The 71,577-nt window shown below is 42.4% G+C and overlaps 2 protein-coding genes across 3 annotated transcripts; one reads left to right on the forward strand and one right to left on the reverse strand.

The window, feature by feature from the left end:
* Positions 1–3,063: 3,063 nt before the first annotated feature.
* Positions 3,064–54,350, forward strand: ADGRF5 (adhesion G protein-coupled receptor F5). Its single transcript, XM_008490718.2, has 22 exons — positions 3,064–3,447; positions 22,712–22,862; positions 24,144–24,274; positions 27,225–27,285; positions 28,324–28,494; positions 29,739–29,903; positions 32,327–32,454; positions 32,920–32,978; positions 33,470–33,612; positions 34,517–34,729; positions 35,842–36,075; positions 37,428–37,592; positions 37,710–37,928; positions 38,282–38,500; positions 39,649–39,801; positions 40,975–41,171; positions 42,119–42,298; positions 43,507–44,874; positions 45,875–45,916; positions 46,016–46,075; positions 52,170–52,254; positions 53,346–54,350. Exons 3-22 carry the CDS (start codon positions 24,170–24,172, stop codon positions 53,423–53,425), a joined length of 4,047 nt encoding a protein of 1,348 aa, XP_008488940.2. The 5' UTR covers positions 3,064–3,447; positions 22,712–22,862; positions 24,144–24,169; the 3' UTR covers positions 53,426–54,350.
* Positions 54,351–56,553: 2,203 nt separating this feature from the next.
* Positions 56,554–71,322, reverse strand: MEP1A (meprin A subunit alpha). 2 transcript variants are annotated; one of them, XM_030447843.1, is made up of 14 exons: positions 71,254–71,322; positions 71,144–71,168; positions 70,998–71,051; positions 70,203–70,243; positions 70,015–70,093; positions 69,626–69,743; positions 68,344–68,519; positions 65,632–65,853; positions 64,287–64,436; positions 61,528–61,743; positions 60,185–60,643; positions 58,079–58,252; positions 57,247–57,454; positions 56,554–56,881 (listed from the first exon to the last, which is right to left on the reverse strand). In XM_030447843.1, exons 1-14 carry the CDS (start codon positions 71,320–71,322, stop codon positions 56,734–56,736), a joined length of 2,139 nt encoding a protein of 712 aa, XP_030303703.1. In that variant the 3' UTR covers positions 56,554–56,733. The 2 variants fall into 2 exon arrangements, with proteins under 2 accessions (XP_030303703.1, XP_008488938.1); XM_008490716.2 differs by lacking the exon at positions 71,144–71,168 and having other exon boundaries at positions 70,015–70,089; positions 70,199–70,243; positions 71,250–71,322.
* Positions 71,323–71,577: the final 255 nt, after the last annotated feature.

A 71,577-nucleotide genomic window follows, 5' to 3' on the forward strand; every position in this document is an offset into this window, starting at 1 on the left:
ATCTAAACCTAATATTGAAGAGAAATGAAGCACCCATTGTAGGAACACAGCCAGCCATGTTTCTGAACCACATGGAAGTCTGCATGTATGGTTGATTGCTGGGATCATTAAAACATGGACCTCCGCTTTTAAATTGCATTTTTTTCCAGTTTCAGTTTCCCACATTTTCTTTTTCTGTGCTTTTGTCTAGCATATTAAATATTTAGCATTTTGTGTCTTCCCAACCTGATGATTGCATTACACATTACTGTAGTCATCATTCTCCTGGGCTGTAATGCATAGAAGGGTGGCAATTAACCTAAAAATCCTCCCCAGGCTCCTAAACCTAAAGGAAACCCATAAATCTGGGTATGACTGAAGTACTCTGAATACCCTAATTAATTGTTCCTATACTGCAATGAATTCCATGCTGTGTCAGGAAAAAAATAATCTTCAAGGACCCTAGTCATGCAGATAAATATTTCACTTGACCACTGGCTGGAGTGACACAGTCCAGAACACTTTGCTGCTTTTGGGATGAAACTGTGCAGTCTTCAGCACGGCTGTCACTTCTAAATATAATACTGAAGCCAGAGGTATAATGAGACATTTCATTACTTCCTTCCTTCTCAGCACATTAGAGCAAAGTGAGTTGGGATGTGCTCTCCCTGCTATGAGTAAAGGTTAATTTTTTGCTCTCTGTCAGGACCACCAGGACAACTGAAACAGCCCTTCCCACTGGAGCATTGGTGGTCTTGACACTCCCTGATGACAGGAGAGGCTTGTGAGATACCTGCTGTGTCATCCTCCTAGGGACTCTTGGCCTTTAATGGTTTATACTTGATACAGTTGTACTGAGATGCTCCAGCTTCAGAGCCCCCCAGTGCTCAGTGCTGCACAAACTGGTTCAGCTTTATAATGCAAAGGGAGAGCACAAAATACAGGGGGAAAAAAAAATGATAGGACTCTCCTGAGATCCTTCAAGGCCACTGGAATCTCTAAACCCCATTAATCCAACCTAGGCATTTATTCACACCCGGTCAAATATCAAGAGTTGGGGCTTTCCTCATTCCCTTCAAAACTCCCTGTCCAGCCTAAGCACCAGACTGCACTTTGGCAAATTGAATTGCTGTGGGATGATGCTGACAACTCTTATCTGGAAGTCCAAAGAGCCATTCCACTTTGCATAATGTTATTAGAGATTGAATCATACAATTATTTGGGTTGGAAGGGATCTTAAAGGTCATCTAGTTTCAACCTCCTTTCCATAGGTCCCACTAGATCAGGATGCTCCAAGCCCCATCAAACCTGACCTTGAAAGAGGGGAATCCACATCTTCTCTGAGCAACCTGTGCCTGTGTCTCACCACTCTGACAGGGAAGAATTTATTACAAATATCTAATCTAAGTCTCCCCTCTTTCAGTTTGAAACCATTTCCCCTCACCCTATCACTTCGTGCCCTTGTAAAAGGTCCCTGCCCAGCTTTCCTGTAGGTGTTATTCAAATAATGACACACTGGTTGCAGCAAGGTCTTTCCACAAAGAGTTGTGTTCATCTCACTTCACTGGAAATGCCAGTAATGTAGATACCTGCTCCTGAGATAATCTTTAAGGCTCCCACTTGCAAATAGAGAGTATAAGCATCTCTATTCTGAGCTCGTTTAGGTACTGCTTTCTGCATAGTTTTAGATATTTATCCAACCATTCTCTAGAGTACCTGTTTCTCTCCAGTTCCCAGATGTGACAGTAAAACATGTCTCAGACTTTCTTGTAGTGGGAAGAGCCTTTCTTGCTCCTGAGGCTCAACAAGCTGCTGGCCTCTCCATTGCTTTGCACAAGAGTGAACTTTTTCTCTGTGGGTGTGTGTCCCACGTTTATTGGTCCCCTGGTAATAGGGGGCCTGTCCTAACCAGGCACAGGTGGACTCACACCCACTCTTTGGCAACTCGAGGCACCTGATTTATCTTGTTTCTCTACACTTTCTTGAAGATTTTGCACTTATCTCAGTGTTGAACAGGAACAGTTCTGAAACCTGGGAAACTACTATGAGGGTGGAAACCATCTTCGACCAACACCAGATCCACCAGCAGACCACAATATGGATGGAAATAAAATTCAGGGAAAAAAAGAGTGAACAATAAACATGCCATTACCACTTTCTATATGCTTAAAAAAATAATCACTCAGGCTTTCTACTTGAAAAAAAAAATAAAATTCTATCACTCTTATCAAAGTATCTCATCAGCATTTTCTTTGCTAGACACCCAACCATCATATTTTACTCATGCCAGCCAGCAGAAAGACATGTATGGGAATAAAACTTCTGGCTCTAGCCAGACTAAAGGAAGTAAAACTGAAAAAAATGTAATAATCAGTGAAATTCCCCTTTTTGCTTTTATAGCATTAGCTGGATCATGATAGAGTAACTAAAAAGTGATCCTAAGAGGAGATATCAAGTCACTAAAATAAATTCCTGTTGTGTCCAGAAAGAAGGATGCTATTAGATGTTGTAGAGTCTGGGGTCCTGTGTACAGTTTCCCATCTGAAGATATCCTCAGAAAGAAGGTCCAGATACACTCCACTCAGACCCTGAAAAGAAGAGGACTGTCCTCAGCTGCTTCTGCAGTCAAGGAGAAGCTCATCACGGATGGGACATGCCCTGTGTCACCTGATGGGCTGATGCTGGGTCACAGCCTGTAGTGTGTGGTCTTGCAGGAACATCAGAGATAGTGCAAAGCCAGGAGAAGCAAAAATAAGGTGGTGATTACAGCATCCTTCATTTTATCAGTGCAACTTAGAATTCTTTGAACAGTTTGCCCTAGGAAAAAAAAAAAAAAGGTAATCTCTTTTACTTTCACACCCCTGATGACCAAAAAAGTGTTTTCCTCATCTGAAAACTGTGCTCTGTGTGCACCCCCACCCAAGTGTCCCTTCCATCTACTTCCCCCCCCCCTGCTGCAGGAAATTGCTTAGAAAATATTTCTCAGGTTCCTTCCTGGCCAGAGGTCATCTCTGTGTTTGGGACCAGCAGGAATCACCATGTTCTCTGCTACAACAAGCGGAGAAGGAAGATCTGCCCTGCCCATCCAGCACGGGCTTTCAGGCTCCTGTTTTTTAGCTGCAACTCCACCCCGGGCTGGTGGAGAAGGGATCTGTTCCCACTGATCTCAGGAAAGGGAGGTCACGGGGTTTGCTTGATTAAATCACCACAAGCCAAAAGGTTTTCTCTCTCACTTCCAGAGAATTGGTGGCAGGCTGTGCAACTTGGTCTAAAAAGAAAAGGAAAACAAGGAGACAAATCCTGGATCCCAACAATCAGCAGACGTGGAGAGGCAGGTGTGTCTGAGCTCCTGGGAAAACAAAGGGCAGAGACTGAGGCAGGAGTTGACACCTGGATGAGAAGTTTCCTTCCCAGGAGAAGAGGACAAATTTGGAAAAGTCTTGGACACGACCAGCACTTGTCCCACAGGTATGGAAGATGTGTGTGAAATGGAGCATCGGTCTCCTCGGGGGGTGTTTGGGTGTTACCTAAGAGGTGAGGATGGCTTGAAGGAATTTTCAGGGCCAGGTTTGGGCATGGGGGTACAGCCTGATGCAGGCTGCTCCTGGGAGAGCTGTGATCAGCACCTGTTGCACCTTGTGGTGATCAGCTGGCAGTTTTCTAGAGGACAGTTTTGGTATTTCGGGGCACGACTTACTCCATTCAAGCTTCTGAGAGAGTGCTATTATCTTGGCTACTGAATTTCAACAGAGGCTATGACTGGTTTAATTTAACCTCAGGGCTGCTGAGGTAAAGATGGATGAGCACTGAAATACTGTGTTAATCTGGACTGCATTTATTACCTCCTAAGGCATGCTATGTAGTTTCAGGAAAAAAAAACCCAAGAGATCACTGTGATAGCATTTGGAATTTTTTCACTTTGTTTTATGCTCATAACATCCAGGATTCCCACTGCGGGTAACAGGCACTGTATTTTTGTCAGCTGTATCAAGTGGTGGGGTTGTTTCTTTTAAGAGCAATCTCTTGCATCCCACCTTCATGAGGTGATGCTTGCTGAGAGTGGAGAGGGACTCGAGTCATCCATGGCCACAGACTGAGACACTGCTGTGTACTGTGATGAATACTGTGTATTTGTCTTGTTTTCATCCTTTTCTACCTGTGTTTTGAGCTGCTTAAATGAAAGCCAGTTTTATGGTGTCATGTTGGAGAGCTGCTGCCACTGCTTGGTGTTGGGCTGGGGGGATGATTTCTGAGGTTTTCATCTCCATTGATGTCTACAACCCCAAGAGTCCTGCTCCATCCAAACATCTCTGGTGCTGCAGTACCCACAGGTTGCTTAAATTATTGGGATTCAGAAAAAAATAGAGCTGTGGTGTGACCTTGCACAACCTTGTTTCTCTGAGTGGAAGAGTGATGCTCACTTACACGAATAAGGAGCTTTTAGATTTGGGGGAGAAAGGTGTAATTTTTTGAATGCTGTAACTTTTGCTTTCAGTGAGCTTTGTGGGAGTCAGTGAGCTTGTGTCAGGCAAGGGAATAGCAAGGGAAAGGTGACTGGGAATTTGGAAGCCTGAAGCTCCATTTCTCCTTGCTCCATCACTGGCTGTCACGTGGTGAAAATGACATTTCTCAGCCCACAGATTTTCCTCTCACCCAGAAAATTCCTCATCTGTTTCTTTCCTTGAATCTGTCTTACCATGTCTGATACATAAGGAAGTTTAGAGGCAAATCTTTAGGATCTGTATAGCAGTGACACTTGACTGAATTCAGTAATGGCTCAGCCAGCTCAGGAGGAACTTGATGAGAGTATTTGGCATTTTGTCATTATTTAGCTTCCCTTGATTCCTCTGAGTTTGCCACCGGTGATCTAGGTTTAAAAAAAACAAACAAACATAACATGCGTAAGCTCTGGGAAGTTATCTTTGTCCTAATCTCCTTGATTATTTTTATTTTTTTAACACCTCTTAGAGAGGCCTTATTAAAGCAGTTTTCCAAAGTCTGAATTGGAGACGTGGGAAATTCCTCAAACTAGGCAGAGCTTCCTCTCATTGTTACAACACAAAAGACCAGTGCAGCCTTTACTAGAATTCCTTTTTTAACCCATTCAACTTGATAAAGAAAGCCACCTTGCTGCTTCATGGTCACAATTCATAGAATCATAGAATTTTTTCAGGGTTGGAAATTACCTTTAAGATCATCCAGTTCCAACCCCCCAGCCATGGGCAGGGACACCTCCCACCAGCTCAGGTTGCTCAGAGCCCTGTCCAGCCTGGCCTTAAAAATTTCCAGGGATGGATGGGGCTTCCACCACCTCTCTGAGCAACCAGTTCCAGTGTCTCACCACCCTCATGGAGAAAAACTTCCTAACTTCCAATCTAAATCTCCCCTCCTCTAGTTTGAATCCATTCCCCCATGTCCTATCACTCCCTGACATCCTAAAAACACCCTGACACCCTGACCCTCCCCAGCTTTCTTGCAGCCCCTTCAGATACTGAAAGGCTACAATAAGGTCTCCTCAGAGCCTTCTCCTCTCCAGACTGAATAACCCCAACTCTCCAGAATGTTCACGTCCTTCTTGAAATTCAGTAGGAAGAAACAAGGGCTTACAGCAGGCCAGGGTGGATGTGAATTGCGTTATTTGTGAGCATGGCATTGGGTTTGGGGATCTGTGTGCACATTTAACTGAAGTGCACTTGCACTTGAAACTGAAGTGGTTTGCTGCTGGAATTATTTTCAGTCTAATGTAAGAATCGTGGCTTTTTAAGACCAAAATGAATGAATATAAAGTAAAAAAAAAAAAACCTCCTTCCAGAAAATTATTTGCAATTTTCCCATGAAACAATTCCTTAGGACTGTTATCTCACTCCTAAGCTAACCCACTATAATTCCATGGGTTATGCAGAGTTTATTCCTCAAAAGACCTTGCATGGTGCTCATGATGCCTCTGGACAGTTGTCACCCATCATCTAACCAGATCCACCACCTAATGTGAATGGTAATGGATCAGGAGCTTGTCCCCTTGTCTGTGCTGCCTCCAAGAGGACTGAGCCAGTGCTGGGGGAGGGCAGAACCTGAGGGGCTGTGATGTGACCCTACAGTGGGCTGGAGGATTTGTAATAGGAAATTGGATGTGATGGAAGGCACGAGGTGGGTGTGCAGGATCAGGGCTTGCACAGGAAAGAGCTTGCAGAAAATCACTTGTTTGTTTCTCCCTGATGGAGGAATGATCCATTTCATATTTGCTGGAAAGATCAGTTCCTGCAGAGCAGCCAGCTCCCTGTGCCAGGCTGTCTAATAATTGCAGTGCTATATTTGCACGTTTTAAAGCTGCACCAGTCAACTTTGTTAAGGAATTTTTTACTATATTTACTATTTTTACTGTATTTGCAACCCACTCTGAGTGCTGCTCTGATTATGGTGGTGGCCTGTAAGAGAGTTTTCACTCCAACAACCATCCTATGACATGGATGTTGTAACCTTCACCCATCATTTCTGCACCCTGCCCATCCATATCTTCTCTCCAAACTTCAGTTATTCCCTGAGGAAGTGTGGAATAAGTTCTGCCCCCAAACCCTCCCCTCTCCAGCATAACCCCCACCAGAGAGTAAGCTGTACAAGATGACAGGACTGGGTCTGTCTGGTAATCAGATACCTCCTTCATAACAGCCCATAAGGTGTTGTGGTTGTGATTTGTGGCTAAAACAACCCTGAGATCATACCATTGCTTTGGATATTGCTGTCAGTGCTTGCACAGTATCAAGGCTTTTCTTTTTTTCTCCACTCTGCCTCTGTAGTGAGCAGGCTGGTAGCTGGAAGGGGACCCAGCTGGAAAAGCTGACCCAAGGTCACAAAAGGGATATTTCAAACCATACAGCATAATTTTCAGCAATAAAAACAGGGGCAGGGATGTTTTCCAAGGTAGCAAGTACCTGGAGACTTGATGGGCACCTGGCTGCTTGTGGGATGTGGTGAGTGATCACCTTCACCTCACTTGTTTTTCCTTTCCTTTTTCCTTCCCTTATTAACTTGTACTTATCTCCCTAGCTTTTCCACTTTTACCTTACTTATTCTCTCTTGAGGTTCCTCTAATGGGTGGGGAATACATGAGCAACTGGGAAGGTGCTTAGCTTCAGCCCAGGGTCAACTCACCACAGAAGCCCAGCTCTTAGGCACCTTCTAATGGACCACTTTTGAGTAATAAGGTTTTTTCCAGTCCAGAATTAAACCAAAAAACCAAAAGCCAACCAAGCAAAAAACCCCAACCCAGTAGCTCCCCTGTGTTACATCAGTCAGCTGATTTACACAAAGTAATATTTGGTTTAGGAAATTCTCAAAGGCCACCTGAAACAGACCTCTCCTATCAGTGAGGTCCTTTCCTCTGGCTGAAAGGGGAGCTGTGGCTCATTTCCCTTCCAGGTATTTCTACATCTCTCACTTTTCCAGGATGTTACCACAAGCACTGATGCTGCCCCAGGTCTTCACTTTTCACAGGGACAGCTGATACCGTCCTTGGCTGGCAGCAGAGAGCTGAAGCACAGAGATAGCAAGGATCTGCTTACATGGTTGGCTGCTGCCAACCCAAACCTGGCTTAAACCTACCTGAGCAGGAGCAAAAATGCTGTGGCAGGCTTGGTTTGAGGATGCCCGTGAGTGGCAGAGCTGTGCGGATTCCCCATTTAAACCTTAATCGAAATATTAATTTCCAAATGCCTTCCCCAAAAACATAATAGAGCTGTGATCTAGTGTGTAATTTACTGTCCTCGGAAATGCCTCCGAATGGCAGAGCTTCCCCCAATTGTTCATGCACAGAGGAAAAGCTCTACTCCAGTTCCTGCTCAGGCTTGCTCCTCTGAGCACAGCTTTGGCCCTTGACAGACATCAGGCTGAGTGTGTGAAAACCATCTTCATTCCTCTGCTGTCCCTACGTGCCTTCTGACAGGCTGCTCACAGCATACCCCTTGCTCTTGAAATTGGTTTAGTTTTCCTTCTCGAGGGAGAAATTATGTAAGTCCTGCATGGGGGACCTAAAATCTGGGTTGGCTGAGATCCTGGATGAGATCCTGTGCATGCCTCAAGGCTCTGGCTGTAAAAACAGAACTGATGTTACTTCCTTCCTTTCTTCCTTCCTTCTTCTCACTATCTGTCTTGTTTCAAGCCTCTGGCTTAAAAAGTCCAATTGCCTTTCATAACCACTGGCCCTTCCCTCAGTAAACACACTCAAGATGTTAGAATCATAGAATCTAAGAAGAGTTTGGGTTGGAAAGGACTTTAGTGACCATCTAGTTCCCACCCCCTTCAATGGTTACTCCAAGACCAGGATGCTCCAAACCCCATCCAACCTGGCCTTTAATACTTCCAGGGAGGGAGCAGCCACAGGTTACCTGGGCAATCTCTGACAGTGTCTCACCAGCTTCACAGTGAAGAATTTCCTCTTAATGTCTGACCTCAATCTCCCATCTTTCAGTTTAAAGCCATAACCCCTCATCCTTTCACCCTATGCCCTTGTAAAAAGTCCTTCCCCAGATTTCCTGTAGCCCCTTCAGGTACTGGAAGGCCACTTTAAGGTATCTATGGAGTCTTCTCCAGCCTAAAGAATCCCAGCCCTCTCTACCTGTACCTCCCTGCAGGGGAGGTATCCAATGCTATCAATACCAACCTGTCTCAGAAGCTGCCTGCTCTTTACTTTAATGCCTTCTTTCTGGGCAGCCTTGCAAAGGTGGCTCCAGCACTGTTTCAGCATCATAGTATCCAAGTAAAAAAATTGTTTAAGACCTAATCCATCTGACAGAAGCCAAGGGAGGCTTCTCTGGTCCCCAATGCAAGTGCAGATGCTTCTGAGGGTGTTGCAGCAGAGGAGATTCTTGATGAACTGAGACTGAAATGGTCCACAGAGAAAAACAGGGTTGTCTCTGAAGGTTTGCCATGGGAGATGCCACTAAAATTAGGAAAGAAGCTCATCCCCTTGAATACAGAGAAACTGAAGAATATTCCTCATCTTGAAATGTGCATTTTACCTTAGGCCATGCTAGGACTGGAGAAATGCAAGCAACAGCAACAGTGCAGCATGAAAGGCTGGAGTTATTCCCTGAGGTGACCTCTCAGGGTACAGCTCACCTCCATGTGCTTGAACTCCCTTTTTTCCCTCTAAAACAAGACAGCCTAGGCTGTGGGGCAGTCTGGTAACAGCCCCTGACCCATGCTGTCCTTTGAATAATTTCTGTGAATCCTGGCACTAACTGAGACCTCAGCAGGGCACCTGCTCCAGCCCTACACCTCATGACAGGTGCTTGTTTAAGCTCTTTGAAGGCATCTCTGGGGCCTGAGGAATGGTACTCATCCACCCAGCTCTGTGCTGGATCATAGCCAAACCTCCTGTCAAGTGCAAGTTGTCAGATTTTACACCTCATGAGCCAAACATGCTCCATAGGGTCTCACAAGGCTGGATCCTCCTTGGCCTCTGTCTGAACTGTGATGCCATTTTCTCCAAGCCAAGCACCTGCCTGGAGTCTAATATCCCCTAAACTGTTCTGAATATTATTTAAAACAAACTAGCTGATGATATCTTGTAGTGATCTCACACCTAATGCCAACAAAGAAGAAAGCTCCATTTATTTTGAAAACATCATAGACAAGTGTAACCTTCAAATAAGTTAATAAATCTAATAAGTTAAATAGTAGCACTATTTATCATTTTTGAGTCATCCTGTGCTCTGAGAGACAGATCAGTACAAAAATTGTAAGGCTGGACATTAGATCAATGGAACAAAACATGAGCCATTATTTTTTCTCTCAGACTTGGTCATTGTAGAAGGGAATTACGAGGTATGGGCACCAGAGCCCTGCCTTCACTCATCCAGGGGATTTCCCTCCATTTATATGATTCTCTGTGCAACAGGTAGATACTGTTTTGTACTTCTACATTTTTGTTGCTGGGTGTGACAGGCCAGACTCTCAGGCAGGAAACTCCTGCTGTCCAGGGCAGGATTATACAGACTCCAAATGGTCGACACCTACACAACTCGCAGTAGCTTCCCATACAGCCAGCTGTGCTCTCAGCAATAACAGGAAAAAAAGTGTGAGGTTAATAAAATGAAATGAGCAGGAAACATGCAGTCATCAGACTTTCTAGTACTCCAGTCTATAGAAGTAACCCGTGGCTGGCCTGACTCAGGGACCTCATCCAAAACTCATTGAAGCCCGTGGAAATTCCACTTGAGCGGATGTTGTTAGACCTTCACTGTATTGATATGGGAGTACCTGGAGAGTTCCACCTTCCCTGCTCTTGCACACTGCTGAGCTCCTTTGTTAATGCTAGCTGCAAGAGAGGCCTTTCCCTAAGAACTGCATCCAAAAAGGATGAGGAGAAGAAGGGAAAGTTCATGGCTACATCCTTTCTCCCACCCCAGCTAGCAGAGCTGAGCAAATGCACACTGACCTGTGCTTTTCCACAGCCTTTCAAAACATGGTGCTCAGCTATGTCCAAACAGATGGAATAGTAGCCTGGAACTCACATTTCCTTTTTTTAATTATTTTTTTTTATTTTATTTTTTTATTTTTTTAATTTATTTTTTCCTTCTGCAAAACTCCAGCACAAAGGTCAACTGGGAGCCCTTAACTGGAGCTGAGAAGAAAGTCCCGAGCAGGGGGGAGGAAGAAATTCCAGGAAGGGGGTGAGAAAGGCTGAGAGAGTTGGGGTCATTCAGCCTGGAGAAGAGAAAGCTCCAGGGAGACTTTTTTGTAGCAGCCTTCCAGTACATGAAGGGGCTGGGAAGGGACTTTTCACCAGAGAGGCTAGAGATAGGACAAGGGGTAGATTTAGGTTAGAGATTAGGAAAAAATTCTTCACCATGAGTGTAGTAAGATACTGGAGTAGGTTTCTTGGAGAGGTTGTTGATGCTCCCTTCATGGGAGGTATTTAAGGCCAGGTTGGATAAAGCCTTGTACAACCTGATCTGCTGGGAGGTGTCCCTGCCCATGCAGGTTGGGTGGATCTTGGTGATTTTTAAGGTCCCTTCCAACCCAAACCATTCTATGATTTTAAGAATTGGGCAGGGCTTTCTTTTTGCCTCAAAGTGCTGATGCAAATGCCTTTTTCAGTTTGATTTCTTCTACTGCTCTTTTCAGTCTGGCGTATTAATGTGGCAGGGAGTGCCACTGCATCCTTTTAGACTCAACTCACAGAAAAAAAAAAAAAATACATGTCCAACATCATCTGGACAGTGCATCAGCCTGGCCCTCCTGGAACAGTTCACAGTTGGGTTTAGCTGCTTATCAGTGGAGAACAGCAATCTGCTGGGGCAGGGAGGGCTTTCTGACATGAATGAGCATAAACTCCAATAGGTATTGGCCAAGCATTAACTCCCTCCAAGGAAGGAGGAAGGTGGGAAACAAGTCTGCCCTGTTTGGCAAGACATGAGCACAGTCCTGTAGCTGGGTAGCTGTAAAGTTCCCTTTTCTGGGAAGATGCCACACTGGACATCTGGGCTGCCTCTCTCCTGGGGCTGAGTACCAAAGTTCACCTGCACTTACAGACATTTCTAAGTGCTGGGAGAGGAAAGGCCTGCTGAGGATTACCTTTTCTTCAGAGTCCATATCTCCATCTTTGGCAGGGAGATGTTCACATAGCTCATGGCTCCTGTGGTCTTGTGGGTGCAGGAAGACCTGGTTGTACCAGTGCCAGAAGTAATATCTTGTTGCTGTGCTGTGTTATCCTCTGCAGCAGGGTTTGATAGCACACATCTGGTGGCCAAACTGCTTCTACAGACACTCTCAGCTCATTACTTGGGTTCTCTAACCCGGGTAACCTCTACTCACTCAACAGGACCTGGCTTATTCCTTATCCTTCTGTCTAACTCCCAGATTTTCACTCTTTTTTTTCTTACAGGCAGGCGCATTCAGTAGCCTACCTTAGCCTGCCCTGCCTTGTCTTGTTTTTAGAGACTTTGGGACAACATTTCTCATTTGATACCAGAGTTAGTGATGGCAACATTTCACAGTTCTGGATGCATTTGAAGCACAGTGTCCAGTTCCCACGCTCCTCAGAATGAGAAAGAAATAAAAAGACTGGAGTCAGTCTAGCAAAGGGCCATGAAGATGATTGAAGGTCTGGAGCATTTGTGATACCAGGAAAGACTGAGAGAGCTGGGACTGTGTAGCTGGAAAAAGAAAACCACAGGGGGATCTTGTCAATGTCTATAAATAACTGATGAGGGAAACTAAAGTCTGCAAGCTACACCAGGGGAGGTTTAGACTGGATATTAGGATATTTTTTCACCAAAAGGGTTGTCAACCATTGGAATAGTCTGCCAACTATTGGCAGATGGAGGTATTTAAATGGAGGTATTTAAATCCCTGGAGGTATTTAAATGGTGTGTAGATCTGGTCCTTAGGGAAATGGCTTAGTGGTGAGCTTACACTACTGGTCAAGGGTTGGACTAGGTGATCTTGAAGGTCTCTTCCAATCAAAGCCATTCAGTGATAAGAACCATCTACCCTGGAGTGGCTTCTTTGATGAAGGACAATGAATTCTGAATTATAAGTTGATACAGGAATCTACCTGTTAGGATACACTGAGTTAACCACCTTCACAAAGCCATTCCAGATAGACACATTTCATTCCTATTGCCTAAAATATCTCTATATTCTGTTTCTGGGAGTTTGGCCCTCTGGTGCAGGAGTAGAGATGAACACACCTGCTCACACAGTGGGAAGAGGATAACAAACAAATCCTGTAGCCACAACAGATCTTCAGCCAGCAGAAGAATTACCTTCTTTCTGAGGTGAATATTAATCCATTGCCCCAGCTCCTGGCCCTCTCTCAGGACTGTAAGACTCATCCTGGGTCACTGACACTGTGACCCCTCTGTGTGCTCAGCCTCCTGTGTTCTGCTTTAGGAAGTTTCTAAAGCCTCACTGTAAAAGCTGCTAAGTCTGTGGTTTTCCACCTTTGTTCACTCTGAGAGACCATTCCCCAACCTTTCTAATGGACAGCAGTGGTTCAATGCCAAGGAAAGTTTTGCACTTCGGTGGATGCAAGCTTCCTCTAGCCCAGTCACTTCTTATCCAACCTGGGCTGTAGCAGAGGCTTTAGGGAAGAACTTTAGAGAAGCAAAGTAAGCTTGTAGCATCACAGCTTCAGAAGGTTCTTTCCATCTCTGGCTGTCAGAGGCACAGGGACTTCTGTAGGCTCAGACAAGATAGTGTTGTTTAACAGCCCTCAACGGCCTGCTGAGCTCACACAAAATGAAGTAAACTATAAGAAAACCCAGGAAAATGTCACACATCCAGCAGCAAGGAGGTCTGTATCTCCTTTGTTTCCTTTGACTCTGCCACTATTTAGGAACAGATTTAGTCTGTAATTAACAGACTGGATGGTGTGTTTTCTCCATGGCCTTGTAGCACCTTGCATCACTTTTACATTCCCCATCAGTTGTCTAAGGCTAAAAGGTTCCCAGGCCCTTCTGGCACATCAGTCACCTCACCTCTTCAGCATTTGTTCTGCTCTGCATTGTCAAGCTGGGCTATATCCTTCTTGAACTAAATTAAGCTCAGTTGTTCCTGTGCCAGCATTTTCCTGTGGCTTAAAATAGCTCTGCCTCCCTTTAGACATTTTGGATCAAAGTTTTATGATGAAGGATGCACGGCGAGAGGAGGGCGTGAAGGCAGTAGGCAGGCGGCTGGCACAAGGCTGTCCAGCAGCTTATAGCAGCTGAGCCCTGATTTACCCTTTCCAAACTGAGCATTTTTTTTCAGAATCTCAATCTCTGGAGCTCAAGTTCTTGTTTTCAGTGACCCTCCAGTTTGTTCTTCCTCAGGCACAACAGAAGAGCTTTCCTTTCTGTGCATAAAACATGACCTTTGGGCAGTGCGTAAGAAGTTGGATGATCAGACAATGTTTGTTTCAGACATAAAACACACAATGACTTTAAGAAACACACACCCAGGCACAACAATATTTCATGGGAGAGTTGGCTGGAAGGGGAAGGGGGGGTAGGGGGAATTTGTGCTGACCTTAGATAACACATCTGACTGAGAACAAAAAGAAAATAAACACAAATTAATCAAGGACTCCAAGTCAAGCTGCTTGGTGATAAGGAATCAAACAGGCAATAAACAAGGCTGAGAGGTACTTTCTCTGTGATGTTTGAGGAACTGTGTTATTCCGGCTTTGTGCCTTGCATGCTGCAAGGGCTGAGCTGGATGCTGTGCCAAGGGATCTGTGGGAGCAGAGGTTTCATTTTCAGGGGGCTATGGGGGCAATTTTTGTTGTTTTTTTCTTTTCTTTTGTGAGTTGAGTTTAGAAGGATGCGATGGCACTCTGTGCCACATTAATGTGCCAGACTGAAAAGAGTAGTAGCAGACATCAAACTGAAAAAGGCACTTTGAGGGAAAAAGAAAGCCCTGCACAATTCTTAAAATCACAGAATGGTTTGGGTTGGGAGGGACCTGAAAAATTCCAGCTCATGGAAAGCTCTGTCAGCTGCTCTCATAGCATTAGAACTGCTCAAAGGATGCAACAATTTGGCCATTGAGCTGGGCAGGAATTTCTCTGCTGTCAGGTATCTGGATGAGTGATTCCTATTCCAGTTTCTGCAAACGTGGGTCTTGCAGAGTTATTTTCTTCTTGCAGGAAGTCCTGCTTGGTCGTGTTTATCATTTGAGCCTGCTCTGCAGGTAGCTGGGATTAAATTATTTTCATTTTCCATGTATTTGAGTATGTAAAACAGTAATTAGCAATTCATGGGAAGGCTTGTAGAGGAATAGATTAATTTAGTCATTAGATCAAGAAGGAAAAGTATATGCTTCCTAAACAAGGATGGAAAATGTGAAGAGATGCAAGGGAGGGTGTGAACCAGAGCCTTTCTCTGCAAATGTAATTTTGGGGAAACTCTTGATAAGGCTGCAGACCTTCTCTGTGCTTAAACAAGTGGGGATGTGCTGGAGTGGTCTGGAAAGGAATTAATGAACGTGCTTAAGAATGGATGAAGCAGAGTCCAAACACAGCTCTCAGTACACAGATCAGTGCTCTTGCACCTCTTCTGAATCTCCTTGGACTTATTAATTGCATAGAAATTAAAGCAGTGTAGAGAAACAGAAAGAGATACTTGGAAGAAGTCAAGAAACAATCTGTCTGGTGTCCCATCATCACAAACTGACACAGAGACAGAAGCTTTTGTAGTAGCAATTTTATTACCTGTTCTTAAAAACCTCCATGGAAGAGTTACTATGGCAGCCTAATTCTATGCTTCTAACCTTCAGTTACACATTTTCCATAATTCACCAAAATGTTTGGGGTTGTGTCATTTCCCAACACCCCTCACCCAGCTCTCTCTGGGAACATTTATGTCTTCCCTTTACCAAGTGACAGACTGTTACTATGTCCCTTCCTGGGTTCTCCCCTACCTAAACCAAATAACCTTCAACCTGTTCACAAGGTCACAGACTGCTCATGTCTTAGCCCTCCCATGGCTCTCCTTTGGATGCTCTCCAAAGCAGCAACATCCGGACACAGCACTCCAGCCAAGGCACCAGCAACACCAAGTAGAGCACTTTTGTTACCTTCCAGGCCTTAAATTAAAAATAATTGCTACTAAGCCTCAGAATGGGATTAGCCTTATTTTCAACAACATCATGCTGAGTGGATTTAGGTAGCAATTAGCTAGGACTCCTTCTGGATTCTTTTCTGCAAGACTGAGGTGGGCAAAACTGCATAAAGTCATGTGAGATAATAAATGAAGTCCCAAGTGCTGCCAGATTCACCCCCAAGCCTTTTTATCTCAGACTAATCTGCCTGTTGATTCTGACAAGCTTGGGGTTTGCTCTGTGCTTCTGTTACTAAAACACAGCTCTCTAATAGGCTGACCATGCAAAATTCAGATTCAATAATAAGGACAATAGTAATTGTTATAAGAACCTGCAGTGTTGCATCCAGCTTAGAGATTTGGTCATCTTTTTCTGAGTTTGGGATATAAGTGGGAATAGAACTTGATGGCACAAAATTATTTGGGTTAAATACTACAGATGAGACCAAAGTGTTAAGAGCCAGGACTGGAATGAAGATGAGCAAGTCAGAAGGACTGGATCTTTTTAATCATAAAATGTCAGGTTGGACGGGACCTTAAGGATCATCTGGTCCAACCCTTCTAATAATATTGTTTATAGAAGATGTCTCAGCACCCCAGCGAGTTGAGACTTAAATCTTTCCAAAGTGGGGGAATCCACCACTTCCCCAGGGAGACCATTCCAATGTCTGCCTGTCCTCAGAGTGAAAAATTTTCCGCTTGTGTTCAATCGGAACCTCCCCAGGAGCAGCTTGTGCCCATTGCCCCTTCATTTCTAAGTGGTTTCCACATTTATTTTTGCTTTGAACAGTACCTCTCATGCTGCACCTATGTGGGAACATTACCCTGGTCCATGAAATGTGAGAGATGTTCACATGCTTTAGGCACAGCACATTCATTTCCAGTGAGTTACCTGATCAGTGCAACTCTGCCTTGTTTTGTGTGATTGTTCCTTGCTCAGAGCAGACATCTTCTAACATATCTGTTGTTTGCTTTCCTGAGCCTGTGATGGCTGTCTGAGTGCAGTCCCAGATGTTTCAACTACAAGTCTTCTTGGGTTAAAACTTTAAAAGTTCAAACTTCAGGAAATGTCAGCGTTTCTGGTGACATGACAGCACATGATGGATGTAGACAGGAAAAAAACAGCAGGATAATCAGAACATCCCCTGTGCTCACAGAGCAAGTTGATTGCATACCTAATGCTCTGCCACTGCCCAATTTTCACATTCTCTTGCAGAGTCAACCAAGATTTCTCATACTTTTTAGCTGCAGTTTGATCATGTAGTGTCTTATATAGAAAGAGCCTTTTGAGGCAACTTTTCACCTTGCTGATATTTGTTCCTGTTCCCATTCAAGATGCTGTTGGTTAAAGCTGTTAGAAAGCTACACACACAAAAAAAACCCCAAAACAAAACAACAAAACCACAAACAAATAAACAAACAAACCCAAAACAAAAAAACAAAAAACCAAACCAACCAACCAAAAAAACCACCATGAAAAAACGCAGCCCCCCCCCCAAAAAAGAACAACCAAATAAACCAAACAAACCAAACCAAACCAAACCAACAAAACCCAACAAGTCACAAGAAAAGCAGGGAGAAGGGTTTAAATCAGAACTGCTTTCCAGTCAAGGGCTGTCAATGTGGAAGGTGTGGATCCACCACAGGTAACTTACCTGAGCCAAGCCAAGCCTGCCCTCCCCTTCATCCCCTCCTCTGTACTGGCACTGCTGCTTGTCTCAGCCTTCAAGGAAACAACCAAAGAAACACCACTGAGTGAAAAGCTGCTTCTGTAGGGACGGACTCATGCTGAACTGCTTGCCAGGGCAGAAAGAAATAGATCCTCCTTCTCTTTACCCTCCTGCCCACCTCCCTTTCTTCCCCCTTCCCTGCTCTTCCCCTCCTTCCTCTGACTTTGTAACTCACTGGGCCCTTCTCTGAGCTCATTAAATTTGCTCAGATGAAAGCAATCCAGGCACTTTGCTACTGGTTTAGTTTTCTGCAGGGGCAGTGAGTTAAACTGGCTCAGAGAGGGGTCTGGAAGGCACCAACACGAGGTCAGCAGCAAAACCTGCTTGTAGAGAGAGAAGTGGTTACATTCAAGGCTGTAGATGTAGGCTCTGTTTTCTGCTTGTTCAGATTCCTGGAAGAGCTTGGGTGGGCTCTAAACCAGACTGATGGCACTACCATGGTGAGGACAAGCTCCAAGGGCAGTGACAGCACCAACCATGCCAATTTAATCACCTAAAAACCCCTGCAGAAGTGGGGGCTGAGGGCTGACTCAACACATTATGGGCAGCAGTAGGTGAGCAGGTTTGTGGAAAGGAGAACAGGGTGAGGCCATGCTGCTGCCAAGAACAATGCATCTTCAAATTTCATTGTTGAAGACCAGTTTACAGTCACGACATCCCTTTAGCATCTGCAGTAAATCACAAAATCATCAAAACATGGTTTGGGTTGGAAGGGACCTTATGATTCATTAATATCCAACCTTCCCACTAGACCAGGCTGCACAGACCCCGTCCAACTTGGCCTTCAGCACTGCCAGGGAAGGGCAATAAACAACCTCCCTGGGCATGCTGGCACCTGCAAAGGCTGCAGGGCAAATATTACTAAAAGTGGATTCAAGCAAGAGTTGAAATGCTGGGACATGCCTTAGGGCTGTTAGAAATGGAGTCACCACCAGCAAACCCATTACAGACAGCTGATAGAGGATTGAAGACCTGATTCAAGCTCAGTGTGACACAAAAGTGACAATTAACACCAAGGCCAACCCAAGCTATGACCAGTTCTGCCATGATATCCATCCCTCCTGAGCTCCTGAGACAGACAATGTCAGCTGTAAACTGTAGTGACCAGCCCTAAAGTCACATATTTGGGAAGTAGTATAGAACAGAAAACCCCATGTCACCTTATCAGGCGCTTTATTGACGTTTTTGCTTCTGTTTCCCTTTTTCACTGTGACAGTCAGTGGCATTTACACCTTGACTCAGTTTTTTACCTTGTAGATATGTGGCCTTTTGGGATGCCCTGGTGTGTCCTACCTGGCCTTCAGCTCCTGCACTGTGGCTTTGGAGGTCCTGGGGCACAATTGCCTATTCCATGAGTATCCCTTCCCCTTGGAATTCTGATGAGAAGTCAAGATCTCCAGAGAGCCCTTCTGGTCTGAGGGGAAACAGGAACTCTTTCCATAGACCTGTGTCCTGAATTAATTAATGAATAATTAATAAAAAAATATATATTAAATATTTAATTATTTAAATTGTTTATTTTATTATATTAAATTAACATTAATTTATAATAATTATAAGAATATATTATAAAATAAAAATTAATATCAAATAAGTTATTTAAATTAAATAGTAAAAAATAAAATAATAAATAGTTAATAAACTGTTAAAAAACTAATTCCCCCCCCCAAAATTAGTTTAATCCCAAACTTTTCCACAGAAAAGGCCTTTGACACCATCTCCCACAACATTCTCCCGGAAAAGCTGTCAGCTCATGGCTCAGACAGGAGCACTCTGTGCTGGGTTAGGAACTGCTGGAGGCCACCAGAGAGTGGTGCTGAACGGTGCTGATCCAATTGGTGTCCTCCAGGGATCAATGCTGGGCCCAGTTCTGTTTAATATCTTCATTGATGATTTAGATGAGGGGATTGAGTCCATCATCAGCAAATTCAAAGACAACAGTAAGCTAGGGGGTAGTGTGGATCAGCTGGAAGGCAGGAGGGCTCTGCAGAGGGACCTGGACAGACTGGAGAGTTGGGCTGATTCCAATGGGATGAGGTTTAACACGGCCAAGTGCCGGGTCCTGCACTTTGGCCACAACAACCCCATGGGGAGCTCCAGGCTGGGCACAGAGTGGCTGAGAGCAGCCAGGCAGAAAGGGACCTGGGAGTTGGGAAGCTGAACATGAGCCAGCAGTGTGCCCAGGTGGCCAAGAAGGCCAATGGCATCCTGGCCTGTATCAGGAACAATGTGGCCAGCAGGTCCAGGGAAGGGATTCTGCCCCTGTGCTCAGCCCTGGTGAGGCCACAGCTTGAGTCCTGTGTCCAGTTCTGGGCCCCTCCGTTCAGGAAGGAGATTGAGGTGCTGGAGCAGGTCCAGAGAAGAGCAAGGAGGCTGTGAAGGGATCCAGCACAAGTCCTGTGAGGAAGGGCTGAGGGAACTGGGGGTGTTCAGGCTGGAGAAGAGGAGGCTCAGGAGAGACCTCATCACTCCCTACAACTCCCTGAAAGGAGGTTGGAGCCAGGGAGGGTTGGTCTCTTTTCCCAGGCAACTCTCAGCAAGACAAGAGGGCATGGTATTAAGCTCTGCCAGGGGAGGTTTAGGTTGGATATTAGGAAGAAATTTTTTCCAGAAAGGGTGATCAGGCATTGGAATGGCTGCCCAGGGAAGTGGTGGATTCTCCATCCCTGGAGGTTTTTAAGAAGAGGCCAATGTGGCACTCAGTGCCATGGTCTGGGAACCAGGGTGGTAGTGGATGAAGGGTTGGATTTGATGATCTCAGAGCTCCTTTCCAAACCAGCTGATTCTGGGTTGACTCACAGCTGATTCTGTGATTCTATGATTCTATGTTCAGTAGATTCCTGGCTCCATGTTTTGTTCAAGGTAGAAACATACATAACACAACAGTTTTCTCTGGATTCTGGGAATTTTCTGCTCTTCTCCACTTTCCCCAGTAACCATCAGAGTTGTTTGTCTGCATCTCCATGCATCTTCTCCAATGGCAACAACACATCCCTAGATACCCCCTGTCTCCAGCCCACAGTGAGCACGCTCCAGCTTGGGTAGGAAAACTTTAGTGTTTCCCTCCCTTATTGTTTAAATCAAAGCCCACAAACATTTTGCCGTAGCCACAACACATGATTTTACTGCTTTCAGTCCTCAACACCCTCTTTTGTTACAAGAAAGCAGGTGAGTAACAGCAGTGGAACAAGTTATTCCACTTGATAATCTCCTGATAAGATGCTGAGGGACTTAGATCAGTGGAAGGGGAACTAATGAGTACTACCTGAAGAATGGTATCAGGAAATATCTCCTCTTAAAATGCCTTCTGGCTTTTTTTCTGCAGTGGCATCTCTGCTAAGCCTCACACTTGAAAGGTGAGTTCAGGCTCCAGAGGACTTGTTTTCTGGGCAGCAACAACATATTCAGCTAATTACACAAGTTCCTGTGTCTTGGTTGCTCTTTGAGAGAGCAGCCTGGGCTGTAGTAGCAAGTAGAGGATACTTGAGATGGATGTAATTAGAAAATCTCTCTGATTCACCTGAGAAGGTAAATTTTATATCTCTAGGTGTCTTCTTTGTTTTATAAAACATATGGGATGGTAACTACTGTGCTGGGTGGATTTGCAAGAGAGGTTGTAAATAGTTTGCAATTTATGAAAAAGAGAAACATACTGAAAAAGTAAAAAGGACACAGATCATCTGTGTCCTGGGTCAAAGTGAGACCTTGCTGTTTGTCTCTAGGAATCTTAACTCTTATCTTTAAAAAACACTTTTTAGCCTGAATGCTCTGGAGAAGAGGTTTTCTATCAAACTTGGGCTTCTTTAGCTCTCTGGTGTTTTAGAAGTCAAATATTTGCCTTCCAGGAGACAGTTTATATGGGAAATGATTAATGCTTCTGTTTTACCCAAAGAAGGTACAAAGATACTTGGGAAATTCCTTACTGAAAAATTTACAATAATTCTTTTTTCAATGAGACATTAAATGAACAGGGGGACAGCCACATTACTGGAGAAGAACATTAATATATTTTCCCCATTTGTCATTTGATATTTGTTTGTTATTTCTCTGGTTTTCTAGATACTGTCTTGGGCTTTTTTAAATTTAACTACCTATCAAAGCCTGAGTAGCAGCAGGGATATAATTTGCATGAGTTGCCCTCTGTATGGCTTATTATGTATAGAATTAATGAGGCATTTGGCCTCAGCTACAAGGTTGCACAAAGGGTGTATTTGAAAGTAGAGGCTGAACCAGAATATTTGAATGTGGATGCATGTTTGTGAACAGTGCAAAAGATACATGCAAAATTGTAGCAGATGTTGCTGACCCTCATCATAAACTTTGTTTAATGACCTGTTTTCCTTTCTATTCTGTTTTATCACTCCTTTATCAATGGAATACAAGTTCTTTGTACAGATTAAGGTATGGCACCATCTGCTTAGAGCATATGCTGCATATACAAAACTACCAGAAATCTAAATTTTGTTAGACTTTCCATTATCTATTTTAATTTCTATTATGTCACTAACTCAAGGACTTGTGGCAAAGCTTATAACTTGGAAATTTTCCCCTCTTGATCCATTTGAATCCATTTTGGTCTTGGAAACAGACAGATCCATGCCAGTGGATGATACCTCCAAAATTGCAAAATAGTCTCTTTTGTAGAATGCTGGATATACTGATGGAAACGCCCAGGAAACTGAAGAAACTTTTTCCTACCCTTTTTTGTTCTTTTTTCAATTTTTCTATCCATTCAGTCACTGAATAAAAGCAAAGAAACAAAAAACCAACTGACTGACCAACCAAAAACATCCTCTTCCCTCCCTGCCCCCCCCAAAAAAATCCAAACCAACAAACTTGAACAGTTTGGGGTTGTTTTAATGGCTTTAAGGTGGGAAAAAATTCTTAATCAGTGAGATGTTTTGCTTTCCAGTTATTCCTGTATAGGAGCATAAGAGCAGATTGTGGGTCAACTCAAATATCTACATTGTAGGTTTCTGGTTGGTATTTTTTTTCCTCTATTGCTAACTCTAGAATATCTTAAAATTATTTTTCCTTTTTTTAACTGCACCCCAGAGTTGACATTCCCCCATACCCCATTTTAGAGTAACATAGTCAGTTCAGAGTCCATCACAGTACACATAATTTCAGGACAGTTTCTTTCTACCTTACACTTGAATATCATGAATTCCACAATCCAGTCACTCAGTACCTTGAGATCTTTGTGCAGATCTTCACAGGCAGACTTTGCTTTTATTAATCTCAACCATTTCAAGCTGTCCACAGAATTCCATCCCTAATCACTGCCTTTTCCACATCACTTGAGAGCAGGGGGGGAGACACAGCCTTACGCACACATTCCTGGGGAGCTCTGGTGATGGCATCTCTCTGTTGGAAAAGCAAACTACTTCTTCCTACATTTCTCTCCTCTCTTTTAACCAGGTCATTACCCAGGTGAAGTCTCACTGCAGGTGAATCTCCCTAAGAACCACCTTGGATGAGAAACCTTGACAAATACCTGCTGGAAATTCACATTGGTGACATCAAGTATATTATTTGGCTCTAGGCTCATCGCTCTCTTTTCATTTACAAGGTGAAGCCACAGACCATGCTCATATTATAAATCTGTGTCATGGGTTCTTTTGAGCAGGAAAGTCACAGTGAAGCCCCCTATCTACTTGGGAGCATCAATAGGCAGCCATTGCCAATGTTCATTACCATCTCAGGAGGTGCTGATTTTTCTGCTTTCACTCAGTGATTCAGAGTCCTTCAAAGCCTGAGTTTTTCTTAACACCTTTTCAATTAAAAAAAAAATTAAAAATTGTAATTTCACAACCAAGTTGATATTATCCATTCAGGTACTGTTTAGTACTACACTTCAGAGTCTTTTTTCAGTGCTTTCTTTTCTTAAAATTATTTCTATGATCTGCTTGAGTTCTGCCTTTCCCTGTATCTCTCTACTGGTTGTTAATTCTGCAGCCAGGGAAGTGCTTTGTTAGGAATAGTCAGAAAGTGCATATTCATAGCAAAATACATGTTTTTATGTTTTCTTCAGCTCCCTTTCTCTATTCCCTCTGACTGCATAAGTGTGTCAGCATGTATTACAAGCATTTCTGCATGTTTTGCCTCTCCCTTTATGTTTTATCATCCAATCAGGTGCATGAGTACATTGGCTTAGGTTTTAAAGAGCTGGGAAAGGGCTTTTTTATCTGTGTTTTGATTTGAGGCACCACATTTAATTCGGGTGTGTCAGTGCTCCTGTGTTCTAGGTTATTTAGTTGATAAGACTTTGTTTGATAAGTGTGATGAATGGAGATGTATACTAAAAGCTCCAAATTACACATCAGAGAGATAGATACTGCTCTTGGTTGGTGCCCTTGTTATCCAAAGTGTAAAAAAAGACAGAAACCTCTGGTTGAGCCCATGAGGTTACCACAAACCCCTCCAGAGTGACACATGGCTGATCGCAGAGCTCTCCCTGCTGCAACAGGACAGGTCCTCACTTAAAGGAAAATTCCTTAACGATTCCTTCATGCCATGGCTCTGCATTTGCCAAGAACCACAATACTGGAAGATGCAAAGTCAGCTTTTCTCATGCAGATAAATTTCCAGCACCTCATTTCTCCCTGTTAGGAACCTGCTGAGGACTCTGACCTCTCCAAGTGATTTCTTTCCCCTTCCCTTTTGAGTAGGTACAGCCAATGGGGAAAAAAAGGAGATACCAGGGAAACAGTCTGGTGACAGTGGTAGAGGAATAAGATGTAGCCAGCAGGCAGAGGGTGCTGAAAAGGTCTGAACATACTCTTTCTGTGGAGCATGCTGGTATTTCCTACTGGGTGAGTCAGCTGATCCCTTTGCTTCATTTTCTTTTCAGTCTGCGCAGCAAAGTCACTGGACAAAATGCCATCCCCAACCACTGCAGGTCTCCACTGCCTGTTTCTCCTGGTCACAGCATGCTGCCAGACATCACAGGACTCAAACTTCAATCCATTCATGCAATATGTAGTGAGTATCCTCTCCCAGCACCACTGGTTTTCATTTGGTCTCTTCTTCTCATGCCCAGCTGCTATAGCTCTTCTTTACATCCACAAAACCTTGGAGGAAGGCAGTATGAGTTCAGGTGGAGAAACTCAACCCAGAGTCTCTCCAGAGTGTCATAAAAGAGATGGAGAAATCCAGGAACTGAATTCTTGCTTCCCAATCTAACTTCTCCAGAATGAACTGAACAAACTTTTGGTTTCTCAGCTGTGTTAATCTGCAATCTGATTTAAACTGCTGTTCCTGAAGCTATGCCTCACTAACAGTTATGTGGGCACTGTTCCTGGATGGGATTCACCCATCCTGGGGAGAAAGAAACCAAAGTCAACAAAACACTGACAAAACATTGTTCCCATTGACACTGGAACAGGCTGCCCAGGGCAGTGGTGGAGTCAGCATCCCTGGAGGCATTTAAGAGTCCTATAGACAGAGTGCTTAGGGGCATGGCTTAGTTAAGGTCTTTTCAGTGTTAGGTTAATGGTTGAATTTGATGATCTTGAAGGTCTTTTCCAGCCTGGGTAATTCTGTGATTCAGTGAAAACTCAGTCACGAGTCTCAGCACTGTCAGTCTCTACCCACAAGTAACATGTGAAAGAAGAAGAGGAAATGGCCTCAAGTTGTGCCAGGGGAGGTGTAGATTGGATATTAGGAAAAAAATTCTTTACTGAAAGGGTTGTCAGGCCCTGGAACAGGTGGGCCTGGGAAGTGGTGGAGTCCCTATCCCTGGAGGGATTTAAAAGCTGTGTAGATGTGGTGCTGACGGCATGGTTCAGAGGTGGCTTTGGCAGTGCTGGGTTAGCAGACTCGATGATCTTAAAGGTATTGACCAACCAAAACAATTCTATGATTCTACAAGAGGAGGACATGAGAGCACATGACCAAAATGCCACTCCTGAATGACTTGGACTCAGGCTTTACCTGTTCCCCACTTTTTAATTAATTCTCACATACCTCTTTTGCTACATCAATAGTGTGAGCTACGGAAGTCTGTTTTGTCCATCATCCTCTATATGGGTTTTGTAACAGGCAATGTCTGCACAAACAGTCCCTAAGTAGAAATAACAACAAAGGAACAGAGAAACAAAAGGACTGACCAAATGGAAGTTAAGATAGTCTGGAAAAGAAAACTAGTCTACAAATCTACAAGCAAAATAGAAAATACTAGAAAAATGCTTCTTTTGTGATTTGTATTAGGAGCCTTATCAAGACAAAACAGATTCTAACATATATCTTCAGCCCCAACCAGCACAGGGACCTTAGCTCTGATGGGCTGACCAGAATTATAGATTCATAAGATGGTTTTGGTTGGGAGAGGCCTTAAAGACCACCTAGTTTCAACCCATCTCCATGGGCAGGGATACCTCCCACTAAACTAGGTTGCTCCAAGCCCCATCCAACCTGATCTTGAACACTTCCAGATATGAGGCATCCACAACCTCCCTGGGCAACCTATGCCAGTGTCTTATCACCCTCACACTAACAAATTTCTTCCTAATGTCTAATCTAAATCTGCCCTCTGCCAGCTTAAAACCATTACCCATTGTCCTATCACTACCATGTGCTTTTTAGTGCAGGCTGAAAAAAGTCTAGGAGAGTGGAAGAGGAACATGGAAATTCCTGTTTCTACCACCACCCTCTGCCTTGACAAAATTAAATGTGGTTCCAGAAGCCCCATCTACCCTTCATCAGGTGTTTACTAGTGATGAATTATTTTGTTTGCTCTGTTTATTTTGAACTGTCCCCAGCTCAGCACTGAGACATTTGCATGAAGAGTAACACTTTGGTTTTTAGCATCACTGATCTGTGGCTCAGCCTGCAAAGGAGTCATCTGTTAATGGTGTGAAATATGTGAAGTATTTGACAACACAGCCAGACCCTGTAGTTGTGTGGGAGGAGAATTTAAAAAGAAAGCCACTGAGGCCAAGCCTGGGGGCAGAAGTGGATTGTAGTGGGTTTTCTATAACTCAGCTAACCTCAGAAATAACAGGTAGCATCCCCAGCAGTGCAAAACTGCCAACACACCTTGGGATCTTCATTGCCAGCACAGCTGTGCCACAGGGCCCAGCTCTAATCATGCACCAGATGGTTCCTTTATGTAAAGAGATGACTTAAGAGCTGCCAAGCTATTCACTTTCTGTAAATAAAGATTTCAGTGGGACTCAAGCAACTGGCAAAGCTGCAAATTTCCTGCCTGTGTCTCTGCTGGTTCTTTATCCTTTCTTGCTAGCTGTGGTGCCAATGTATTTTTAGGGCATGATTTAAAAACAAAAAAAGAAATTATAATCTGCATCTCACTTGGCTTTACCCTGTGTGACCCCAGTCATACTGAAATTGTGCCACAACTGTCCTGGTCAACTGTGTGCTACCAATGGCCAACAAAATATCTGATCTGACCTCTGAGCTGATCCCAAGGCATTTCAATCCCCTTTCTACTCCAGTTCAGGCTGACTTTGCCCCTACAGAGCTGGAAGCTCACAGCAAAGAGGAAAGCAAAGGGTGATGTGAGCCCATTCTCCAGATTCAAAGACTGAGTGGCCAGCTCTCCTCAGCAGTTTGCTGGCCCAGGACAGAACTCTGGATCAACCCCTCAGGCACTTTGCAGCTCAGAAACGATTTCTGCTGAGACAATTGCCTTGCAGAGATATGCAAAGGCACACCTGCAAACTCAGAACATCCCTCAGCTGGTGTTTAGTATTTCCCTGCTTGGAAGATATAAATAACCTGTTTAAAGGGGAAAAAGCATGTTAGGAGGGGCAAAGCCTGGCAGAAAGAAAAAAAAATATCTATGCCAGTGTTTTCTTCACTAATCCTTTCATGCCAACAACAGCAGCTAAAGCTTCACTTTGGTTTTGGTTTGGCTTTGGGTTTTTTTGCTTTTTTTTTTCCACAAAATTTCACTGTCTTTTTTTCCCCACAGATTGAAACTTCACTAGAAGAGGAAAACTTCCAGCCAGAGATCCAAAGGCAAAAGAGAAACAGTACGTACACAACCCTATGGTGACAGAGCAGGGTTCTAGTAAGCCAAGGGTGAAATCACTGTAGGGGAGAGCATCCCTTGAGGTACCAAACTGGGATCATCACAGGGGAGCAAGTGTTGTGGTTTAACTACAGCTGTCATCTAAACACCTCTCCCTCTCCTCTGGTGGGACAGGGGATGGAATCGGAAGCATAAAACCGAGAATAATTGTGAACTGAGATAAAGAGAGATTTTAGTTGGTAAAGCAAAATAATGAGTTAATTCATTATTTCCCATTGGCAGGTGTTCAGCCTTTTCCAGGGAAGCAGGCGGGGTCTCTCAAGAGCTGAGAGGGACAATCATTGACCTGCTGGCTACTCTTCTTTTAATGCAAGCCAGGACCCTCTTGGCTTTCTGATTTGCAAGAGCACATTGCCAGCTCGTGTCCAGCTTTTCATACACCAACACCCCCAAGTCCTTCTCAGCAGGGCTGCACTCCATCCCTTTGTCCCCTAGCCTGGGAGATCCTGGAGATTGCCCTGACTCAGTTGCAGGAGTTTGCCCTTGGCCTTTTGGAACCTCATGAGTTTCATATGGGCCCACTTCTCAAGTTTGTGCAGATGTCTCTGGATGTAATCCATATGGATGACATACATGAGGAAGTTCTATGAAAGTTGACATGTATGGTGTGGAAAAAAAAACCCCAAAAGTCTTAGTAGGACAGGGGTCACAAGGTAGTCAGTCGTGTGGCTTCAGTCTATGGTGGGCAACCCCTTCCACTTGTTGAGTCAAAGGAGAGAAGGAATAAGACAGCTTTTCTCTGTATATAATATGCCATTTTTATCAGCTTGCTATTGCTCTGAGACCAAAGAAATCTGACTTTTTTCAGACAAGCAGCAGATAAAAAATGTGCAAAATATCTGCTGAGTAGGAAGCAAGAAGATTTCCTAAGCATAATATTACACTAAGATACCATTAAAAAGCAACAAAGAGCCCAAACCATCAGTTTGTGATTGACCCTCAGCCACAGCTTTGCAGTCTCATGCTCTTTCTCTTTCAGTGCTTATTTTTGACCTTCCCCCTCTGGAGTACACTATTGACATTGAAATGAGCCTTATGGATTCATCTTTTCTGGAGCTGATCAGAGAGTATTTCAAAAAACTTCATCTTCCAATTTCAAAAAATATTTCAAATGCTGAAATGACAATTTCAAACATCAACATCACAACAGGTGAGTGATTTATTTAATTTTATATCCTGGGTGAAGTGCTTTTTTGCCAGTGTTTGATCTCTCTCAGTTTTACCCTCCATCACTCCTAGAAATCCTCAAAACCTGAACCTTTTCTGCTGCCTACTGAAAGACCCATCAAGGCTGAAGCTCTAGTAAACAACAGCATCTTTTGTTATCTGCATCCCACCACTCCTCTTTACATAATGTTGGCATTAGGAATAGCCCTGGATGCTTTTCTTTTCCTAAGGAAGGGACAAAGCCAGAGGAAGCCTGAGCCAAAGGATTTTGCTCTGGTTTGACTAACAAGCAGTCTGAGTTACTTTCAAGTTTCAGGAAGCTGTGACAGCAGTTATCAGACTGTTTACTTCCCTCCACTTACATTTGGAACATAAATCACCATGAGAGGCTGTACTCTGACCCTGACAGAGACAGCCTGCATGAGATGCAGTATTTTTCCTGCCATTACTTGTTAAACATATCCTTACAGAGCATGGTATCAGGCAGATTTTATTACGTGAGTTGTGGTTGTGTAACGTCCCACCAAGTAGCTAATAGAGAAGAGGATGTACAAACAGCATTTACAACAGCAGAGGAGGATATTTGGTACTTTCTTATCACTGTCTCATAAAGCAGTGAAAGGAAGCCATCACCAGTTCTCAAAGCAACACCCAAACAGATCTTTTAAACGCCTTCAGGGTCACATTCGATGTGTGAAAAACACTTTGTCAGTATCTTACTTTGCCAATGGCACATTAAGAGGAGAAAAAATTACAGTGAAGTGTTTTCTTGGGGTTTATTTTAACAGTTATTAGAAACAATGTATGTCTTAAAGTACTTTGTAATTATATCCCCATCTCTCATGCAGTGTGTCAGAATCACACAGCACGAGCCACCTCACTTTGAGTGACCATTACATGCTCTTACAGCCTTTAAAATCCTGTACACTTGCTTTTGGCCCAGGCAATACAGAAATATCTGACCTGAAAACTCTCAGAGGACCCTGGCCATTGTGCCAGGTGAATTTTTCAGATCAGGCTTCACATCTCCATTCAATTGTCTAACAGAGTAAATGATCACACTTACCCCCTGCCAGTGTGATTCCTGTTTCTGATTAGGCATTTTGATCAGTATGTGATGCTCACAAGATCACCCAGATCACTGGCATAAAGACAGCAGGGTCCATGTTTACCATGCAGCATGTTGTGCTCCTTTCCCATTACATTTCTCTGTCTGTCTGGTTCTAGTTTGTCTGTCCAGCTGCTGTTCCTGTGAGGATGGATATGCCTGGCCAAGTCAGGGCTGTAGTGACTTGAAAGCCTGCCCTTCTGCCAGCCCAGCACCTGCCCTCTCCTGTGGCTACGCGAAGGAAATGCCTTTCTCTGGACCTTACTGTGAGCCTCAGACTGAAGGTAAGGGGAAACAGTGCTGAAATCATCATTGTACCACTCCTTGGCTGGCCGGAGGATGGAATAACTTTAGAGATAAAGCATCACACCAGGACTGAGCTGGTGACTGCATCACCTGTGAATGCTGAAAGTCTAGAGGTCTAGAGGTTTTCTCTTTGTGATGTGGGCCCACCTTGACTCAAGTATTTGGACATACTTATTGCTGTATGGGGATCACCCATATCCCTCTTTGGGTCTTTCAGCCTCTACTAAGCAAAGAAAGTTTCATTTTATCAGATTTTCATCAGAGGAACTTACAAATGGGGCCAAAGTGTGCCATAGTGCTCAAGAGAAGAGTAGGAACAAAACAATGCAGAGTTTACCTTTTGTTTCTTTTTATTTCATGATTTTCATGACAAGGTGCCCTCAGAGCCTGACTGATGAGTAGACACACAGACCTGGCAGCACTGGGTTGGAGCATTCCCTGTTGTGTCTGCAGTCCAAGACAAACCCCCACAAGGCTCTGCCTCTGCTTGGTGATGGGGCAGCATGCAAAGACACCCCAGAGCTGGAAGCAGTCCAGTGTTATTAGCATGCCCATCCTAATCAGTTCTGTTTAGAGGCAATGCTTTTACCACAGGGTAGCAGCACATCAGTACTGCTACACTGCAGAACCTCTTCTACATGAAAATCCCACAGATGTTAGAGCTCTGGGTATCATGTTCCTCTGCTTAACAGTATCAACATGTACTTAAATAGATACAAATTAGAAAGTTCCAGCATCTCTCTAAGCATTTTACATTATTTTGTACCTATTGATCTTCACCCAGAATACTGCCCTCCCAAAGTCAGCTGAGGATTTTCCCATTAATTTCAGTAAAACATAAATAGAGATTCATCCTGTGAAACTTTCACTGTGCAAAAATATCTGATCCAAGTTGTTCACCCAAACTCTCTACAACTGGATCAATGCAGCAATTCAACCATTTTAAGCAAGCTATCACCTTCTGAATGAATCAACTTTGGAAGGTGTCTACAGCTTTGCACCAGCTGGAGATGGAGCCTAAATATCTAGCAGATGCCAGGCATATAAATTGAACATAGAGAATTAGGAGAATCCCAGCTTTCCTATTCTCCAGATAAATATTACCAAACTGTATGATTTTGATTTAGGATTAGGATGGTTTCACCATGGGCAAATTGTGCCTGGCTCATCTAGTGGTCTTATGGGCTGCAATGACTGCATCAGTGCACAAGGGAAGAACTACAGATGTCATCTTTCTGGACTTCTGAAAGGTCTTTGATAGAATCCCCCTCAACATTTTTGCTGCTAAATTGGAGAAATGTGGGTTTGACAGAGGGACTGATAGAAGGGTAAAGAACTGATTGGACAACCACATCCAAGGGGTTATAGTCAGTGGCTCAATATTCAAGTAGAAGCCAGTAACAAGTGATGCCCACAAGGATCTGTGCTGTTTGTTATCTTCATCAGTGACATAGACATTGAGATTGAGTGTACCATCAGCAAGTTTACAGTTGACACCAAGATGAGGGAGGCATTTGATTCACTAGAGGGAAGAGATGCCATCCAGATAGGCCTTGACTATTTGAGGACAGAGTCTGGACAAACCTCAAAAAGCTCAACAAGGCCAAGTGCAAGGTCCTTGCCCTGTGTAAGGGCAACTCCCAGTATCAATGCAAACTGGGGGTGGGGTGAAAGGATTGAGAGCAGTGCTTCCAAGAAGGACTTGGGGCTACTGGTGCATGAAAAACTGGAAATGGGCTGTAATGTATGCTTACAGCCCAGAAAGCCATCCATATCCTGGCTGCATCAAAAGAAACATGGGTAACAGGTCAAGTGAGGTGATTCTCTCCCTCTACTCCACTCTTGTGAGACCCCACTAGCAGTTCTGTGTCTGGTTCTGGAGTCCCCAATGCAAAAAGAACACAGATGAGTTGGAGAGAGTCCAGAGGAGAGCCATGAAGATGATCAGAGAGCTGAAGAACCTCTGCTATGGAGACAGACTGAGCTAGATGGGGTTGTTCATCCTGAAGAAAAGAAAGTTCCAGACAGACCTTATTGTGGCCCTTCAGTAATTAGAGGGTGCTTATAAGAAAGATGGAGGCTCTTTTCCCAGAGCCTGTAGTGACAGAACAAGGGCCAATAGTTTTAAGAGGGTAGATTTAGGTGGGACATGAGAAAGAATTTTTTTATTATAAGGGTGGTGAGACATTTGAACAGGTTGACCTGAGAAGTTGTGGATGCCCCATCATTGCAATGACTCCAGGTCACACTGGGAGTTCCTGCACATGGCAGGGGTATTGGACTGGGTGATATTCAAAGGTCCTTTCCAACCCAAGCCATGATTAAGTTAGAAGAAAACACATCACTTTGTAAACATGGCTTTGGATTATTTTTACATTTATTTTAATGTTTTTCCTTACAGACTCCTGTGGAATGGGAGACCCCGTTGTATTGAATATGTCAGTCAGACTCGACACAGACTTTTCTGATGATCTCAGCAATTCTTCTTCTGAATTACACAGACAATACAAAGCTGACCTTGAAAAAGCGGTAATGACTTCAGTTTTCCACCTTTGAAGGTAGAAAGCCCTTTAAGAAATATGGGATTTACCATTTGAGCATCTCAGAAATAGGGTGCACAGTCCCTGCCTCTGTGGGGACCTGAGAAGTACGTGGCAGTAGTAGCTACAAAGTGGGCCAAAAAGATACCCCTGTGGAAAGTCAATGGCAATATTTGGTCATTGTGATATACATGTTGACAGGAAAGTATTTAGGAGTCTTTTGCATCATTAGCATGAAAAATATCACATTATTGGTGATATTCCACATGAATATGCACAGCCTTAAGCCACCCACACAAATTTATCCCGCTGAGAGTGGGGAGAACACCAGACCTGTTCTATCAGAGATGTGACATGCCCTTACATCCATCTGTGTTGAACAGAGTTTCTAATTTGAAACACACTAGAGTAACATACCGAGGACTTATATCATGTAATATATCTTTATTTACAGTTCAATGATAGCTACAGGTGTTTACCAGGCTTCGTATCAGCAACAGTAACTGGTTTCAGGTAAGTAAACAATTTCCTTTTTTTACTAGAAGACACAACTTTTTCTGTTCCACATTCATCCACACCTAATATGAACACCCTGAACAATAGTGGCTGCAAAGGAGAACCCAGCTATTAGTGTGCAAAGAGGATCTCAGGTAAAATTCACTGCTGTGCAAAAGCCCATGAAACAAAATCATTCTCCATCTGGATCAAAGCCTTTTGTGGGAAAGACTGAATTCCACCCAAAATGGGAAAAGGATGTGAGTAAACATAACATCGCTTCCTAGGTCGTCAGGAAGACAAATTAGTACATTGATTCAGGATGTAACATTGGAGCTGGATAAAAGAGATATTATTTAAGCCCACAGATATTTAAATGAAGCTGTGTTTTAGGTTTTCTAAGGGAATTTTACTAGAAATAGAGAGCAGGCAAAGGAGATACACATAAAGTTGTTCTTATTTTGTGAAGAAATATTTTATTCTGGTACTTCTCTCATTCTTATATCTAGGCCTGGAAGTGTTTTTGTGAACTACCAAGTAAAAGCAGGAGCAGCAAGCTTTGACCAGATAGCAGATTCCAACAAGCTTGTACCACAATTTGTAAATGACTCGTACAGGCTGAACAAATCTACCTTCACAACAGAAATAACTGGTGAGTGTGAAGCTCTCTCAGTATTTTTCCTTCAGTATTTCTACCCTGAACCACGTACCTGCCTTATACTCTTGGTTATTTGGTACTGGATATTCAAACGCCCTTTTTTTTTTCTTTGGCTGCTTCTTTTTGTCCTGCTCCACAAAAGCCTAAGACTTTGATGAGATGGCCACACATGCAACCTGAATATCTCCAGACACCCCACTGCACCCTGGTGCAGCCTCTCCATGGCAGAGACTGAATAACCTTAAGTTCACCCCTAAGACAGATTTTAGTAAACCAGGTGGCCACTGCTTCCCAATTTTTCAAACAAAACAGAAACCTCTTCCAGTTTACATGAGAACAGGTTTCTTCTGGCTTCCTCAGCATGTTTTCTATGCTGCTGCTGGACAGTGTGTTACCATTCAGCTGGCTGACTAAATGCTCCAGACGAGCTGTACTCTCAGTGCACTGGACTTTCTGTCTCAAAGGATGAATCTAACCTGGTTGCCTCTCCTCCCAGTTTATCTACTTCGAAAGTAGTGGTGGTGATAATATTTCTGTCTCTCTCCATGAAACTTTTTGGAGTCTTTGGCTGACAAAGATAGGGGAAGAGTATGTTGTGGGAAAACTGCATCGCTTGTATTAGAGGGGGGAGCCCTGCAGCTGATGCTGAGTGCATATTCTCCTTCTCTGGAGACTTTCAGAACCCTTCTGGATGTACCCCTGTGTGGACTGCCATAGGTGATCATCCTTCTGCAGGGGGGTTGGACTAGATGATCTCTAGAGGTTCCTTCCAACCCTCAACATTCCATGAGTTCTCTGATTAGTTGAGAAGCACCCAGGATTCCCATGAGATGGAAGACACCACCTAGATGTGAGCTGGAATGACAATAATGTAGAATGTTGTTCTTTGTCTTCCCAGATCAGACAAACTTCATTGTGACTCCTGTGGAGATTTTTGAAGGGGATACTGTAATACTCATTTGTGAGATAAATTCAACATCTGAGAATGTTACCTGGTACCACTTTGATCAGATCATCTCAACCAGTTTGCGATATTCAGTGGAGAAAAAAGTTTCAAGGAGAACCTCAAGAGCAATTCTTAAAATCATCAACAGCACAATAGAGGATTCTGGTATGATTTTATATCATTAAAAGAGCAGATGTAAATCTCTGATGTGGCTCGATCTATAAAAAGCAAAGAGGAAATCAGTGATTGCATTTTCTTAGAGTAAATATGAAAAATCACCATTCCTCATTTTTTTTCAGTGGGGTATTTTTTGTATTGTTTTGGTTTGGCTTTTTTTTTCCTAATGAATTACATAGTACTGACTGGCATTGCCAGTAAGGTGTGAACTGACTCAAGTGTCTATGCAGGCCTGGGTGTTTTCAGTAATATGGCTGTGAGGCCTTTCCAACATTTTGGTGTGATAACTTGAGGCTGTGGTTCAACTTGACCTTGGTGGTTCTTGTCCATTTGACAACCAAAACCTAAAAACTAATCAGAGTTCAGAGTTATAGTTTTTAACATGTTCATTTAGGGCTTTTGGAAAATCAGACATAGGTAAATTGGTGGCATTTGGCTGTGAGGATTTATCAGGGGAAGAATTATGTAATATCAAAGCTTTGGCTCAAGTTCCTACTCAGTTCTTCTCTTTGAACCACAAATTTACATTCAGCTTCAAAAAGGGTATCCTGTGAGCAGGTATTTGCTCACACACATGCAAGGCATGAGTTGGAGGTCCAAACTTCTTTGGATTAAGGACACTCTGAACCTTGGTGTCTCCACGCCTATGTCCTACTCACTTGGCTAGTCTGATGGGAAAGAGGAACCCATGTACCTAATGTAGGAAGGAAGTCTGGAACTCTGCCAATTTCAAAATGAATCCTGGCTGCATCCATCAGTCATGTGAACTACGGGCAATATACAGATCCCAAAAACACCATCTCAGAGAGATTTTAAGTTTTTCAGTCCCAGAGCACTGGTGTCCTCTCAAGTACCCATGAGCACTGAAGCTGAGTGATCTGGATACATTTGGCACCAGAAGGCTACAGAAAGCACACTGCAGATGACCTGAGGGTTGATGAACCTGAGGGTTCTGTTTGATCATCAAACAGCAGAGCCACTGCAGAGCAGGGAAGTGTGAAAAGCAGGTGCAGAAATAGCTCCCAGTTCCTAACTCCAAATGCAAAGATAGTAACACCAAAATCTGTTTTCAGTGCTAAGATATTGCCTCTGCTTTACAGGTTCCTACACGTGCACTTTCACAAACAGCAATCAGTTCCACACGTTGCTGTACAAGGCCACAAAAACAATAGCAGTGTCTCTACTCTACATTACTTCGAATTTTAATGACCTTGATGTCACCTGCAACAGTCCTGAAATGCAGACAAACAGTCCTCTCCTGTCCTGTTGCATTGACAAGCAGCTCCCATCACTTACTGGAGACTGGAAAGTAAATGGAGCAATCAATATTGTAGGTAAGATTCACAAAAAAGGATCTTTCCCCTGATGGGTTTGTTCATTCTTCCAAAATCTCCTCCTAATTGGCTGCCCCAAAGGCCAAGGTCTAGGATGGGGACAGGGTATGATCTAAAGGTGGGTGTGTAGGGGAAGGACCATGGATGGACAGCATGGTACAGACTTTGTACATGTTCTGAAGGTGCCAGTGGGATTCTGGGCATCTCCACACACTGTGCAGACACTGATGCTTAAAACTGTGACATCCTGGATGGCAACAGCTCTCTGGACCAGCACTGTACTGACTCTTTCCAAAAAGCTTATTCTGCCATTGTCTGGCTTTGAGAGCAAGAATGAGTGCACCAGTCTCTGCTACTGTCTTTAGAATCACCCCTGGGGGATTAAAAATTTCTCTGTGCTAACATGATGAGGTTTAGCACCCAAGAGAGGCAGGTGCTACACTTTGAAACACCTGCACAGAGCTAAATACTTAGCACAGAATTTCCCTCTCCACACTGTAGCTCTGATACATCACATGGTAACTGAGTCAGTGGCATCCCACAAGGCTTTCCCTATAATAGGAACAGTCAACAAGGTGTCAAGTTAATGTGTTGCAAAATATCATCAATAGAATTTTTCTTAAGTGCCTATAAATCCTGGTCATAAACTGCTTGTTGTCCTCCTATCACTTTATGGGTATGGATTAACTGTTTTTTGTCAACCTTTTGTTATAAATGAAATTGAGCAGAAAGCAGGGCAGCAAAATGAGATAAAAACCTTCACAACTCATGTGCACAGTCACTTCCACAGAGGGGGCACCCTGTCCCAATGAGCTGTTTTGCCCTAGATTCCTTGTGGCCAGGCTTCCCCTGGACCTCTGCCTCATGCCAGACGCACTTCCAGCTGCAGCATGGGACAACTTTAGTGGGGGTTTCCTCATGTAGCTAAGCCAGTACTCTTCAGATTTAAAGCTGAATGACTTTCAAGAACCCCCAAATGTTTATTTCAATATATGATATTAAAATCTGCAGTGTTTACTCCTGCTTTACTTATCGTACTCATGCTAAATATCACAGATAATGAAGTTGGGCTAAATCAGAATGTTCTTCCAGCTTATCCTGAGGTATCCAAGCAGTATTATTGCTCTCAGTTAGAGTAGTTTTGGCAGCAGGTACCCTGTGCTGAGAGCCATCTCCATTGGGAGTGTTGCCAGAGTAAAAGAACTGAATGGCCCATCAATAGTGAGTTAAAGTGCTGTGCTGTCCAAGGTTACACACAAACCCACAAATTTTTCCATAGCTAGAGAGATTTCCCTATTTCGGGTATTTTTTTGACAACCATAGCCCCTCAAGGAATGTTTCTTCCTCCCTAGGAATCCCCAGCTTCACTGAAAACTGCACTGAATACAAGCTCATCATCAAAGAATCACTCTGTCCTCCTGAGAAGGCAGGTACAGTGACAACCTACACATGTGAGCTGCACACTGGACACGGTGCCAAGCGCAGCCAGCACATCAGAGTGAGGTATTTCAGGGCAGGTAAGAGTCAGGTAGCATGGGACAAACCTTAAAACATCTCTGGAACACGTCACTTGCAAGCAAATGATTGTCACATGTGGCTCTCAATAATATGGCATTTATCTTGTGTTTTCTCAGCCCAAGTAACAATTTCTTCAAGCACAAATTCATTCGTTTCTGAGGGATACTCATTCAACCTAACCTGTGTAAGTGATGTGAGCAACTACGACAGCATCAGTTGGAAAATCCAGTCTGGAAATAACATAAAACCAGTAGACTGTGGAACGTGCATCAGAAATAGCAGATTTCCAGACATGTCTGTGCTCACAGTGAAGAGTGCCACAAAGGAATGGAATGGTGAGTGAAGTTGGTTTGTGTTGGCTACAGAGGCAATGAAATCTCTGTACCAGATAATTTACAGCATCCCTAGCCCTACAAAGCTCTGTGAAAAAACACCAAAAAAAACCCCACCCCAAACCAAAACAACAAAACTAAACAAGCCAAGCAAACAAAAAGACCACCAACCCAAACAAAACAAAACAAAACAAAACAAAACAAAACAAAAATATAATAATAATAAAAAAGACATTTTAAGCTGCTGGAGGACAGCAACACATGATGCTGCCAATAACACTTATTCAGTTTTAGGTTTCATAAGCGGAGGAGCACTTCTGTTGACTCAAGCAAGGTTTTTATGTCACTTCTTTCAGGCACCTACATCTGTACATTCTCCCAGCAGCACCTGCAGAGCTCTGCCAATATGACAATTGAGGTTATTTCCTTGCCTCTGAAGCAGAACATCCTGATAGATCCCATTGAAGCATCAATACCATGCACTGAACAGCAAACCCTTGAGTGCTGCGTGAGTGCTGACACCAGGGGGAATTACAGCTTTGAATTTGTGGCTGAAGATATAGATTGTGAAGCTGGTAAGAAACTATAAACTTGCAGAATCACCTGTTGCACTGTGTGTCACAACCTAGATCCTGAGTTTTTTTTTCATTTTCAGTTAAGTCTGGGTAACCAGTTCATAATTGCTGCTATAACAACAACCCATAAGTACTCCTGAGAGTCAAAAGAAAAGGGAAATAAATGTGTTTTAGGATGATTGCCATCCTGGGAAGCATGGCTGAGATCAATAGAAGAGCAACTGAAGTCAGTGCTGTAGTGATAGACACATAATAGGTAAATTCAAAGCTAGGTTTGTCATGCCAGGGAGTGAGGAGTGAGTGTCCACATCGTTGTTCAGATTAGAAGTTGCCAGACTCCATCTATTCACTTTTACCTTCCTCTCTGCCACTTTTTTTGAATTGAATATAGAAATAATGTTCCTTAAGAAGATATGTTGATTAATGAAAAGTTAGAATGACATATTAAGAATGCAATTCAAAGAACTATTCTATTTTCTTCAAGGATACAGGCAACATATCTTTGACAGCGCAAAATCCAAAGCTTCTGTATCTTCAAATTCAGGGCAGTTCTGCAGCTTTCCTGGCATCTTTTTATTTGCTAGGACTTTTCAAGTGGATTACAAAACATTTAATTTGAAAAAAAGCAAAGGTGATCCACCTAAACTATTCCAGAAAACAGGTGGAGATGGAGAGTCCTGTGGTTGCTAAAAAAATGGCAAAATCTTGGAGCTAGGAACTCTCAGGAATACTGAAAAGCAGGAGGGGTATAGTTTGGATCCTGAGCAAAAAAGAACCATGTAAAAACAACAAAAAGGTGCCCTAGCTTAAATGAAACACCTGTGCTAGAAGCAGAAGCAGGAAGAGTGTTCTTCAGAAGCAAATATTGGTTCCTACACACTAAAACAACATGTGGGGAGAATTTGCAGTAATTTACAGAAATAATTAAAGAGGTACTGAACACACAGCAACTACCAGAAAGTTGCTTTTAATTTTTTTTAGTCAGGAATAAGAAACAGAAATCAGCATTCAGAAAGGAAGTTGTCCCACAAAGGAAGATTTTTTTTTCTCTAGGACTCAGAAAAATGAAAGTTTTGCAGAAGCTTTCTGTTGTCTCCTAGTTGATTGACACCAAATTTGTGTTACCATATCCTAATCCCTCCATACAGGGAAAAAGAATAAGGGAAAGATGCTTTGCTACGTGTGCAAGTACAGAGGAAGAGAATGCAGCAAAGAGAAAAACCTCACAGCATATTGCAAGATTATGAACAGCATTGAACAGGAAGTCAGGAGTGAAAATATAACACTGATCCTGAAACCTGGTAAGGAAAATGTTACTGTTTCAATCTGCTAAACAGGAAATCCCAATAATCTTGTTAAATCAGATGTCACAGGTGTATCACTGGTGATACTTGAGCAGTTTTTGCTAGGCAGGAATTTCTGTCTCCTTTTTTTGACAGGAAATTTTGAAACATAGAGCACATTGTCAATTTTGCTGTAATTAAAAAAAAAAATTAATAGACAAGATGCTTTGTCTTCACTGTGTTTGATAGTGGCCCCAGTGTGTTACCAAGAAGTTATATTTCAATCTTCTGTTCCTACCTCCTTCTGGTGCATCCTGCACCATCATGCTTTGTCTCCTGTGCTGAAGTGTGGTCGTGCAGCTCTCAGCTTCCACCAACAATTTAGCAAAAATAAAAGATTGTGGTCTCAGAAAGATGTCACCTAGCTCAGGAGGTCATCCTGTGGGACAGCATATCCACCTGAAGCACAAGAACTGCAACTTCCATGAGGGCAGACCCAGATTCCAGTCAATTTTCCCGGAAATCCTGGGTAGAATGCAAGATTGCTAAGTTCAGTTTTGATGTTTAGTTCTGACCAGATGTTTCAGCTTCTTATTCTAAATTGGAAAGAAAAGTTTGATATCCCCATAATGCAGAAATGCTGTTTTTTTCCACAGTAGTATTGAATCACTGTATCTGGGACACTTTATTTACTTTAGTCAGCAGGTCCTCACTGATATGATTAACCTTATCAAAGGCAATTAGCAAGATTCACTCTTCATCAAAAAGGTGCTGAGGACTCACTATCAAGGTCTTAAAGAATTTCCTATTATTGTTGCAGCAGCACTCAGTCCCTTAGCTGAATAAACTCTGTGGGAATTACTGTTCACTTAGTGGCAAATATAATCCCACTCCACCCCTGTTTAATCCTGTAACCTAACAGACAAATCCTAAAACCTTGGGTATTAATTTGTCATTTGATTCAGTAGTCAAAACCCAGGGACTTTATTAAATTTCTTTTTCAATTTCAAGATCCAAAAAAGTTGGGAGTGCAATATAGATACTATGGAAGCTCATAAACTGATGAAGAAAACAAGCTATAATACTAATTTAAATACCTCTGAACTTCAGGAGGTCACAGGTTTGATGGGGGTAAATTATTTATCTCCCTGTTTCTCATTTTTCTTCATCTATGCCTTTTTCTCAATACAGGTCAGGAAGTTTCATGCTCTGGTAGGCTTGGTACTGGAATAGAAGGGAGCACATTAATAAAGCCATGCTGTCAGCCAAATAACACAGGAGGTTGTACCCGAGGCAAAATGATTTACACCTGCTCCAACAAATCATGGATGGTTAAAAGGAATGACTGTCTGTCTGAACCAATAAACAACCTGCTGACTAGTGCTGAGGTAACGTTTATGAGTTTTCTAGATGTTGGGGATGGGTAGGAGAGAGCAAACAACATTTTTTCTTGGGTGTTTCTTTGTTTCACATATTCTAAAATATGTGAAGCATTAAAAAATCAAATAGATCTTTAAAATTATCTTTTAAAAGATTTAAAGAATGGGACCTACCCTCTTTCACTGAACCTCCTCCCCTGGCTCAGAGGGCCCATGCATAGCTAACATCCATCCACATGGATGCTCCATCTCCCAGGAGAGGGGACCCTATTTGTAGCATCCCATGGGAGCAGTTACTGGCCTGGGATGTTCTCTGAACTGTGCTCAGGAATTGCCTCTATGAATAGCAGTCAGCACAAGCCCAAAGCACTTACAACACTGCAGCAGGGACAGCTCTGGGCCACTGGCCAGCATCAGCCCAAAGCCCTGCTCAGCAGGCTCCCACAGCCACTACACCTTACAGACAGGTTTTGGACCCCAGTTTTCAGCCAGGGTGTCCTATCATGGTGCTTTTCACTTCTACTCACCATCCAGTCACCCTTCCCTCAGTGACGTTAGATGAGAACTATTATTTTTTCTTTTGTCAAATATTTACTATGTTCATTTTCAGTCATCTGGACACAGAAAGGTCCCAGGCTGAGCTACTTCTACTGATTTATGTATTTTCTTAACTTCCTAGATTGCTTCCTCATATGGTTTGGGGCCAGGACAACTGTTTTTCTCCTGAAATTTCCAGGAGCAGTTTGTGAGTCAGCAAAAGCAAGAGATTACACTCAATATCCAGTTAGGAATCTCTCCTCTGGAAGGCCCAAGAGATGAACATGCATGTCTAGAATGATCCTGGCTCTATTTATTTTGGGGTAGCCATTGTGTAGCCATTTTGGTAGCCATTGTCAGGGAGGATCAAACTCCAGACAAAGTGCACACATGTGACAAAGTCTTATCTTCTGTTCCAGTCCTTGGTCTACAGTCCTGAGTCAAGAGCAAAGCTACCCAGCTACCTTGCAGAGCTTAAGGAACAGACACAAAGAGCCTTAAGCTCAGGAGAGAATTCTTCTGCAAACATAGGTGCAATTGTTAGCATCCTGGATATGATCTCCTCCATCCCAGCAGATGCAGAGCCAGTCATAATTACAGTAAGTTTTTGTTTTGTCATACTTATAGTTATCAAGCCCTTTGGCCCCTTTTGTCACAGAGGATGACATTCTCCCTGAAGAAATTTCACAGTATTAAGGGGTGGAGATGAAATGACAGCAAAGATGAAGAGTTTACAAAAAGTTAAAATGACAAAGACAAGGAATCCATGCATGAAAGAGGTACTGCTATATGCTTAGCAGCTAGAAGTCTTCTAGGAACACATAAATATCTCTAGCATTCTAAATTAGAGGAAAGGACAAGGAATGGTGGATGCAAAATTGCACATGAGGCAGCAATGCGCATTTTCATCTCAGAAAGACAACTGTAGAGATGGCTGGAACAACTCTCCTGTGAGGAAAGGCTGTGAGAGATGGGGTTGTTCATCCTGGAGAAGGCTCCAGTGAGACCTTATAGCAGCCTTTCAATACTTAAAGGGTTTATAGGATTGTGAGAAAGACTTTCTTACCAGGACCTGTAGTGACAAGACAAGGGACAATGGTTTTAAAGTGCAAGAGGGTGGACTTAGATTGCATGTAAGGAAGAAATTTTCCTATAATGAGAGTGGTAAAATGCTAGAACAAGTTGCCCAGAGAATTTGTGGATTCCCCATCACTGGAAGTGTTCAAGTCCAGGCTGGATATCCCTGCCCATGGCAGGGACTTGGGCTAGATGATCTTTAAGGATCAAATCCATTCTGTGGTTCTATGAATAGGAGCAGAAATAGCAAAAAGGTTTATATAAGAATAAGGAGCAAGTAAGAAAATTCAATTAAATGTTACAACAAATGAATAGCAAAACATATCTCAGAAATACTTGGAAACTTTGTGAAGTACAGAGGAAAGAAATTGCTCTTCTGATCAGAAAAACTGCAAAGAGATTTGGTATTTTGTAGCTGGAGAACCCCACATCAGAGAGAGCAAGAGATTATAGGTAGCATCCAGGCTGACAAAGAAGGGAAAGAAAGCTGGAGAAGAAAGAATACTAAGAAATAAATTTAAAAAAAAAAGCCACACAGCTCCACTTTTGGAAACCTTACCTTGCAAACAGCAGACAGAGGGTTAACAATTGAAAGTTTCACATGGATTGAGCAAATAAAGGAACTGCTGGGGTTTTTCAAAAGGCAGGTCTGGGCCTACGCAGAAATTACCATCAGAAACCAGAATTATTTGTATGGGATTTCAGTAACAGTGTTATTCTGTTGTTCCAGGATTTCCTCTCCACAGTGGACTCTATTGTGTCTAAGTCTACAACTAAAGCTTGGGAAGACCTGGAAAAGCAGACAGTCAATAGTTCCTCATTACTGAATTCAGTAGAAAAATTTTCCCTGCTCCTCCAACCAGTTAATAATGCCATTCCTCCTGTCTCTGTAAAAACCCTTCAGCTACAAGGTATAGTTGTCACAGGAAAGAACACCAGAAATTACAATAAGAACTTCCGCAGTACAGAAAACCTCACAGTTGATGTGTCCATTGACAAAACTGAAATTGAGACTCTAACCCAAAATTCAACCATCATCAGTGTGATGTACTCAAACCTTGGACATCTTTTGCCTCGGAATGAGCCCGAGTATGTGAACGGCTTGTTGATATCAACAACTGTGAGCAGTAACAGAAGCCAGAAGTTTTATATTAATATGACCTTTGCAAAGAAAGATTTATTTCTAAAGACACCCCAGTGTGTCTTTTGGAACTTCACACTCAGAAAAACTGAAGGGGGCTGGGACACTCGTGGCTGCACACCCACAGAGGTGGATGATTATGTCATCTGCTCCTGCAATCACTTGACAGCATTCTCCATTCTGATGTCACCTGACAAATCCTCCCAGCTGATCTTTGAAGATTTTATTACCTACGTTGGCCTGGGCATTTCAATCGTGAGTTTGGTGGCCTGCATTATAATTGAATCCTTAGTCTGGAAATATGTGACAAACAACACGACCTCCTACATGCGCCATGTCTGTATACTCAACATAGCGACATCACTCCTGATTGCTGACACCTGGTTCATTGTCACTGCCTCCATCAGTGACCAAAACCAACAGATAAGCAGAGATATCTGCCTTGTGGCCACCTTCTTCATCCATTTATTTTACCTGTGTGTCTTTTTCTGGATGCTCAGCCTGGGCCTCATTCTTTTCTACAGACTGGTCTTCATCTTGCACGACACAAGCAAGACTGCTCAGAAAGCAGTGGCATTCTTCCTGGGATATGGCTGCCCCTTTGTCATTGCAGTCATCACCATCGCTGTCACACTGCCAAAGAACAGTTACACCAGAAAGGATGTCTGCTGGCTCAACTGGAAGGACAGCAAAGCTCTCTTGGCCTTCGTCCTACCTGCCCTGATCATTGTCGCCTTGAATTTGTTCATCACCGCGGTTGTTATCATAAAAATATTGAGGCCAACCATTGGGGACAGGGCAAACAGGCAGGAGAAGAATTCTTTGTTTCAAATTGGCAAAAGTGTGGCCATCTTGACACCACTGTTAGGCCTCACCTGGGGAATTGGCCTTGCCACCATTATCAAAAACAGCCATCGAGCCTTCCACATCCTCTTTGCACTGCTCAATGTTTTGCAGGTGAGTTAAACATTTGTGTGGTTTCGTTTCCTCTCTGACTGTGGAACATGTCATGGTGTTCTTGTAGTGCTGAGCCTGAAGGAGCAATAAAAACAGCTTGGGAAAGCTCAGGGTCACATCTTATTCTCAAAGGAGTTTTCAGGAAACCCATTCCAGGAATTCAGATGCATTTTGCATTCTCAGTTGCCTCCGGAGCTGTGCCTTGAGGATAAAGCTGACATAAAGATAACTTCCAACATTGCCAGTAATTTTGGGATCGACTTCTTTCTTGGAGATCAGGAAAATAGGCCTATTATGTTAAGGTGGGCAAGTTTCACCATGGCTGGTCACATTCTGTCTGATTAATAGGGACCATCTGTCATTTGGTTAATTGCCTGCCCCGTATTAAACACATTCACAGTGCATCTTCAGGAATCATATTTTTCTCCTGTAGGTTTAAGATATATTTAAGATATTTAAGATAAAGTCACAGCTGAGTAGTACCAGTAACAAGGAGAGCTGACCAAAATGAACATGATTGGGAGTTTTCAGTAAGTATGATTTTTGCAACAACATACTGAGGTAGGATCTCAATACAACAAGATTTCTTAAGGACACAGTAGTTACATATAATCTGTCTCTTAGAAATGGCTTCGAAATGGTATCCTTCAGCCCAAACTCCCTTACCTTCAATACTGTGAGCCTGCTTGCTCTCTGGGGAGCATAAGCAGGGCATGTCTTCTATACACAAAGCTCACTGCTTCCAAATATGTTTTGTGATAGCAAACCATCTGTGTCACTTCTGTACACCAGATATACACAGAGTTTAAGTAGGCCAGGGCTGGAGAACTCTGACCACATCAGCAGTCCATTATGAGAGGTGCAGTTAGAAAAAATGCTTTCCATCACAGAGAACAAAATTTAAATAGTCAACATGAACAACATTTGAGATAACTCTGAGGCACTGCCATTAAAACATTTGTGTTATCAAACTGTATTTTTTTTATTATCTGACTCCTAGGGCTTATTCATTTTGGTGTTTGGGACTCTCTGGGATAAGAAGGTAAGAGTTCAAACTATTTCTTATACTACATGAAAATACTTTTGTAATTTGAACATAATTGCTGTATTTACCAATTGATTATTTTTTTTTAACAAATAGATCCTAGAAGCCTTGCTGAAGAGGAATTCAGTGTCCAAATGGAGTTCACAGCAAACAAAGGTTAGAGCCTTCACCAAGAATGTATTTCAGAGTCACTGATGCAGCTGTTACTTGTGCAACATTCTCCAAGTGTCTTTTGAGTCAAATGCACTTTATATTCTGAATTATTTATTAAAACTAGTCAGAGAAAGAGAAAACACATAAATATTAATATCTCCTCTTTTTTAAAGTTCATTCACCTGTAACTGGTAGAAAGTGAAAAGAAGGTTGGTGGTTATTTGCTATAATTCCACAAGAAGTAAACAACAAAATGTAACTGAAACTTTAAATTAGAAAAGATAAAACTTCAGTGGCACCATTATTTATACACAAGAGAAATGTGAAGGAAATGTCTTGTAAAAGATGCCCTTCAGCTCTGAGCAGGAAAAGGTCTAAATATTGCAACTTGAACTCAGACAAGGAGACAGGTAAGTCTGCACCTAGTTCTGGGAACAGAAAATGGGAGGAAGTACCAATCTTTTTGTCAAAAACATGTCTATGTGCAGCAGATGATTAAAATTTCAGTGAGCAAAAGATAGAAGGTAACTGAATGTAGTTCTGGAACCAAGTGACCTGAACATACTCCTAGAAGTGGAGCAACTCGGGTTGCTGCTGAGTGTCTAAAAACTTAAGAAATAATGTTGCAAACAAGGACTTGATCCTTAAGGAAGATGCTGAAAGACTTCTCTTCCTTCTGCAGAGATTTTCTCTGGCCCGGTGACTCTTGCACTCATCCTTGCACTGAAACACAGCTTGAATAGGTGCCTGGAAGCACCTCTGCTCAGGACAGGCATTCACATTAAAGTGGAAAGCCAGCTCCACTACTGTCTTTCAAAGAAAAAACTAATTTTGCACAGTGCCTCAGGAAAATGGCTGCCAAAGACAGAAACACAGGTGTGGGTCCTGCTGAACAGAGATGGCACAGAATCATGGAACAGTTGAGGTTGGGAAGAACCTCCAGAGATCATCTAGTTCAAACCCATTGCTCAAGGCAAACTAGGAGAGGTTGCTTGGAACATTTTTCTGTCAGGTTATTCAGTATCTCTAAAGCTGAAGAATTTGCTAAAGTCTTTGGACAAAAAAAAAAAAAGTTGTGGTGTTTTGCCACCCTCAGAAAAAAACTCACTTTTTCTTATGATTAAATGGAATTTCTTCCATTTCAGTTTATGGCCTCTGCTACTGCCCATGTTGGATAAGAAGCAACTGGGCTGGAGGAACCTTGGATGCACCCAAGTGCAAAACTTTCCTTGGCATTGAGCCACTGCTGCCCATTAGAAAAGTTGGGGAATGGTCTCTAAGAGTGAACAAAGGTGGAAAACCACAAATTTAAATAGGCTTTAGAAACTTCCTAAAGCAGAACACAGGAGGCTGAGCACACAGGGGGGTCACAGTGTCAGTGACCCAGGAGGAGTCTCACAGTCCTGAGAGAGGGCCAGGAGCTGGGGCAATGGATTAAGATTCACCTCACCAAGAACTCTGCTGGCTGAAGATTTGTTGTGGGTGCAGAGTTTGCTATTCTCCTCCCACTGATGTCAAAGATGTGTTCATCTGTACTCCTGCACAGATATTCTGTATCCCCAGATACAGAATATGTAAAAGCTTCAGCCAGAAACAAAAAAATAACAGGAATGAGATCCCTCTATCTGGGATAGCTGCATGAGGGTGGTAAACTCTGTGTATTCTAATAAATAAATGCTTGCTTCTACTTACACTTCTGCTTCCCAAGGAAGCCATACAGGCTGAGTGAGGGATTGAAGGCATTAGAATCTAACACTAGCACTTGAGGTGGGGAAAAAAATGGTTTTAAATGCTAGCATCACATATAACCAAAGGGCTTACTTTTATATTGGTATCTGGACAGGGTTTATTTTATTATTTTATTTATATTGTTTTATAAATATGTATATATAAATGTATATTTATATATAATATAATATATTTATATTATATATTATTACATAATATATAATATAACATAGTATATATAATATAATTTATGATATATTATATTATATGTAATATATAATGTATGTTTATATTTTATATTTATATTTTCTTTATATTATTTTATACATTATTTTATTCATATTTATTATTTATTATTATACCTGTAGAGGTATTTCTAGAGAACTGGGAAGTGGACTTTAAAAGACAGCATAATTGAGATAGATGAATACATGGCCTCAATGGAATTAAGGAGTCCATTAAGGCTGGACTGTCAGATCAGAGATCAGCTAATACCACCCTCTCTCTCAAAGCATGGTCAATTAAAGCTCAGAGCCATGTCCAGTTGGGTTTTGAGTTACTCCAAGAATGGAGACTGCACAATCTCTTTATCCAGCCTTTTCCTGTGCTTCATCACCCTCACAGTGGAAAAGTTGTTGTTTTTTTCAAGTAGGTCTTGTAGTTTAACCTCAGCCAGCACCTGAGCTCACTCCTCCCAATGGAATGGGGGGAGAAAATTGGAAGGGTAAAAGTGAGAAAACTCCTGGGTTGAAACAAAGGCAGTTTAATCAATAAAGCAGAAGTGACACATAAAAACAAAGCAAAACAAGGAATTCATTCACTGCTTCCCATGGACAGGCAAATGTTCAGCTCTCTCCAGGACACCAGGGTTCCATTGCACGTGGTGCTCCCTTGGGAAGACATATACCATAACCCTGAATGACCCCCCTTTCTTTCTCATTCCTCCCAGCTTTAGATGATGAGAATTATGCCATATAGTGTGGATCATCTTTCTGGAAGCCAGGGTCAGCTTCCTAGCTCTGTCCCTTCCCAGCTTCTTGTGCACACCCAGCTTACTGGCTGGTGGGATGGAGTGGGATGTAGAAAAGACTTTGACCCTATAAGCAACAAGGAAACCATCTCTGCATTACCAACATTGCTTTCAGCATAAAACCAAACCAGCCCTATGGCAGCTACGGTGAAGATTTAACTCCATCCCAGCCCAAACCAACACAGTGGCATTTCCTCTGTTTGTTCCCACTGCCTCTTGTCCTTTCACTGGGCACCCCTGGGAGAACCTTGGTTCTGTCTTTACTCCTTTCCAGTCAAATGGCCTTCAGCATGTCCTGCTGCATGGGGTTGTTCCTCCTCAGGGACAGGCAGGCTTCACATTTCCCTATGCTCAGCTTTGTAAGATTCCTGTCATCCCATTTCTCCAGCCTGCTGAGGTCCCCCAGAGTCACATCAGACTCACCTGATCTGTGAGCCACTCCTTGCACCTTTGTATCATCTGCAGACTTGCCAAGGGTGCACAATTCCCAAGCTACATAATTAATGGAGTCATTAAACCATATTTGACCTAGTAGTGACTCTTGCATGTCCTCCCCAGCAATATGCTGGAAGCCCAGGAGGAGGCAGCCTATGATTAGGTCAGACAGGAGGAAAAAATTCTCCAGCAAAAAGATGGTGAGACACTGGCACAGGTTGCTCAGGGAAGTTGTGGAAGCCCCATCCCTGGAACTGTTCAAGGCCAGGTTGGATGGGGCTTGGAGCAGCCTGACCTATGGGAGGTGTCCCTGCCATGGCAGTGGAATGGAACCAGTAGAATGGAACTTTAACCCAGCCCAAACCATTCTGTGATTCTGTGATTCTATGATAACCCAAGTAGAGCAGCAAGTTTTAAGTGCTCCAACCATCTACCACATCCAGATCTTGTGTCAGGACAAGACAGGAAATTGCAGTTTCTGCCTTACATTTCTTCATTTAAGATCCCTAGAATCATTCTCTAAGATTTTTTTTAGCCAAGTACTCCAGATTATACTGCAGGAGAATTGCTCCTGGGAATTCAGGCCTGGGAACATTTCATAATGCACTTTCTAGAACCATTGCTTCTTTCTGGCTTGAAAATGACATCTGTAGGTCATGGTGCTTTTCTGGCTGTGGGAAAAACTCTACCCAGAAAACTAGAAGGAAAACAGGAATAACCAATACAACCATCATTAAGCATGCCAGTTTCTCCATTACCTCCTGTACTGACACATCCATCAGAGGGAAGTGGAGAGAACAAGTTGTTAAGGCTTGAATCCCTATTGTGAACTTCTTTTCAGATAAAATCTCCTGGGCCAGGAACTTCCAGCTCTATCTGAATCTGTGAAAGCTGGAAGCAGGTAGCTGGAACTGTGGAACATTTCCTTGGCAGTTCTGCTGATTTTGAATAAATAAAGATCAAAGGCCTTGATCAGACTTTTTAGATGTGACTCATTTGCTTTCTTCCTCTTCTTTTTACCTCATAGCCTTCTATGAGGAAATTACTAGGTGGATAGATGATGGAAGAGCAGTAGCTGTGGTTTATCTTGATTTCAGTAAAGCATTTGACACCGTCTCTCACGGTGTAGATCTCTCATCCTTGTAGATAAGTTGATCAAATATGGGTTTGGTGATCAGGTAGTGAGGTGGATCAGGAACTGGTTGAAAGGAAGGAGTCAGAGAGTTGTAGTCAATGGGGCAGAATCTGGTTGGAGGTGTGTGACTAGTGGAGTCCCTCAGGGGTCGGTGCTGGGACCGGTGTTGTTTAATATCTTCATCAACGACTTGGATGAGGGTATAGAGTGTACCCTCAGCAAGTTTGCTGATGACACTAAGCTGGGAGGAGTGGCTGACACACCAGAGGGCTGTGCTGCCATTCAGAGAGACTTGGACAGGCTGGAGAGTTGGGCAGGGAGAAACATGATGAAATTCAACAAGGGGAAGTGTAGAGTCTTGCATTTGGGGAAGAACAACAAGATGTCCCAGTATAGGTTGGGGGCTGACCTGCTGGGGAGCAGTGTAGATGAAAGAGACCTGGGGGTCCTGGTTGACAAGAAGATGACCATGAGCCAGCAATGTGCCCTTGTGGCCAAGAAGGCCAATGGCATCCTGGGGTGCATTAGAAAGGGTGTGGTTAGTAGGTCAAGAGAGGTTCTCCTGCCCCTCTATTCTGCATTGGTGAGGCCGCACCTGGAGTATTGTGTCCAGTTCTGGGCCCCTCAGTTCAAGAAGGACAGGGAAGTGCTTGAAAGAGTCCAGCACAGAGCTACTAAGATGATTAAGGGAGTGGAACATCTCCCTTATGAGGAAAGGCTGAGGGAGCTGGGTCTCTTTAGTTTGGAGAAAAGGAGACTGAGGGGTGACCTCATCAATGTTTTCAAATATGTAAGGGGTGAGTGTCAGGGAGATGGAGTTAGGCTTTTCTCAGTGATGACCAGTGATAGGACAAGGGGTAATGGGTGTAAATTGGAGCACAGGAGGTTCAAGTTGAATATTCGAAAAAATTTTTTTACTGTAAGGGTGACAGAGCCCTGGAACAGGCTGCCCAGGGGGGTCTTGGAGTCTCCTTCACTGGAGACATTCAAAACCCGTCTGGACACGTTCCTATGCGAGGTGCTCTAGGTGGCCCTGCTCTGGCAGGGGGGGTTGGACTAGATGATCTTTCGAGGTCCCTTCCAACCCCTAGGATTCTGTGATTCTGTGATTCTGTGATACTTTATGGTACAGATGACAATGCACAAAACAGCCTAGTTTTCCACACCATGATACAACCTAATAAATGGAAATGAACTGAACAGAAAAATATGTGTTTCCCGTATTTTTTTAACATATCTTCAAGCAAAATCCCATTAAATTCTCAAACCACTCCAGAGCAAAAAATAGAAACTTCATTTCAACAGCAAAATTTTCCTCTTTCCCTTTATGCACAAAGTTGTGTTCCAATGCCCTCTAGTGTGGCAAGTTAAATTTGCTTCTGATTATCTCGAGCTATTTACCTCAGTGGCCATCCCCAAGAATATAAATCTTTGCTTTTCTGGCTACCTTAATGGACATAATCCCTCATATAAAGAACCAGAACCCTGTACTGTCTGATACAACAAACTGGAGCTGAAGCCACGTTCCCTGGCCAAGTTAGAGCCAGGCAATTTGAGTCATGTAGGGTTTTTTAAAACTGATCTCCTTTATCACCATCACAAACATAAAAATGGGTGAACTTGATGCCTCACAAACATCTTACTTGTCCTTCCATGGATTGCTTTCACCACTTGACAACATTTTATTGCAAACTTTTTTTTTTCCTCCTCCTCAGTATGGCCACAAAGAAGGTTCTAGGCTTTTGACAAAATGCAATTTTCTCTTTCAGTCAACCTCCCTGATCCTGGTGACACCAATGCTTGCTATGAGCTATCCATTTTCAAGAACCTTTAACAACTTATGTGGGAAAACAGGTATGTGCCCAGAGATCTCTCTTGCTGAAGCACAAACAAGGGTTTGCCTGCATACTCACCCTCAGGGTCTGTATTATGCTGATATCTATCAATCTATGTGTCTATCTATATAGTTCATCTTCTCATTCAATCAATTCCTCTCAATTCAAGTAATAAATCATTGGAATTCCTAGCATTGCTCATGATTGCAGCATAATGTTAGCAACATAACTGTCCAAAGCTAAAATAAGTGTTGGATGGTGCCATGTTTCACCACTTCTAAAACCCACCACCTCAGTTTTTGTTTGGGCCTAATGGTACCATGGCACAGTGCTCCTTTGTTCATTTACAGCTGGAGTTTTATATCTTCTCAAGTTCTCTGGCAGTCATTTTGTGGATGTCACCATTTCAGTTATGACTTTATTTTGCAAGAAGCATTGCTGAAAATATGAGTAATTTCCTTCCTAAATGTGCCATCTTTGCATTGCTGAGAGAAGATGGTGGCATTTGGTCAAAGTGGGATATGAAGGAGTTTAATGTAAGGAAATAACTGCTTTTTAATAGTCTGTTTATTAGACAGATAATGGAAAAAGAAGTCAGTCTCTGTGTGTAAGTTGATTTGCTGTAGTACACTAGCCAGATACAGAAGCCTCACACAAGAATAAGATTTGCCCACAGCTGCCTCTTCTGCTGTTGCCACCTGAAACTCCCAGATTTTCAGCACTCTCTGCTCTTGGGCTCTGTGCACCTGGGTCTTAGATTAGAGCCTGGTGGTCACAAGAGGGAGGGAGGTGGGATTCATCCCAAGAGCTTGTGTTTTAGATGCATCCCCATGCTGAAGGAAGACTAAATGCCCAATTTGTGTAATCACTATGCTGTGGCACAACCATTGGTTCAAGCTGACATATCCCAACTGTGTCACCAAAAACATTGACTTCTGTGGTTGCTGATATTGCTAATCCAGCTAGTATCAGGGCTGCATACCAAGTCAAAGTCAACTGGGTCATCAGGACAGGTCTAACTGTCCATACCTTGCAGTGCCAACATGTCCCCTCTAATCTTTCCTTATGTCTAACCACTATGCTTTTTTTTTTTTTTTTTTTTTTTTTCAGGAAAATACACAGTATCATCCTCAGAGCCATCCACCTCCTCCTCTGAAAACACTTCCAAGTCATATTCTTTACTTAACTGAGGCACTTCGAATGCTAAATAACATAATTCTGAAAGGAACTCTGCCCTTTCCAAGACACACACAAAAAGCACCTCTGAGTTATCAAGGAGTGGACTGCTTCACTTTGACTGAACTGTGCCTTGGTGCATTCTACTGGAATAATCATTTCTGGTCACCATGTAAGGCAGGGAAGCTTGGAGAGGTGGAATTTTACAAGGGCTGCCAATCCCAGAAGAGATGATTTTTCAAATTTGAAAGGATTCAAAGGCTGGAGAAGACATGAAGACATTGGGAGTGAAGAATTCTCAGCCTATAAGAGGGTGCTTAGCACTGTGCAATACTGAGCCATGAATTGCAGTGCTACAAACAGCTGTTGCCCAGTGGGGTTTGTATTTCCTCTATCAACTCATTGAATGATTCCAAAGGTTTGTGTAGATACAAAAGTACCTCACAGCTTCTCTCCTGTCTGGAAAGGCCATAGGGTATAGTGCTCTCCACTTTCTATTTAAGACTTTCTGGAACCAAGGATTCACAGCGGAGAAGGTCCATTTCAGACCTTCACTTTTGACTTAGATCAAATGGAGATCATGATGATTCCTGCGTGGTTTTTTGTTTGTTTTTTTTTTCAGGTGGAATGTACTGAAATCTCTATGTGGCACTTTTCTGAAAAGAAATCTTTATATCCTTCCCTCTAATTGTCCTTCCCTTGATATGCAGTGTGGCAAGACAGAGATGGTTGCTGTCCTCTACCACAGAGGGGACTGCATTTATTTAATGCATAGTGGTGTTAAGAATGCAAGGAGTCTCTTGTGTAAAGTCTGTACGTTTGGATCTCCTCTCAGAGGAGAAGAACACTTGGAGGGCTAAGAGAGTCAACTCTGCAGTGAATATAAACTGTCACGTGCCAGGCAGGATGAAAGGTTTTATATAAATTATTGCTCTAATACTATATTTGTGGAATCAGTTATTTCCAAGCTTGTATACCTCTAAAGGCAGGACTCCTGTCTTAAGCAGAGGGCTATGAGAGAGCCTGCAAAGCATTTATGCACACAAATGTTACAAAACAATGAAAAATATGCTAGGCAGACTCATGAAGACTTGGATTTGAGGCCAGCATTAAATACTGCTGTCAGAGAGTCCAGCCCAATTTGGTTGCTGGAAATCAGGCCCACACTTACAAGTGGTGAACCTGTTCCCCAGACTTTGGGATGAGCTGGGTTGGGAAGCTGTTGCATGTAGTTGCAGGCACGTGTGATGGTTTGGGGTGGGTAGGTGGAGATGACTGAAGACAATAAACAAGCATCAATCAAAGGTATTACTTATACTGAAAGCAATTTCTTTCTGCTTGAAGATGTAGATATAATACTAAAACTAGAGCACACTCAGAGATTAAGAAATATTTGAAAATCCAGAATCTCTTTGAACTCTGTGGCTGGTGGAAACTTGGAAATCAGACATTTGCACACTGTTCCAAGCAGAATTTGCCTTTGGACATCCATTTGGTCTAACCCATCCTGGAAGTAGCTTCTACAACATTAAGCTGCTGCAGAATCATCCACTCCCACTGAGTTTGAATCAATTTTACATAAACTATACAAGTCCATGTAGTCAGCACAGTCCCACCACACCTTATCTCTGCAGACATTTCACCCCTGAGGTTTCACCACACCTCCCACTTTAGCTAAATGTGGGTACCAGTTGCATGTGAATGAGAAATCAGGATGTGATGCTGAACTGTCCATCACTGAAGGGCAGATCTTTGGGTGGCTCTTCAAAGGCAAGCCCATTGGCAGTATTACAAAAGCCATGAAAAGAGAAAAGTTCATGAAAGAGAAGCAGCTGAGAAATTCACTGTGCCAGTCTTAAAGACTTGGGGTCAGGGCTTCACATGTATTTATACACAGAGTAAGATGAAAGGGGAGAGGAGACAAGCTGGGAGTGCTGAGTGGAGGAAAAATGGTAAGCACAAGGCAGCAGACACCCCATATCCCTCCTACCAACTCTCAGCAGCAAGAATTATATCTTTGGCACAGGCAAAGGTGAGCAGTGGGATTACCAACAGCCATCACCCATCCCCACAGAGCTTTCTGCTGATGAATTTGCCTCACCCACCTTGTTACCAGGTGGTAAGACACTGGGTGTGTGGTGGGGAGGGCAGATACAGAGAGGAGATGAATGTCTGCCTGAGACTCACCAAGTCCTGGGATGGTCAAGTTCTGCCCATTCCTTCTTTGGCAGCAGCTCCAACAGACTGTTAATAGTTGTGAGCAGGTATGATTAGAAGAATTTTGGTTGGAAAAGACCCTTAAGATCCAACCATTAACTCAACTGTACCGAGTCCAGAGCCAAACCACGTCCCTGAGGGTGTAAACTGATGGAGACCTTGAAAGCAGAGATCTTGGGATGTATCAGATCAGTCACCTCCTGTCATCTGCAATAAATTCTAGGGTGTCAACACCTTATCCAGCACCCATCAGTATCAAAGACCCAGTTCATCTTCCTACACTCCCATGTCTCTCACTGACTGGTGATTTCCAAAGGGATGTGATTTTAATTGTAACTACTAGAGATCCTGTAATACCTGATGATCTGCTCTACTTTCATCCACTCCTGGCTGAAACCAAGGGAGCTTCATAGATGTTCAAAATCCCTTTGAATTTTGCCCAGAGAATAGATTTACGCATGGATATTTGAAAACAATATGGGATGAGGCCTGCTAGAAAGAAAACTGTCTTTAATATGGAATTATTTCCCTACTAGAGAATTGCCCAAAATATACTAAACTAGTATACTATGAAAAATGTAATCAGCTGCTGTAAACCAGCACAACTTTTTAGAAAATGAGTGTTGATACACTGATTTACCTAACTATGGAATTGTGCCCTCTAGATTTCTTGAGTAACTTCTACAGGAACATTTCTAAAATCTGATTATATGTGCTTTTGTGTGACCTCTTCCAGTTTTTGAGAGGTTCTACCAGTTATTAACTTTGAACTCTGGCTCAGAGTAAATGCATGGACTTTAAGCACGACTTCTTGCTAGTGGATGAAGAAACCAAACTTTCAAAGAATACACAAGAGAAACAAGGTGTGAATTTTCACTAGGCAGAAGTTCTACATGATGTTCATTACCTGCTAAGTCCAACAGAGTCAGCAAGGTGCTGCCATGGTGTTGATAGAATATTTCATCCAAATGCTGACTGGTATTCTACAAACTGTGTTCATAGTTTTTCACTGAAACCAGATTTATTACAAACTATGGAAAAAAACAAACAAACAACAAAAGCCAAACAAAACAAACCAAGCTGAGATTTATACCCCTGCAGCATTTTATCTTCTAGCCATAATGGAAATGAGGACTATGGTTAAAACAATGGTTCCAGCAATTCCACCAATTGTCATTCCCAGGATGTCCCCATGGACCTGTCTTGATTGACACCTCTCACCAGTAAAGAAGAAAGCTTGTCCTGATAGGCACCTGGGAATACAAAGCACAGAGTCACATGAACCATGAGTTTTGTCCTGCCCTATAAGCCCACCCCAAGGTCCTAACACTCAGTAGCTTGGAATCACAGTTCCCATTAGAGAGAGATTCAGGTCACAACATTTCCATCTTGTTTGCTACTTGTATCCCCCTGGAAGCATCACAGAATGGGGTTTCTTTGCCTCCCCTTATGACTGCTAGTACAAACATGTCTCTGCAGGGAAGCATTTTGTTCTTTCTTTACTCTTTCTTGAAAACCTAGTGGCTCAGACTCTGAGGTCTGTAGCTCCGAATACTTATTAGCTGCAAGATTTGGCTCAGAAGAAAGTCAAGGTAAGCAGGGAAGAGGTCTGTGGTACCTGCAGCTTGGTCTCCCTTTCACATTGACACAGACTCCATCATTCTGACAAGGGTTTGGCTCACATGGGTCTGCAAGATGAGGCAGCTGTTCTTGAATGGGCTCCATATCCAGGGCTTCTCTCCTCTGCCTTTCAAGAGTGAGTTCTTCCAGGAGGGAATATGATTGAGGTTCAACAGGTACTTCAGTGTAGTTGAGGTGAATTATATCTTAAAAAAAAAAAAAAGGAAATAGAGGAAAAAGACATTGGGTAAGAGTGAGTGCTGCTATATGTAGTATTGTTTGTGCCAGGGACTCACAGGGTGGATACTCCTCGACCTGTTGCCTTTTACAGAGCTCTCACCATACACAGCAAGTTTAGAATACTTAAAACACAAGGTGGAAAATAATATTGAAATCATGGTAACTAGTCAGGTATCTTGTAGTTTGAAAAAGTATGCCAAGGGTGGCCAATCTGTTTGGCAAATAAATACCATGAGTAAGGCATTTTATTATGTTCAGTGCTTAGAAGTGCACATAGCTATATAGCTAATCTATATATATAGCCATATATATAGGTTAGGGTGCTTAATGATGTCTAAGAAGTTAACCTTCAATAAATCATTGCCATTTAGATTCCTCTGAACTCACAATTACTTTAGCTAATATCACCCACCTGAAACTAAGACACAAAAATGCTTTTAAAAGCTCATGCCCATGAGGACAGTAGATAGTTCAGAGGCTGGTGGCAATTGTTGTTTGAATGTATGAAAAGAGATAGAAAGGATTACCCTTTTAATTTTTTTATTGTTATTATTATTTTTTGTAAACAGAATCAGGATAAGAGTCTTTACCATTAAAATCTGCAAAAATAATCAGGTCATCATTTTTCAGGAAGCTTCTCCTTCTCATCTGGCTGTGGGATATGAAGTTAGTCCACCCCCATGATCTACTTCTATAGCAATTGCATGAGGCATCAAATATTCCAGTAAGTGATGGTTTATCCCATATCAAGGTTTTGTTATCCCCTGCAAAAAGAATAAGAGTGGCAAATAAGAACCACAAAGTTCTGCAGCTGGAAGTATCACATGACATTTTCCTGCACTACCTTGTTAAACAGGATTGATGCTGCACAATCAAGCTCAGAGCTGAAATGCACAAACAAATCACAGACAAATGACAAACTATGGGTGCCAGCAGATCCTTAGATGTGGTCTGCATGAGGACTCTTAGTGTCCATGAGGGCACTGAAATTGCACTAATCCCTTCATTAAGGGCTATCCAAACACAAGTTACCTCCTTGTTGTCTCCAGCTAAGAGCTCCCTCTGGCTCAAGGGCACTTCATCAGTTTTCAAGTACCTCTGGATTAGTATAGTAGATTTTGTTCATTGCTATGGTTCTGTTAAACATATTAATAACCAAGGTTTAAAACTTCCTACTGAAAAAAGTGTGTACTAACCTTCCACTGGAAAAAGTGAAGAGGGATAGAGATTACCCTCTAGTATTTTATTCTCTACCATATTCACTATGGTCCTGTTCTTATTTCCTTGAATTACCACATCCATGGGGTATTGGTGAAGGGACTCGAGCACAGGCCCTATGAGGAGAGGCTGAGAGAGCTGGGGCTGTTCAGCCTGAAGAAGAGGAGGCTCAGGGGAGACCTCATTGCTGCCTACAACTACCTGAAAGGAGGCTGTAGCGAGGTGGGAACTGGACTCTTTTCACAGACGACCTTCAACAAGACAAGAGGACACAGTCTTAAGTTGTGCCAGGGGAGGTTTAGGTTAGATATTAGAAAGAATTTCTTCACGGAGAGGGTGATTAGGCTATGGAATGGACTGCCCGGAGAGGTGGTAGATTCTCCCTCCCTGGAGACATTTAAAAAGAGACTGGATGTGGCACTCAGTGCCATGGTCTAGCAACTGCTCCGGTGGGTCAAGGGTTGGACTAGATGATCTCTGAGGTCCCTTCCAACCCGGCTAATTCTATGATTCTATGATTCTATGATGATTCTAGGGATGGATGTGGAACTGTGGTGCTACATGATGTATATATCTGGAGTTAAAAGGTAGCCCCTATCTGAACCAGTCCATAATCTGAGGTCTACACCCAGGCAAGCAAGACAGGCTTCAAATGCTGCAGACTGATCCCACAGGTATTTTCAGGTATTTTTTTCTTAAATACAGCTACATTGTGAACACTGTATTTTGACCATATAGCTTGAAGTTAAACAAACCTACCAAGTTCAGTTTTAACTTACATTCTTGTTGCTTTAATAATGGAATACAGCACCCTGCTGGCATTGCACCGTCCTCTGGTGATATCACAGAATCATAGAATGTCAGGCTGGAAGGGACCTCACAGATCATCTGGTCCAAAACTTTCCAAAGTGGGGGAATCCACTGCTCCCCCTGGGAGACCATTCCAGAGCCTGACTGTCCCCAGAGTGAAAAAATTTCCTATTGTGTCCAATCAGAATCTCCCAGGAGCAGCTTGTGCCGATTGCCTCCTGCCTTGTCCATGGGACTCCTTTTCCATAGGGAGTCTCCATCTTCTTTGTAGCTCCCTTTTAAGTACTGCAACATCATATAATAAGGTGGAGACCCTAAACCTTCTCTCTTCTCAAAGCTGAACAAACCCAGTTTTCTCAGCCTTAAGATATGTCCCATATGTTAATGGGCAAACCACATGTAGAATGGGAACTGCCAGCTCTTAGGAGAACTCTGTATCCCAGGGATTGCTCCCAGTAACACCAGCCTTCTATCTGTCACTTATTACACTAGATGACTTTTTGCACACAAGAATTCCGAGTCATACACAGGAAAGCCACACACAGGACAGTGCCCCAAACTGTGAAACTTAACAAAAGTTGCCCAGCTCTGGGGTCCTACATTCTGTCCTGCAACTCAGAGGCTCTGGATTTCAATTTTCATCATTCTTCCAGGCAGACACCACTTACCTGAGCTTAAATGGTCTTTGCGTGTGGTGAAGCTTTTGCTTGAGGACATCCTTTTTGAGACATCAGGGTCCTGGTCCAGCACTGTGAGCACAGCTTGGCGGTTCAGTGCTGGCCACTCCAGGACACCATCATTCTCTCCACTGCACAAGTGAAAGGCAATCCGACTGTAGCCACTTATGGTAGATCTGGGATGCAAACTTATGCCAAAACCATAACCCTCTGGGCTATAAAACCGAGGGCTTTGGATAACATCACTCGATGGTTTCTCAAGGATTTGGCTGAAATTCCGAATGACCCACACTGCTGTGGGACAGGGGGTCTCTGTTAGTGTGATGTCATCGATTGCAATCCCACCAGATGAAGAGTTGGGGCTGCCTTTTAGTCCTTGGAAGATGTAACGAAACTTCTTCTGGGCGTTCAGAGTTACGTGGGCAATTTTCCAGTTGTGGTCAGCATCCGCTTTTGTGAAGGGCAAGTAAAACATTGTCATCAATATTATTAGGGATATTCTAAAGCAGCTTATTCCTAGCCATCCACTCCAGATGCATTTTTAGATAACTGGACCACTCACAGGAAGGCTGGAGATCTGAAGCTGGTATTGTGATTATAATACACTCACATTTCCCTGTAATCAAAATGCTCTGGATACATTGCGTGTGGAAGTCTTTACACATCACTGAATTGCAGTCTCTGCTCTAAAGAGCTTAAACCCAAGTCATAATGAGTGGGAGTCACTGATGAAACATGTTAGAATTAATTGCTGCTGTTGCTGCTTTTCCAGGTACTTATCCCTGCAACTTGCTGCAGCTTGGTACAGGCAGGTTAGCACAGGTCTTGGGTTTTGACAAGATAAATAAAAACATAGGGCCACAGTGGATGAATTTGTCCTATTTAGCAAGATCAACCCAAGTGGGAACTCGGTTCATATTTCCAAAATTATTTATGTTTTCATATTGCGAAACATATAAAAAACAGGCTGGCATTCTTTGATTGCAGATGAGTACAGGTCCACCTGTGCAACTCACTGCCAGATCACATCACAGCCAGTGGAGATCTAATCAACTGAATCTAAATCAACTCCAGAAGAGTCTGAGGTCTCCCTCAATCCCCGAGTATAATCTAACATTATTAGGAAACTGCGACTTCTGCTGTGGAGCACCTACATGCCATTATTAGAACACATAGTTTCACTGCTAAAAGCACAAAATTAATACCAAAATTTTTAGCCAGATTACAAGACATTCTGGCAGTTTTGATTTCTGAGCTAACCCACTGCCTCCGTGGACTCAGTGAGCCAACCTTTTCTCCCTTGATACTCTATATACTCATATTCCCAGAATTACCTTGAAAGGTTTGAATTTTCCTCATCTTGCGAACATTCCCAGTGCCATCATCCTCTTTCAGCCAGATGATCAGCTTGTCTGAAGGGCTTCCTGTAATCTTATAGAAGAACTGGAGGCACTGCTGAGTTCTCTTTGGGTAAAGGATTCGAGACTCTAAAACTGCCACCTCATCTGCCTTGCCAGAGCTGGTGCTGAAGTACATGAAATAGCCAGCATCTGTGAAGGAAGTGGAGAGTGTCACTATCTCTTCCCAGATTTCTTGCCAGCTGCACGGTGTAAATTCATCACATCAAGTCCACTTCTTTAGTAGGTTAAAGTGTAGTACTTAACATGAAAGGAAATTATATCAGCAACCATCCAAGGTAGAATAAAAAGAGTAATTTAGCTCCTATACAGAACTCACTGCTGGCACCTCATGTCAGGTTTGCATTTCTTGAGCTAATTAGAAGCTGCAGCCTCAGGGATGTCAAATATGAGATGGAGGATTAAATGCTGACTGCAAGTAACTAATAAACATATTTTTTACTTGGTTGAAAGGGAAGATAATCTGAAGATACATATGCAATATTACCTTGTAAAGAGGACAGTAAGAAATTATCAGTAGTGAAGATAATAAAAAAGAGTTAGACACAGAACTAGCACTCTCCTGACCTTTAACATGAAGCTCTTCTTTAGAGTTTGGCCAAAGATTTTTCAAAACTCAGCTGCTCAGTTTGCTCAAAACTCAGCAAAAATTGAGTTTTTTGGTCAATTAGTTAAGAATTCCTACCTCTCTAGTTTAATTTCCCACTAATATGTTCTGAAGTATTCTTTAGATTTGAGATGTCTTATTTTATTCTTTTATTTACAACATTTGCACACATATCTTACTGTCATCTGCTCATATCATATATTACCTTACTGCATTGCTCTTTAGTTATTCATTATAGCCTATGAGTAAAGAAACGTGTGACATTCTTTTAGTTGTTGTATGAAATCTTCTTCTGCTCGGGGGTTGCTCCCTTGCCCAAGGTAATATCTGAGGTATTATCAGTTAAACCCAGAGATGCATAAATGCAGCTTCCTGCATGGTTAGTGAAGGTGATCAACCTCTTCATTCTGCTCCCTCTAACCATGTGAGAGGAAGATTCTCCATTACCTCCAAACACAGCAACAAAGCTTTGAGCTCATACCCACAGAAACCTTGCCAGAGATACCCAAGTGTTTTACACACCCATATGACACTTCACCATAAGTTAAATTTCTGTTTAACATGTTTAAATTGAACAGAAACATGTTCACTCTTCCCTCAAGTGGGAAACAGGACTGTGAGCCTCATTCAGGTGTCTACTTTCATTGCTGAGCTTAATGTGGTATCAAAGTCCCCCTTTCTGGTAAATCATGTCAAATAATGTCTACATGAGGCACCTGTGGCAGTTTGGATATGGCCTTAGATTTCAGCATGGAGAAACAGGGATCAAATCCAGAGCCAGGCTGCCATCTCCTCTTTAAGCTTTAGGCTGTGCTTTCCTTCTTTCAGTTCAGCCAGTAAACAAATAAAAATCAAAATAGTCAAGCTATTTGGGCAAAATATAATCCACCTGTGTTAGAAAAATAAAATTAGTCCCCACTTGAGATGGCTGCAGAAGTGATTCTCCAAAAATGTCTAAATTCCTGATGGAGTCAATGAGCCTTCAAATAACTCCAAAAGGAGACATCTCCCTACTCAGTCAGTTCCTTTAGGCACTCTGGAGACCCTCAGAGGCACCCACCCCTCTCCAGAGGGGAACTATTCAGAGAACATCTGTACCTGTTTTGCACCAAGTCACTACATGCTAGAGCATAAGTGGAAGTTAAGTGCTTACTTCAGACTGATTGGATTTTTTTTTTTAAATTCAGCTAAATTCTTTTTCAGGTACAATGATACTATATGGGGAAAGAAAGAAAGAAAAAAAAAAAAGGAAAGGAGAGTGAGGGTGAAAAAGAGGAATGTACTTATAGAAGCTGCCAGATGGTTTTACTGAGTTCTATTGCATTCTTGAACCTGATCTAATACCAGCATTATAAGAGGCTGAGGATAGGTTTTTCTTCCCAGGGGGTGGGTCACATAAGGGAAAAAATGTGATGACACCATTTGAGATTTTTTTTCTTTTGAAAAATGGCAAAATTGCCATGTGAAAAAGAGAAATCCTTACACTCCTCTCATGAAATACTCTGCAACTTTCTTCTAGCTCCAGAACCAGGATTCCTCAAGCTTAACTTAACATTTGCTTCACAAACACAACATTTATGAGTGCCTATGAGTGCTGTTTCGTTCTTATCTCATGGTAACATAAATCCTGGTCAGACTTTGGAAGTTGTTGTAAATCCCTTTCCAGGTAATGCTTAAAAAGTCTCTGGTTAAGATTGTTCTTTGTCCCCTTTTATCTTCCTGGTGTGGAAAACATTCCACTCTGTTGAAAAAACTTAATGAGAGCATCCAGTGCAACCATAAACTCAAGGGTAAAGACACAGGAAAAGAAAAGAAAAAGGGCTTTTTGCTTAACATAAAATATTACAACTCGGATGCTAGCTGGATAGTATCTTAAAAACAGTAATTTAATCCTGTGTTTTCAGAGTAGTCAGGGCTTGGTATTCTCAAGGGTTGACTATAATGACAGGTTAAGAGAAGCTGTTAAAGACACTGAATTAAAAGCACACAGACCAGCACAAACATACACAAGGGACCATTATCCCAGCAAGCCCCTTTTCCACATGAATGTGTTCTACTGCTTTTTTACCTCTACAGCGTCCAGTAAGTGTGTGGTCTTGTTGCCCTGTAGCATTGCTCTTTTCATGGACCCAGTCTAGATCATCTCTGGTGCCCTGGATCATGCCACAGATATTTTCAAGCTCAAAAGAACAATGGTCCAAAAAAGTATGAGTTGAAGCTGGAAAAAAAAAATGCACACGTGGTTACTTCCAATCTCATTTAAAACAAAATTTCTGCTCTAATTTGGTGGGAGGAGGGGCAGTTTAGGCTAATATAGACATCTTCTAGAGAAAGTGTAATCCCCAGTAGATATGTCCCCAAAGATTCAAAGAGGAAAATTTGATTCCTGGAGGATTGCCTGCAAAAAGATACATTGAAATCATAGAATCAGACGGGTTGGAAAGGAGCTCTGAGATCATCAAGTCCAACACCTGACCCACTCCCCCAGTGGTTACCAGACCATGGCACTGAGTGCCACATTCAGTCTCTTTTTAAAAACCTCCAGAGAATCCACAACCTCCCTGGACAGCCCATTCCAATGCCTGATCACCCTCTCTGTAAAGAATTATTTCCTAATATCCAACCTAAACCTCTGAAGCTGGCAGAGCTTAAGACCACGAATATACTTAAATATATTTTAAAATACTAAACATACCAATGTTTAGCCATTGCAGAAGGTTAAAAATATCTACTAAGTGCCCCAGCTGGCACAGGGACTGGGGGTGGCTTTGTGCCCACACATAAGCCTTGGAGAGAGAAGTCCCTTTGTGAACATTTAACCTCTGCTGGAGGTTGTTCTTCTTTATGGCTCACTTGCCTACTTGATGAACATGAGCAAAGTTCTTCCACTCCAAGCCAAGTCCACCCAGTCACCTTAGGCCAGTTCAGCTCAATTTGTCTGCAAGTTGTTGGTTCTTTTGCCAGATCCATGGGCACAAGAACTTCTTGCTAATAACCACATCCGGTGGTAACATCTCCAGCTTAGTGACCAACTGGATGTCAGACTCCAGACTTAGAAGATCTCAGGTGCAAAATAAGCTAATTAAAACCAAATATCACTAAAAGAGGACAGAGAACAGTTGCATTCACCTCACCACACACCAGCAGAACACAACCACACACCTGAACCCTAGGAACAACATGGAAGAATGCAAACGGAAAAGTTTTCATTATAAAAAGTTCATAAATTAACTTTTACAGAAATAATGACAGTAGCAGAGTCGAAGAGAGAAATGAGAAGAGAATGAAGACCACAGGCCCTCTCCTATGCCACCTCAAAAGTACCTGAAAAGGGTTTTTGTGGGTTTAGAGACACAAGGGAGGTAAATCAGAACAAAGTACAAAGAGTTTGCCATGGTTGTATTGTGACTTACTGCAGTTGTACATGCGATTCAGTCTTTCCAGATCAATGGCACTGAGGTCCAGACGTTGTCCAATGATGTCATTAAATTCTGGTATCTTTGTTGTGATTGTGGGGATGCTTTCATTTTTGTTGAATGAAAACGGTGCATAGTGCATCACTGATTCGTAGTCATAGGGGGTGTTCAAATCAGTGATGTAGCTGTCATCATACTTCTCAAAATTGTGTTCTTGGCCTGGTAAAAGAACAGCAAAGTGCTTCATTTTTATTGAAATAGGAAACGAGATGGTTTTACTTTGACCCCTTGGATATGGCATTCTGAGGCTAAGCTTACATAACCAAAAGCGATGAAAACAAAACATTAAAATAAATATTTAAATGTATATTAAGAGAAATATTAAAATATTCAAAGGCAGTGGGATGAATTCATTTGGACAACAAAGCAGTTTTTTCAGATTACAGTTCTGTGCCCTCACATGTGACTTCAGTAAGTTCAAAATCAAGTTATCAGTGAGCTGTAAAGAAGGGGATTTATAGGAGGTCGGATTAGATGGTCTAATAGTAAGCATCCTGAAGGACTAAATTTAAGGCTTAATGTATTCCATTTGAAAGCCTATGAGTATGGATGCAAATGTTTCCTAGAATCTTAGAAAATATATAGACATGGAGAGGCCTTGGAGTCCTCCACTCATTAAGGGGGCAGATATGACTCCAGACACTCCTGGAGTACCTTCAGGGTCTGTTCTTCTTTGAAGCAAGGAATTAATTAGGAATCTTGGGACAAAACCAAGATGTTTTTACCTTAGATTGGCAATGTTGCTATGATATTTCTGTTGTAATGTCTTTTATAACAATGTTTCTCATGGTTTCTTAGAGAATTTTTTTTTATTATTATGAAGGTGTCTGATAGGGGAGGGAGAAAGAGCCATTTCACATACTTTAGTGTGGAACAGAGAGAACTACAAATATTTTCACAACATTTGGTATTCTCTTTCCAGGAAGAAGTAGCATATGACCACCCTTGGTGGGTAGGTACATTTTCTCTGGGCAAAGGCTGCCCTTCCCTTTTGCAAGTCTATTCTGGGCACAAAGGTCTTCAGTTCAAGGCTTGAGATTGTGTAAGAGCTTGGGATTGTTTTATTTGATACTTGAATTCTACCTTTTATCAAAAAGGGTGAGATCTCACTGAGTGCTATCACTTTTTATAGCTGGGGACAAAATCTTGGCCATAAACAGAGATAATTTTTAATGATATTTTTTAAGATCATTTCAAGGCAAAGAGTAACTTCTCTACGTTTTCACAAGAAATGAGCCAGGGGGCAGTTTCATTTGACTGTCTTGTGTGTTTTCATTCTGAAGTGACTCTGTTTTTATTATGAAAAAGCTTACTGGCTTTTCTGCCAAGAGCAACATGAACAGGGGATTTCTCCTCTCACCAGCCAGCTATCTGCACTGCAGTTTATTCAGCTGCATTTGGCAAACTTGCTACCATGGTATTTCTTTTGGGATCTGCCTTACTTCCCTCTAGAGTAGCAGAAATTTTTTTAAATGGCTTCAGCAGAAGTTTTCTACTAAAGGAATTTGCCTTTCAGAAAAATGCCATTCTATAGGATAGGTAGGAACCTACAGAATTTAAGAATTGACTGTAGTGGTGTCAGACCAGCCCCAGTACTCCATTCAGAATAGTGTCACACTAAAGTCCATCTTTCAGTCTTTATTTTTTTTGTGTGTGTGTTCCAGATTTGTGGTTTCAAATCCTGGACAAATAAGTACAGAGGATGCAGTGGTGGATTTTTTGAAGGGTGGGGGGGAAGCATGGTTTTGGCACTGGTTTGTTTAGCTTTCCCATACTTCTGTACATTGTGGAGCCCACAATAGTGCATTTTAAGTGCATTCTTACTTTGGAGGAGGTTAGCTACAGTGCAGAGTAAAAAAAGGGCCCAAAAATCAGAATTTAGATGCTATTAACATCATCATCTTCTCACCGTGATTCAGGATAAGACCAAGTCAGTAATGAAGTGAATTTCTTTGAGTGCTGCTCCTAACAATAAAAATAACAGTCTGCAAATCAATATCCACAGCCCATCTACTGAACTTAGGGTTCAGCCACCCTAAAAGACACTGCAATTGCAGGGCAGAGGCAAGTGGTAATGAACGTGGCCTTTCAGCTTGAAGCAATCCAAAAGATCAGATCACTTGACAGGGGAGAACAGGGCAGAGCTCCCTTTTATGTGTCCTGTCTGATTTAAGCACTTTAAGACTTCTCTATGTACAAAATAAGAGTTTCCAGTTCCATGAAAACCTGAATTCTTTCAGATTTTGAGAAGTCCTTACATTAAAGAACCACCACCTCATAGTTAAGGACATGCTGGGATCCCCACAGATTACCCCAGCAAGTTTATAACTTGCATTACACAGAGACAAAAGAGGCTCAGAGTGGGGAAGTGATTTCTTTAAAATAAGAGAGCAGACCAGAGGCTAAAGGGGAAATAAAATCTATATTCCAAGAAAGGTCTCTCTCTTCTGGCTCTGGATATTCTTTTGTCTTTCACAAGAAAAGCTGTATAAAAATCCTGCTATATATACAGTTTGATTTACAGGGTTCTCAGGTGTGACCTAGTGCCTTTAAAATAATATCTGTAGCAATGTTATAAAATGTAAAAGAGAAAACAAGCAACTGGTGATTCTGCACTTCACAAAATAGGACTTGAAGGTCAAAACCCACCTGTATTAATTTGATCCCACCAGATGGTCACATAGTCATCCCTGTCCGTCCTTGACTGCTCGTGGTAAAATCCCAAAGCATGAAGGATCTCGTGTTCCACAATTGCTTTGTAGTCACACCTCTCCCCAATAGAGAGGACCTGTCCAGTCTTTAGGTCACCCACCATGGACCAGCAACTGAAAAAAAGAGAGATCTTAGTTTCTGTTGAGTCAAGTTTTCTTCTATTTATGCTCTCAGTCTGCTCACTGGATTTATACTAATATCAAAGCAGGTATAAAAAGATAAGGAGTAACATAAATCATTATTCAGGGGCTGACCAAGTGCCTTGATACTCTACAGAAACTCTGCTCTGAGATCAGATTAAGCCACAAAAAACCATACTGTCACCAGGCCAGCTCTTTACACATCCTTTGTGTTAGACAAGCTGACCTCTGATTTTTTGAGATCTACAGCAGTTTAATCCCATATCAGCTGCCCATATCAGTTTTGCCAAGAAACACAAGACGTGCATAGAAGCAGTAAACCTGTGAAAAACAGACTGAGATTTTTGGCAGTCAGCCAAAATCAGGCTCCTCAGCCAATTCCCTGGGATTCTCAGGGGTAACCTGAGGGTGGTAGGAGAGGCAGCTGCCCAAGAGCACCTCCTGGGACTGCAGCATCTTACGCACATCACAAAGCTCTGCCAGGTTAAGCTTGTTGAAGCAGCTCTGAACACAGTGCTGTGGGTATTGAAAGCAAAGAGCTTGAGCTCAGGATCTCCTGAATAGTTGCTAGCAAGAGTTTTCCACTTTTCAGCACTGACTCCCCCAAAATCATGGTGTTTGCACATTGCTTTAAGAGAAGGGTCACAGGACACTTAAGGAAGAGATGATGGCAGAAATATCAGTGCATATAGGCCTCATGAAGTGCTGGGAGACCAAGAAATATTCAAAGCTGACATAGTGGGAAGATTTTTGTGCCTTTCTACATGCTCTTTAAAAACATGTTTACTTGTGGAAAATAAAACAAATACTTCCAGTTCCTGAAAACTGAGTATAAAACCCTTTAAGAGCTTGAGATAACCTTTCATTAAAGAAGAGCCATGTCAAAACAATAGCAATATTCCAATAAACTGGCTTTTCATCATTTTTTTAACCTGGCTTTTAAAAAGACTTCAAAACCTGACTTCTGACTATCTAAACACTTGGTAAGTTAAGAGGACATACATGGGAGTCATTTCACCCAACCACTGAAATGGCAAACAACTCAAAGTAGGAAAGTGGAAGAGCTGATAAATCCTTACCCAGATTTTTTTCTAAAGATTATGTAAGTTTTCTCTCCTTCATAGGGCTTGAAGTCAACACAAGACTTAAGACGGAACATTTCAAATGTCTGAAGAATGACAGCTTTGGCATTCAGATCTGGAAAACACACATCCAAGGTATGCACACAGGCAGATGCATGGGACCAAAAGAAAAATTATTGGAAAACATCATAGAAGCTGATAAAATTGTGTTTTGTTATGATAGCAGGAAAAAAAATGGGTTTTGGTATAAAGGAGCAATCGAATTATTAAGTGTGAGAATTTAAGTGTGAGAAACACACTTCTGAAAAAGGGAAAATTTTGATCACAGTATGACTCCAGTACAGATAAGGATTGGATCTAAAACCAGAATAAAATATCTGCATTACCTAGGTCATCACCCAGAATGTATGGAATAGGGAATGTCCATCTGTAGGTCTCATTTTGTAGGGCATTTCGCTGATCTTGCTGAAAAGGGAATTAACAGCTGGTGATATATATATATTGGAGAGATGGGCCTCTTCATACCAAAATTACAGTTAGGACAAGTGATAAATACAAGGTTTTTATTACTTACAGGGAGCAAGATATCACCCTGGAAGAGATCCAGTCCAGCAGCTGAAAAGAAATTTTATGAAAAATAATGTAAATTAAATATCAAATGTATTTCACCTCATAAACCATATTGAGCCCACTTATATGAGGTTAATATCCTCAAGCATTTACAGACAAACAGAGATCTGTTTCTTTACACTGAAATATAGGTAATGTAATGGTAGTTTCTATTCAGTATTGACTGCTGAGCAATATCTGCATTTTTGGTGGTGAAAACCTGGTGGCCACTGTTATCCATGCCTAGCTTCATAAATTCTTGTTGCTGTCAGGCAGCAGCAGTCATGGAATGAGACAATATTCTAGAGAATACAGAAATACTGAGTAACACATCAGGAAGAACATTGGGCAGTGCACCAGCAACAGATACCTGGAAAGAAACTAAAAAATAGAGGAAGACAATGCAGTGCTATGTGTCATTTCCATTTGATTTCCTTCCCATTTATGTACAAGCTCAGTAACAATCTGAGCTATTTTCCACTTTTTAAAAATTGATAAAAAGCATCCAGAGACGGTGGAAATCCAGAGCCTGTCCAATGGATCTGTCCATACTTCAGAAGTGAAAGATTTCTGCACCCCTTGTTTACACAGGGTTGCAGCCATGCGATCATAGCCAGAGGAAGGTAATTTAAAGCTCAATTATATTTTTCTTTTTACCACAAGCTACCTGACCATCAGTCACCCGTGTCTTTTTTACAGTACTAAAAGTTCAGCTTTTTAATCACAATTTTACAGATTGAGAATGTAGACATGAACTTACCTAAGTTTATATCTGGAATGTCTTTGACTATCTCACCAACTTCAGCATCAGCTGCTGCAAGACAGAACATTAGGGGTTCAGATGTGGTGGCACACAGCAAGCAAAAGTAATGCCTCAAAATTCCCAAGAGCTCACAGAGTACTCACCAGCTTTATTGGAGAGAAGCCTGTCCTGAAAGAGAACAAAATACAACCAGTGTAAGGTATAAGATGTCTCTGGACTGAGATGACCCTGTAGAAATCAGGTTTCTACTTACAGAGACTGGAGTACCATGTACATGACAGAGTAGAAATGTTAGGCAGAGGGAGAAGATCTTGGAGCCCATTTTTGCCATGGAAAAAGAAGCTGGTCCCTCCCATCTCTTGCAATATATAGGGGATGCTGCTGAGCTTTCCACTGAACCCCAGCCAACCAGCTTTGAACTTTCCAACTTCATAGCATAATAAAAGTAAGATTTATCTCCTAAGTGGCATGGGATGGCATTGCTGTTATCAGTTACCCAAGGCAACCCTGGAGGAATATTACAGAGAGGAATGTGATAACTTCATCTGTTCAGTGTAGCTGGGGCAAGGCTCACACA

This window comes from Calypte anna, chromosome 3, assembly GCF_003957555.1.
Source record: "Calypte anna isolate BGI_N300 chromosome 3, bCalAnn1_v1.p, whole genome shotgun sequence".
NCBI lineage: Eukaryota > Metazoa > Chordata > Aves > Apodiformes > Trochilidae > Calypte > Calypte anna.

Bases quoted from the DNA above. Each gene is read 5' to 3' on its own strand.
- ADGRF5 (XM_008490718.2), top strand. From the start codon at position 24,170: ATGCCATCCCCAACCACTGCAGGTCTCCACTGCCTGTTTCTCCTGGTC. The intron at 29,904-32,326 runs GTAAGGGGAAAC...TTTTCCTTACAG, and splicing joins CTGTGAGCCTCAGACTGAAG to ACTCCTGTGGAATGGGAGAC. The intron at 45,917-46,015 runs GTAAGAGTTCAA...TTTAACAAATAG, and splicing joins GGACTCTCTGGGATAAGAAG to ATCCTAGAAGCCTTGCTGAA.
- MEP1A (XM_030447843.1), bottom strand. From the start codon at position 71,322: ATGGGCTCCAAGATCTTCTCCCTCTGCCTAACATTTCTACTCTGTCAT. The intron at 70,094-70,202 runs GTAAGTAATAAA...TTCCCTTTTCAG, and splicing joins AGGGTGATATCTTGCTCCCT to CAAGATCAGCGAAATGCCCT. The intron at 69,744-70,014 runs GTAATGCAGATA...TGTGTTTTCCAG, and splicing joins CATTCTGGGTGATGACCTAG to ATCTGAATGCCAAAGCTGTC.